The sequence below is a fragment of the Stegostoma tigrinum genome, chromosome 12, assembly GCF_030684315.1.
Source record: "Stegostoma tigrinum isolate sSteTig4 chromosome 12, sSteTig4.hap1, whole genome shotgun sequence".
NCBI lineage: Eukaryota > Metazoa > Chordata > Chondrichthyes > Orectolobiformes > Stegostomatidae > Stegostoma > Stegostoma tigrinum.
The window spans coordinates 26,549,596-26,621,684 of record NC_081365.1 but is presented as its reverse complement, the minus strand read 5'-3'; the positions used below and the strand labels follow the sequence as shown (position 1 = coordinate 26,621,684).

Below are 72,089 nucleotides of genomic sequence, written 5' to 3'. Positions count from 1 at the left end.
TGTTGGGCTGAAGGGCCTGTTTCCACACTATAAGGATTCTACGAATCAATTTGTGAAAGGTCTAGGCCTGAAACGTCAGCTTTTGTGCTCCTAAGATGCTGCTTGGCCTGCTGTGTTCATCCATCTCCAAACTTTGTTAACTCGGATTCTCCAGCATCTGCAGTTCCCATTATCTCTGATATCAATTTATACTTAGTTCGGATCATGTCTTGTAAAGGAGCGCCCTCATGTGGCGAAATGTTACAATGCAGCAAAATTACAGATAAAATTTAAAAATACTAACTTATTCAAAGTGAACTTCATTGTAAATCTGGTCATGCTTTTACACCTAGTGGTTACAGGAATACTGGAAATTCTGTGGAGGAAAAAGCTGCATCTAACCATTTCCCTTTATCCACTAACGAACCCTCCACCAACATCATGGGATTTACCAGATAATGAACTGCATTGACCATATAAATAGCACAGAGACAACAGCAGGTCAGAGACTAGGGGTTGCTGGCAAGGCTGGCTGGTACTGTGAGCCCTTGGCTATTTCAGAGGACAGTTAACGGTTCATAATGTTACTGTTGATCTACAGTCATGTGTATACAAGGATGGCAGATTCTGTTCCCTAAAGAACATTAGTGAACCAGATGGGACCGTTTGTTTAATGCTGATTGGTCATCATTTCTGAGACTGGCTTACTGCCTTACTGAAAACAGATCTTATTGATTGAATATAAATTTCTCCAGTTGCCATGGTAGGATTTGAATTCGGGTTGTCAGAGCCTTGACCTGGGCTTTTGGGTAATTAGTCCAACAATATTACATGTATGCAACTATCTCTAGAACCCTTAGTTCTAGAATTATCCCTCTTCAGAATCCCACCCCACCAAATTGGGCAAGAGCAGTATCTTCTCTGCCAAGCCCTCCACAAATCCTATATGTTTGAATCACCTACATTAATGCCAAATAATGATAATAAAAGCAAAATATGGTAGATACTGTGAATCTGAAACAGATACAGATAATATTGGAGAAACTCAACAGTTCAAGCAGCATCACGGAGACAGAGAACTGAAATTGCTGACTTGAAATGTTAAATCTGTTTCTCACTTCACAGCTACTGTCAGACCTGCTGAGTTTCTCCAGCTTTTTCATTACTGATCTGTGAGCATATGTCAAGCTTGCCCAAGCCTTATTTATAAAACCACCCCTTCAACCCAGGAATCAACTTGGTGGTTTTAGTCTGAACTTACTCTCTTGCAAGAGTTTTCCTACTTAGATATGGAGACCACAATAATATGCTGCACTCTAGGTATTGGGATCCACTGAATGATGGATCAAGTCCATGGGGCCAAATGGATTACGCTTGTTCCTACGTTCGTGACCATCTTAGAATTAACTGATTAACTTTATAGAACAATGCTTTACATTGTAACTTACCACACTCAGTATAGAGGCATCAAACATTTAAGCGAATTCAGGGTTTTGAGTTCAGTCAGAGTTTCTTCCAGTTTGCCAATTATTTATCTGCCTGCGTGTGAGAAGAGATTTGAAATGCCTGTCTTTCTAAATTGACATTTTCATGAATATATTTTGACATATGGAGTTTCTAGTCTTGACTTAATTCCTCCACAAAATCTGCAGTTTGCTGCCTCAACTCCCAGCTGACACTGGGGGGATCCACTTAACTCAAAAACCAACTCTTGGCCAAACTGTTCTCTGACACTGTTATCCCCTACTTGGTGTTTAAGGTCTTAACAAAGTATATTACATAAGTCAAGAATTCTAAGCAAGTAATGAGGGTTTTGAGAATTACGACTATTACATAGGCTATATAGTGACCATCTTGAAATCATAATGTTGGTTTGATGTATGAAATTAAAATTTCTAAGTACTGTACCAAATTGTTCTGACACCTGAGTAAATAGAAGCTAACATTTAGAAGAAAAAAAAGAGGGAATTAGCAATTTCAGACGATTTTGTAATTTTGAGAACAGTAACTAGTCAACAAAGAATTAACCCTTTTCTTTCTATTAGCTTTCCTGAATACATTACTTTTAATTTACTAAGCTTTACATGTTTGTGAATAAAATTTCTAGAGAGTGTACTTCATGCATGAATACACAATATGCTCACATTACATTCGCAGGTCCAATGCTTAGCCCGTGACCAGAACTTGTCAGTTGTTGATGAATTCACTTATTTCAGCAGCACAGTCTCTGTAGCTCACTTTGATTATGAGGAGACATGACAAAGGAGAATTGCCAAAGCAAGTGTAGCCTTCAGCAGAAAGTCTGCCCACTCTACTCTGTGCATGTCAGACTTAGTCTGTGTATCATCGCCATGCCAAGAAGCTCAATTACTTCCACTTGAACTGTCTTCAGAAACCTCTAAAGATCAGATAACAGGATAAAATAACAGACTGTGAGTTGTGTGCCCAAGCTGGCATGACATGCCTTCACACTGTACTGGGGTAGATACAACTGTATTAGACTGGTTATGTAGCCAGGATGCCTACAAGTCTTTTATTGAAGCAAATTTTTGATGGAGAGCTGTAGTCTGGGTATGTACACTCATAGTAGTCAAAGGAAGTACCACAAGGTCAATGACAAGGTTTAACCTAAGTATTCTGATATTGATTTTTGAATTCTGGGAAAACTTATCCAAGATCTCTGCACTGGCACAGCCAACTTATAAAATGTCACAAATTCCTTCAAAAGCAAGCACATAATACAGGCATACAGAAAGCTCAGGGGGAGTAAATCTGCAGCCAACCTCTCTTCCAAAACTGATTTATCTGTAATAGCTTGTCCTATTTCCAGCAGAAACATTTTAGCATAGGCTGGCCTTTATAGTGCTCACCAGAACCCTACCAAATAACTCACGTTTTTTTCTGAACCTTTTGTACGATTTGGAAGGGGCAACATTTGTGAGGATGGCAGAGTTCAGTTTTTTAAAAATGCAATCATCTTCAATTTGAACGATGAACAAGAATAGCTATAAGTTCTTTTATTTGAATGAATGAATGAATAAATGAATTAGCATTAATGAGTGAATAGATTTCTTGCCACGTGTACTCAAATGAGTACAGTCGAAAGTTTGTAAGTCATTGCTTACAGCATCATCTTAGGTACAAAATTACCTAGGTACAGCTTCCTCAGTTACAAGAATAGTTACAGTGTAACAATGTCACCAACGCAGCACCGCCTTAGGTACAGAATATCTAGGTACAATCCTTAGTCACAGAATAGAAAAAATGAAGAAAAATCTTACATTACAGCTATACAAAGCACAACCATTGGTCAGAAAAGCCAGAAGCAAAGTTAAAAAGACAAAAATCACAGTATCTTTCCAAGGGTTCTCTGCAGCAGACCAGCACAGGGGGCCTCTACCTGGTGTGACTGCTGGCTGCAGCCACGCATTGTACTGGGGGTGGGGGGGAGGGGGACGTGCCCGCTGGTCACTGGCATTCCCGCTCCAGGCTGCCAACCGCTGACCCGGCTTCGGAGGCCACGAGTTGAAACGCATTAACTTGAGAGCTAAACAAATCAATCCATGGGAAGTTGTAAGCAACTTTGGTTAGATATCTCTGATGGGAACAAGTCAATGCTGACATTTACATTTTGATCAGCGGTAATGGGAACCACGGATGCTGGAGAACCAGAGATAACAAAGTGTGGAGCTTGATGAACACAGCAGGCCAAGCAGCATCTTAGGAGCGCAAAAGCTGATGTTTCGGGTCTAGACCCCTCATCAGCTTTTGTGCTCCTAAGATGATGCTTGGCCTGCTGTGTTCATCAAGCTCCACACTTCGTTATGACAGTTACTTTTTGTTGGTTTGGGAGTCATGGGGAAAGTCACCAAAAAGAGCTCAGCCTATGCTCAGAGCGAAATTTAATTAATTTAAATATTTCAGTACTATCTCATTCAGGCAGGACCGATAATAAGACTCATGATTACAGCAGGTATTATGGTCTGGTTGAGGAAATGCATTGATTTGTACCACCCTGGTGTTGCCATAAAGGCTAAAAATCTCATCCAAGAACCACAAAATCCCGGATTTCCCTGTCAAATGGAATTGTGTCGACAGAAAACACAACCAGTTTCCTGTACTTAACAACAATTACCATAATAAACTGGTTTTTAGTTTGGTGTTAACTTCACAGGTGTTGCATCTTATTTTTGTCTGTTCTTCAAAGGTATTACGTTTGTTGACGAGGTGAAATTGTGGCTCTCCCTAGCTGAACAAATTTGAGCTGGTACACTTGCAGCAAGCCAGTTAAGGAGGTGTGAAGTTTTGAGTTTTCCTGAGTTTCTAATCTGGACTCCATGAAAAGGCTGTTTGCACATTTGAATGGGCTAACCTTAAAAGATGTTTGCTTCATCATGTATTATTGCGAAACTGAAAGAGTACAATTTTTTGATCAAAAATATGTGGAGTGGTTCGATGTTTCTCACTATGAATGAAATCCTGGATGTTCCTGATAACACAAACATCAACAATACGCAGAAAGAAATAAAAGCAGCAATATATTTGATTAAAGTAGTTCCAGAAGTGGAAGAAACATTCAAGAATTTGCTTTCTCTTGCTAAGCGATAAGACACGCCATTGTCAGGTATTTAAATGTAAGCAGCATTACAGTCTCAAACCATTGGAGATTGCAGAATGCTATCAGTTTGTAACAACGGACCAGTTGCCCAGCAAGAATATCGGTGGGTTTAGCATTGTTTTGTAAAAGCTGTCCATCCAATTTTAACTCATAGAATTTCAAGGGAGATAATTATGGGATAGATTTGTGTGTGATTTTATTCACAGTAAGTAAGTTGTTGACGTTGCTAAAGTTCATTGTCAGGAGAGTTTGCAAAGCAGCATTATCCATGGATATGGTGGAGTATGACTCAGAGTGTTCAATGTTAATAACCACTGCTTAGGTCAACCATTAAGCACAATGCATAAATTTAATGCTAAATTATATTCTGTATAGTTTTAGTTAACTAGGCAAAGACATGTTTTTTTCATTTTTACAAGTTTATCTGAGAGCAGGGAGCTGTTGTGCCAAGAAGTTTGGAAATCTGTTTTGTTTACATGCGTTTTGTCATGACAACTTACCATGACCCCAGAACTCATACAGATAAATTTAAATTTAAATTTCAACATTTGAGTTTATTTTAAATGGAATAGATACAGGAACATTGTGACTGGCAATATAAATTCTGAGCAATGCAATTTAGCGACTGGAAAGTTTGTGTGGATTTTCCACAACCCCAAAGAGACCCTAGAATGCTAATGGATATCTTGAAAGCTTCAAAGTCAGGTAGTGCAAAGGAGTGTAATTACTGCTTTTCAGCAGGAAACTGTCTCCAATGGGTTATATTCCAGATAGGAGATATAAATTAAAATATATGCTCCAGTTTTTACTCTTCCAGAAATAAAAAAAACTGAGGTAAATATTTCCCGGCTGTGTATTTTAGTACATTTGCATGTTGTGAAAATCACACATTGAGCACACCTGCACTACAGGTAAATACAGGTAAATAGGAGAAGGTATTCTCTCATTCTGAAGGCTGCAAACGAGCCAGCACCAAAAGGGAACAAGACAAAAGAAATTGAGCTAAGCTAAAAATCAAAAATCTTTAAATTGGTTTTCAACTGCCAATACCAAAGCAACTAGCATCATTCAACTCACCAGCTGCAACATCCCATCAGCACTTTTCATTGAACTCAGAGATTGCTCTGTATATCTTTTTTAACTTACGTTTGGACTCACCTCTCATCTCTAGCCTGTGTGTATGTGAGTCGTGTTATCATTTCTTCTCATGTTTACTGACTTAACAGACTCACACTTTTGCTAACTTGAAAGCCTCATCAAATTGGTTCCTTTTGAAGCAGAAGTTCACTTGGTTTGTGGGAAGGCATTCACAAGGAAAAATATCCATTTCTAATTTAACATTTTTATGATTAAACAAGGGGACAGGTAAATAAAGAATGGGTGCCAGTTCATTCATCCGTGAGCTTGACAATTTACTGTATCCGATCTGAAGATGCAATAAGTTGGGGAATCTTGTCTAGGGACAGGCCATCACAGCAATTTTGAGGTTTTACAATCTACAGTTGAATAGCTTAGGGGAAGGGTGGTTCTTGAACAGGTCTGTGCATTATCAAAAGGCAAGCAAAGGTTAAAAAAAACAGTTGTCTCACAAATAATAGAGAGTTTGGTTTTCAGTTCATTTCGGTAAAAGACACCAAGTAAAGGAAGAAAATATTTGGTGACTGCGTAGAAACTTACTGAAAGGAAATTAACTGCAGCTGAGCCAGAGCAAGGGGATCTAATGTGGAAATAGTAGTAAATCTTCACTGATGTTTTGAGTGTTTGTAAGGATCTTGCTAGGGTAACAGGGATATTTTGATTTGAACCCTTTTCTGATGTCTGGAGTAAAATCTTCCCAACCTATCTTTTTACCTAGTTCATGAATTTTTCTTTAGTAACCATTTATTCTTTGTGTTAAAATTACACTCTTATGAATGAGTTCAGTCACTCCTTTTTATTGAAGCTAAAATATAACAAGCCTGGTTTCATTCTGGAATTTAATCTGTCCAGTATGAGCACCAGCTGGCATCATATCAAAGGCAGGATCAAAAGTTTTTGGATTTAATAAGAATCTGAATTCTTAAAGAGATGAGAAGTTGGAGCTACTGGGTATAGAAACAATTTTTTTCTGCGAAATATGTTATGTGGGTTAGAATTTCAAAACAGCTTTGATGATTGTTAAGTTTGGTCCAAGGAATTGAAGATGTAGCAGTGGATTATTCTAATTATTTGATGAAGGGGAAACTGAGAGAGTGAGCAGGTAAAGCACGGCTAGCCATAAAAGTAAGGTCTCCTGACGATGATATGTCTAAAGTGCTTATGCATCATTTGGGGTCAAAAGGAGAGAAACTTGGAAAGTGATAGAGGGATAGTAGGAACTGCCAATGCTGGAGAATCTTGAAAGTGATGTGCCATTGATAGAATTAGTTAAAATTAACTTAGAATTTTTGGTTTTAAAAATTGAGTTGGAGAGAAAGCGAAGACAGGAGGAAAAGAAGGAAATTTTTATCATGCAATAGTTTCACCTGGTGATTGTAACAAAATGTTATGAGTGGCTGATGAAAGTTTCCTGAGGCATTAAGAAATCACTGGCTAATAAAACAAAACATTTTTACTGGTCAGGTTTGCATAAAAATGTGACTAAATTTTGCTTAGGCTAACAAGTTGTAGAGCTGGGTGAACACAGCAGGCCAAGCAGCATCAGAGGAGCAGGAAGGCTGACGTTTTGGGTCTAGACGCTTCTTCAGAAATGGGGGAGGGGAAGGGAATTCTGAAATAAATAGGGAGAGAGGGGGAGGCGAATAGAAGATGGATAAAGGAGAAGATAAGTGGAGAGGAGACGGAAATGTCAAAGAGGTAGGGTTGGAGCCAGTAAAGGCGAGTGTAGGTGGGGAGTTAGGGAGGGGAAAGGTCTGTGCAGGGAGGACGGACAGGTCAAGGAGGTGGGCTGAGGCAAGTAGGTAAGAGTGGAGGGTGAGGCTTGAGGTGGGAGGTGTGGGTAGGTCAGAGGAAGGACAAGTTACGGAGGCAGGGATGAGCTGGGTTGGTCACCTGAAGATGCCATCTGAAGGTTTCAGGAACAGCATCTCATATTTCATTTGGGAATCCTGCAGCCCAATGGTATCAATGTTGACTTCATGAACTTCAAAATCTCCCCTCCCCCCATCACATCCCAAACCAGCCCAGATCATCCCCGCCTCCCTAACATGTCCTTCCTCCAACCTATCCACTCCTCCCACCTCAAGCCCCAGCCCCATCTCTTACCCACAAGCCTCATCCCGCTTCCTTGACCTGTCCGCCTTCCCTGGACAGACCTATCCCATCCCTAACTCCCCGCCTACACTCACCTTTACTGGTTCTAACCCCGCATCTTTGATCTCTGTCTCCTCTCCACCTATCTTCTCCTTTATCCATCTTCTATCCGCCTCCCCCTCTCTCCCTATTTATTTCAGAATCCCCTTCCCGTCCCCCAGTTCGGAAGATGGGTCTAGACCTAAATCATCAGCTTTCCTGCTTCTCTGATGCTGCTTGGCCTGCTGTGTTCATCCCGCTTCACACCATGTTATCTCATATTCTCCCGCATCGGCAGTTTTTACCATCTCTATTAAGTTTTGTTTGACATGTCTAAAGTGGCAGGTAGTCGGGAAAACCCAGCAATAAAATAAACCTGTAACTGTAATTCCACTATCAGGTTTTGAAATATTTAACTGGCTTTTGAATGATAATGTAGGACCACTATTTGAAAACAGAAATGAGAATCAATATCTTTTAACAATGAAGATGTTCCTAAAGGATTTCTTGAAACAGTGGCTTTGTTTAAAATTATGACAGAATTGATAGTGGAAAAGTTAGTCCAATTAAATGTTTAGATTAATGTTGGTTGTATAATATTTTGAAGTCTACATCTACAACAACTTTGCAGATTGTTTCTTATAAGAACCCTAACCATTAATTTTCCTACAAAGTATCACACCAAGAGTTTGAGACTGTTTTGTTGAATGACTATTGTCATGGACCAGACCAAATCCCTCAAAATATATTGAGAAAGGCTAGACCCCAACTTTTTCCTCAGTTTTAAGGGCAAGTGTAAGATGTTGTGCTCTAGATGCAATTTGATTTGTCAAACTACCAGGTTTGAAGCAAAACACACTTTATCCTTACCCTGTAGTTAAAATATAAACAAAGGAAAGAATTATTGGAAAACTTAACAGAATAACAGATTATCAAAACTACTAAACATCTGTTCCAATATAGTGACATCCCATAAATACACCCTTAGCAAAGGCAAATTCAGTAAAATCGATTGTCTCAGAAGCAATTCTCTAAACCAGGTGGAAAGAACTTAAAGAAACTCCAAAAAGAGGGAGAGCACTCAAACATTTTGCTGTATCAGGGAGAGATGTTTAATAGCTTCCAAACCCCAACAGCTGGTGAAAGTTAAACTAAAATCCTTGTTCTGTGGGAGCTTTACCCCACCCTTTCATGCGGCTTCTATTGTTCCAACATTTAAAAAAAACACACAAGATGTTTACCTTTATTGATTTATATTAGTCTGCTCATTACCTCTGTCTTAACCTTTCTTCACAAAAAAACCCAGAACAAATATACCTTTTAAAGCTGTAATATCATCACACCGTTAAAGTAAGAGCTTCACTGGAGTTTAATGTTACAACAATGTAATTTGAAAATCATTCGTGTAGTAGGGAGAGACCATATTATAATAGGTGCTTTAGCAAGAGCAAATATGGACAGATACAAATGCTATGAATACAATGGATTTCATACAGAATGTGATTTTTATTGCAAAACCTTATGTAAATATATTCTTACTGTTAGAGTAAAATGTATAAAGATAAGATAGAAATAGTTTGGAGGGGATTGTCATAGAAAAATAAAATTGCCTCTTAAAGTTACATTTTAACTTTTTTATTGCCAGAGAATGATCAGAACAATGCATAACATAAAGTTAAATTATATTTTGCATGTTGTGTGTGCTAAGGAATGGAAGATATGATGAATAATTTTTAGAGTTTAATTTGGGAACTTGGAAGTGCAGTATTTAAATGTTTAGAAGTCTGTTTTATTTACTTGTACTTTAATGAGGCCTTCAATTGAAGAGGGCAAGGGCAATTTAACAGTTAAAAATAAAACTTTAACAGCATGTAAAAGAAAGGTAGAAGACTTAATAAAAAAAATGTACTGTTGGCTAGAAAGAGTGGTTCAGTGACTCAGTGAAATAGAACAATCCATAAAGTTAGTCAGACTGTGTAAATTGAAGCAAAGTAGATAGACAGCTACATTTTGGAACTTCTTGTGAGTTTCATCTGAAGTCAGGAGTAGTAGTGTATTTAGTTTGCAGTTTGTTGTCTGGTGTCTCAGGGCAAGGCTGTAGTTGGAGAAAAAGTATATGGTGACTGTACATAGAATTACAGAAAATAATGAATTACAGCTGTCCCAAACTAAATCTGAATATGGAACATTAGCATGGAGAAAGTGGAAAATCTTCATGGATGGCTTGGGTGTTTGTAAAGATCTTGTTAGTGTCAATGGGTAATAGCTTGAATTCTTTTCTGATGTTTGTAATGAAAACTTCCCAAGCTTCCTTTTGGCCTTGTGTAATATAATTAATTGTATTTCTTGTCTGACTTATGTTTTATTCTTTGGTAATGAGTGGACTGGTGGCCTTGGATAAATGTATTCAGTAACAGACTTCCAAGGTTAAACAATCAAAGGTAGGACCTAACAAGCCTGGTTTTGTTTTGGGATATGACTTAAATGTTGTGAGCATCAACTCGAATCATAACATACATTGTCCATTTGTGAACACAGTGCTAAATCTGCGATGCAGTCAACTTGACAAAATCTTTGTAAGTTATATGGAAGAAGTACAGTATAAAGAAACAGCAGTCACTGCAAATGGTTGAAAACTGCAGCGAATTGATGAGGGGTCAGTTGAGCCCCACAAAATAAGCACAAAGGTGTCCAATCAAAATTACAGGGTATTTAGTCTGAGTAACATTGGATGGAACTCTGAAGAACACGGTGTTTGACATGGTGTCACAGGTCAATATGATTCTTGAAATGCTTTACAGTCGAAAATTGAATGAGCATTAGATAGAAAAATCATACATAGAACACTGAATTGGAAAAACATAGAAGATAGGAACAGCAATAGGCCATTTTACCGTTCCAGCCTGTTCCACAATTCATTATGATAATGGCTGATCACTGGGCTCAATATCCTAATCCTGCCTTCTCACCACATATTCCCTTGATCCCTTTAGCTGCAAGAGCTATATCCACCTCTTTCTAGAAAACACATAATATTTTGGCCTGAGATAACAAGGTGTAGAGCTGGATGAACACAGCAGGCCAACTAGCAGCAGAGGAGCAGGAAAGCTGACGTTTTGGGTCTGGACCCTTCTTCAGAAATGAGGGAGGGGAAGGGGACTCTGAAATAAATAGAGAGAGGGGGAGGCAATGATGGAAGGTGGATAGAGGGGCAGATAGGTGGAGGCGTGGATGGAGCCAGTAAAGGTGAGTGCAGGTAGGGAGTTGGAACGGGTGTTGGTCAGATGGGAGGGAGGAGCAGATAGGTGGGAGGAAGGATGGGCAGGTTAAGGGGATGGGGATGAGGCTAATAGGTAGGAAGTGGGGGTGGGGATTTGTCAGTGAGGTGGGAGGAGCGGATAGGTGGCAGAAAAGACAGACAGGTCTAGGAGGTGGGGATGAGCTGGGCTGCTGTTGGGATAAGGTTGGGGGTGGGGAGACTTTGAAGCTAATGTGGTATATTGTATCTGCTGTTCCTGATGTGGCCACCTCTACATTGGGGAAACCAAACGGAGGCTTGGAGACCGCTTTGTGGAGCACCTATGCTTGGTTCGTGACAAATGACTACACCTCCCAGTCAAGAACCACTTCAACTCCCCCTCCGTCTCCTTGGGCAACATGTCCATCCTGGCCCTCCTCCAGTGCCACAATGATGCCACCCAAAGGCTGGAGGAACACAGCTCATATTCCGCTTGAGAACCCGGCAGCCCAATGGTCTCAATGTTGACTTTACAAGCTTCAAAATCTCTTCGTAGATTCATCATCATCCCTGCCCCCCTGACCTGTCTGTCTTCCCTCCAACCTACCCGCCCCTCCTTCCCGACTGACCAATCCACATCTCTATTCCCTACCGACACTGTCACCTTTACTGTCCCCATCCCCACCTCCTTGACCTCTCTGTCTTTCCTGCCACCTATCCGCTCCTCCCACCTCACTGGTTTATGAAGAAAAAGGGAGTTTGGAAGAATCAATTGAGCCTGTTGAATTGGATTGTTGGGATATTGGTACAGTATCAATTGTTACTCATAGAAGCATGCAGAGGTTCATCAACTCCGTACTACCAACATTTTACTGCCAACTCTAGTGCCACTTCCCCACACTAGGCTCATGGCCTTGATCATAATGACACATCAAGTACTCATCCAGGTACTTCTTAAGGTTGTGAGGTTTCCTGCATTAACTATCATTCTTGACTGTGCACTCCAGATCCCTCCACCATCTGGGTGAAAACATTTTTGCTCAAATGGCCTCTAAATGTTCTGCCTTTCATTTTAAAGTCATGCCTCCTTGTTATTGACACTTCAACTAAGGAAACACTTGCTTTCTTTTTACTCTGAAAATGCTCTGCATCACCTTGTACACCTCTAACAAGTCACCCTTCAAATTTCTCTGCTCCAAAGAAAACAATCTGAGCTAATCCAGCCTCTTTTCAAAGCTGAAATGCTCCATTCCAGGCAACATCCTGTTGAGCCTCCTTTATACTCCCTCCAGTGCAATCACATCCTTCCTATGGTGTGGTGACCAGAATTGCACACAGTACTCCAGGTGTGGCTTAACCAAGTTCTGTAGAGCTCCAAGAAAACCTTCCATGTGCCTGAAACCAGGTCAGGTCTGAATCAGTGTCGGACAAAAATGTCTGATGAAGGGAAAATTCAGTTGAAGATCAAGGACAAAATTCAGTCCTTGTTAGAGAAAAAGTCTCAGTCTCAGACTAAAATGTTCTTCCCAAGTTCTGAAAATTTGAGTCAGAAAAATTGGTGTGATCTTAAAAATCAGGAACCAATGGTTGAGTTAGTTTTGAAAATAAATGGAAAATAAGAGGTGTATATAACTCGGATGGAATTTTGAACATAATGCAGTATACTCATTAAAGAGGGAGGAGAGTGATAGTACCGTTTATTGGCCATTTGTGTGTATTATATTATTTCTTAATTATCTGTGATTAGGACATTACTGTTTTCAGTGGTATCTGGGGGTAGGATGGCTTGGGCTGAGTGACACTGACGCTGAATGATGCAACATGGGAGATCAGTGAGCTTGGATGAGATGGATGATTTGAACGTTACATGGTGTTATGGGTGACCTGGAGGTCAGAGACAGGTACACTGGAATCAGTGCGAATCCTGGCTATTGCGAGTACCTACACGCATCAGTACTGTTGTCCTACTATCTCTGTTTTCATTTAGTTGTTGACTTCACATCTGCTGCACATTGTTGTAGTTTTTTTTATTTTCTGCAGAGATAAGGTCAGAACAAGAGATGGCCAAAGGACTCCTTGTCTGGGCCAAGAAAGTACTTGTGCTCATTCTGGTACACAGTGGGTTTCCACAAACGTAATCTAGGAATATTTACCTTGGCATCTTCTGATCAGTTGTCTCCTCCCACCACAATTTGCTGGTCTTCTTTCACACCTTGTAAGTCCTGGCCGAACTATATTTGTATTAAGATTAGATGATTTTACTAATGACTTTATCAAGTTACAACTTTTGAATTTTAAGTCTTGTGTGTTTGCAGTATCTGGCTCAGCCAGTTCAAAGGTCAAAAAAAATTAATGGCGTTGGGCAAAAACAATGTGACCTCAGGCCAGTAAAATGACTGAATTTAATCTGAGTAATTGGGGATTAAAATCAAGGCCAAAGGACCGCTGGGTAAACACAAAGAAGATGATTATTTACCAGAAAAGAGAAATGAAGAGTATGTGAGAGTGACAGTTTTATTTCAAGGAAGACTTCAATCAATTCAATAAAATTTGGGAACAGTCAAGTGGCTTAGAATCAGAATAAATAAATAAGAATAACTCCATGATGCCTCAGACTAAGGAGAGCAGCAGTGCTAATCTTGACCTGGTATGCATATGATGAAGATGATGTGCATGAATGTCAGAGTGATCCACAGTAAGTGACTGTAGACATTTGATATATACTGAGACCTAAATTTACTGGAAACCTGGGATCAAATTTATGAATTTAGGAAAAAAAGTAAGTTCAAAGGTTTGGAATAATTGAATGGGGAGGGATGTTGTCAGCAGTGTTGAACTTGTTTATCCTGAATATCAGCCCCCTCAGCTTAAACAAGCACACAAATAACTGAAGTTGAGACATTAATTTCTTACTCCAAGTACTTAGAAAAGAGGAACAAATGAAGCTAATACTTCTACCAACCTTTCTGCACCACCACGTTCTAGCTCCACCCACCCATCTCTGTTTCTGGTTTCTCCTTGACCTTCAGTTTTACTGATGGGTCTTGAGTTCCACACAGTCACAGCGAGTGCAATCTTAGGGAGTCTGAGGGATGTAGGCTATCATGAGACTTGTGGCAGATTCAATCGAGTGAGGCCTATCTCAATATTGGGAACTTTTTGCTGCCTCTTTTATACATTAGCCAAGCAGCAAAATATGCTTCTCACTCAGCATCAGCCATTTGTTATTTAGTTGCATTACTGCTTGTAAATATCTCACTAATAACTCAACTCACTACCTTAATAACAGAATGAGTGAAGAGAGGCAATTAGAGTCAGGGTATGTGATCTGTACATGGTGAGGAATTGAATATCAGGCAACCCACGATCCATCTTGACTCCTTAAGCCTTTTAGTAGGCTGCTTTCTTCCGGGAATAAGCTAGAGTCGTGTATGAAAAGAGATGCAAGTGGATGATTGAGATGAGTTTGGTGGGGCAGGGGCAGGCAGGTTTGTGGATTTTGGGAAGGAGATAGAAGCAGGCCGTGTGGGGGTGGGGAACAATGAGGTTGGAGGCTGTGGGTGGGAGGTCACCTGAGGTGATGAGGTTGTGGGTGGTTTGGAAGATGATGGTTTGGTGCTCGGGGGTGGGATCATGATCCAGGAGGCATTAGGAGGAGGGGTTGGAGAGTTGGTGTCTGGCCTCAGCGATGGAAAGGTCACTGCACCATACTAGAACTGTGCCCACCCTTGTCAGCAGGTTTTATGGTGAGGTTGGAATTGGAGCAGAGGGCTGCACATTCTGCGGGAGAGAGGTTGGAGTGGGTGAGAGGGGTGGAGAGATTGAGGCGATTGATAATCGACAGCAGTTGGAGATGAAGAGGTCGAGGGAGGGTAGCAGGCCTTGGGGTAGTGTCCAAGAGGAGGGCTTGCATTGAAGGCGGGAGAAGGGGTCAGTAGAGGGAGGGTTGGCCTCACAGTTAAAGAAGTAAGTGTGGAGGCGGAGGCGGTGCAGTTGTAGTATGGCGGACTGACCTCTACATCGCTGAGGTCAGATGCCAACTCTCTGACACCTCCTTCTACCACCTCGAGGATCATGACCCCACCCCCAAGCACCAAACCATCATCTCCCAAGCCATCCGCAACCTCATCACCTCAGGTGACCTCCCACCACAGCCTCCAACCTCATTGTTCCCCAACCCCGCACCGCCTGCTTCTATCTCCTTCCCAAGATCCACAAACCTGCCTGTCCTGGTCGACTCATTGTCTCCGCCTGCTCCTGCCTCACCAAACTCATCTCCACCTGTCTGGGCTCCAATTTCTCTCCCTTGGTCCAGGAACTCCCTACCTACGTCCGTGACACCACCCACGCCCTCTACCTCCTCCAGAACTTCCAATTTTACGGACCCCAACACCTCATTTTTACTATGTACGTCCAGTTCCTATACACCTGCATTCTCCATGCAGATGGCTTAAAGGCCTTCCGCTTCTTCCTGTCCCACAGGCCCGACCAGCCCCCTTCCACCAACACCCTCATCAGCCTAGCCGAGCTCGTCCACACCCTCAACAATTTCTCTTTTGATTCCTCCCACTTCCTACAGACAAATGGGATGGCTATGGGCACCCGCATGAGCCCAAGCTATGCCTGTCTCTTTGTAGGTTACGTGGAACAATCCCTCTACCGTACCTACACCAGCCCTAAACCCCACCTCTTCCTCTGTTGCATTGATGACTGTATCAGTGCTGCCTCGTGCTCCCACGAGGAGCTCGAACAGTTCATCCACTTCACCAACACCTTCTACCCCAACCTCAAGTTCACCTGGACTATCTCTAACACCTCCTTCACCTTCCTGGACCTCTCTGTTTCCATCTCAGGCAATCAACTAGAAACCAATATCCATTTCAAGCCCACCGACTCCCACAGCTACCTAGAATACACCTCCACCCATCCCACCTTCCTGCAAAAATGCCATCCTTTGTTCCCAATTCCTTTGCCTCCTCTGCATCTGCTCCCAGGATGAGGCATTCCACTCCCGTACATCTCAGATGTCCTAGTTTTTCAAGGACTGCAACTTCCCCCTCCCGCAGTGTTTGAGAACACCCTCAACCGTGTCTGCCGCGTTTCCCACAGCTCATCCCTCACCCTGTCCCTGCAATAACCACCGAAAGAGAATCCCCCTCATCTTCACGTACCACCCCACCAACCTCCAGATCCAACACATCATCCTCCAACACTTCCAACATCTGCAATCAGACCCCACCACCAAAAACATTCATTCCCCCCCGACTCTTGTCTGCTTTCCGGAGGGACCACTCTCTCCGTGACTCCCTTGTCTGCTCCACACTCCCCTCCAACCTGACCATACCCTGCACTTTGTCCTACTACCGCAGGAAGTGCTATACCTGACCCCATACCTCCTCCCTCACCCCCATCCCAGGCCCCAAGAAGACATTCCACATCCAGCAGATGTTCACCTGCACATCTGCCAATGTGGTATACTGCATCCGCTGTACCCATTGTGGCCTCCTCTACATCGGGGAAACCAAGCAGAGGCTTGGGGACCGTTTTGCAGAACACCTATGCTCGGTTCGCAATAAACAACTGCACCTCCCAGATGCGAATCACTTAAACACCCCCTCCCATTCCTGAGATGACGTGTCCATCCTGGGCCTCCTGCAGTGCCACAATGATGCCACCCGAAGGTTGCAGGAACAGCAACTCATATTCCGCTTGGGAACCCTGCAGCCCAATGGTATCAGAGATAATGGGAACTGCAGATGCTGGAGAATTCCAAGATAATAAAATGTGAGGCTGGATGAACACAGCAGGCTGCTTGGCCTGCTGTGTTCATCCAGCCTCACATTTTATTAGCCCAATGGTATCAATGTGGATTTCACTAGCTTCAAAATCTCCCCTCCCCCTACTGCATCCCAAAACCAGCCCAGCTTGTCCCTGCCTCCCTAACCCATTCTTCCTCTCACCTATCCCCTCCTCCCACCTCAAGCCGCAACCCCATTTCCTTCCTACTAACCTCATCCCGCCCCCCCCTTGACCAGTCCATCCTCCCCAGAGTGACCTATCCCCTCCCTACCTCCCCACCTACACTCACCTCTACTAGCTCCATCCCCGCCTCTTTGACTTGTCTGTCTCCTCTCCACCTATCTTCTCCTCTAGCTATTTTAGATCCGCCTCCCCCTCTCTCCCTATTTATTTCAGAACCCTCTCCCCTCCGCCTTTTCTGATGAATGCTGTAGGTCCGAAATGTCAGCTTTTCTGCTCCTACGATGCTGCTTGGCCTGCTGTGCTCATCCAGCTCGAAGCTTTGTTAACTCGGATTCTCCAGCATCTGCAGTTCCCATTATCTCTGAAGCAGAGACAGCATGCTGGGTTACTGTTGTCAGGGGTTGGGGTGGGTGAGAGCAATTGTTAAAACTGTTTTAGCCAATAGTGATGGTGGTAGAGCACAGATGTAATTAGGAGGTGGGTACAGTAACAATGATAGAATCAGTGCGAGGAATCGCTAAGAGGACTGTGGCACTTATATTGGCAGAGTTGGGAACGACATTGATCTTCCTATAAGCGTTGTGCATTCCTCCAGGTGCCTAAGATGGCACCAACTTTAGTGGCAACCTCAGACAGCTGGCATGACCTGGGGTCATAGCCACCATTGCTGGACCTGAGGTAGAAGGTATTCTGCATCCAATTGTACCTCTTACTGGCAAAGAGAAGATTCAGTTTCCCCTTTGTGTCATTTGAGGCAAATGTCAGGGAGTGTGTAGGGCAGGTCTGGCCTGGCAGTGTACAAGAGGCTTTCCAATATGATGTGGATGCATGGGATGCATTTGGATGGCTTTCTGCTGAGTAGTGAGTTGTTCCTGGAATGGCACATAGTCAGCTGGGATAGAATCAGACATGAGGATGCCAGTTATAGTGGGGCAGATAGTTAATGAGGCAAGTTTGGCAAGATATGGCACAAAATCTTGCTAGGCTTTGTTGCAGAGTCTGTGAAAATGGTGAGTCATTAGTTTTCTGCTTGTTTCGGGTGATCTTTACTAAAAATTTACTTCCAAGTAAAAGAAAAAAACATACTGTTGAAGTTTCAGACAAAATTCAACCTGAACAGTAGACCTGCCTCTTGATTACAAAGTGTGAAGCTGGATGAACACAGCAGGCCATGCAGCATCTTAGGACCACAAAAGCCGACGTTTCGGGCCTAGGCCCTTCATCAGAAAGTTTTTTCTGATGAAGGGTCTAGGCCCGAAACATCAGCTTTTGTGCTCCTGACATGCTGCTTGACCTATTGTGTTCATCCAGCTCCACACTTTGTTATCTCGGATCCTCCAGCATCTGCAGTTCCCCTTATCTCTGCCCCTTGATTATCTGTGATTAGGACACTACTGTTTTCAGTGGTATCTGGGGGTAGCATAGCTTGGGCTGAGTGACACTGAGGCTGAACGATGCAACATGGGAGATCAGTGAGCTTGGATGAGATGAATGATTTGAACGTTACATGGTGTTATGGGTGACCTGGAGGTCAGAGACAGATACATTGGAATCAGTGAGAGTCCTGGGTACTGTGAGTACCTACATATATCAGTACTGTTTGGGTCTAGGCCCGAAATGTCAACTTTTGTGCTCCTAAGATGCTGCTTGGCCTGCTGTGTTCATCCAGCTGAACACTTTGTTATCTTGGATTCTCCAGCATCTGCCGTTCCCATTATCTCTGTTTTCAGTGGAGATGTTTTTAATCAAACTGCTCAGACCTGTTATGACATACCTCTGGAGACTGTGGGCCTTGAACTTGGGACTCTGGTTCAGAGGTATGGGCACTGTCAGTGTATTGCAAGACACCTCTGATTTTTGTGGACCCTTTCTCCCATTACCAAGCCCTGGGTATTTGTGTGGGCCATGAAAGCCCAGTTTGAGCGGTTTTACCCTTCCAAGTGCACATCTGAACAAATGTAGCTTTTATCTAGGATTTCTGTCTTTTCATGCAGATTTGGGTTTCATAGTGAATTTCGCAATCCCCCATGGAGTTTGGAAGAATGTGGATGTGGGTGCAGGCTGGTTAACAAGCCTGCCTTGGTTCTCCAACATAACAGCACACTTATCAACACGCTTTCAAAGGACACCAAACTTCGCCCATCAGTCTCTCGTACTGATTCCAATGTATCAGTCTCTGCCCTCCAGGTCATCCATAACACCATTCAACGCTCAAATCATCCATCTCATCCAAGCTCACTGATCTCCCATGTTGCATCATTCAGCCTCAGCGTCACTCAATCCAAGCTATACTCCCCCGAGATACCACCCCATGTGTATCAGAACCCTTCTGTCACACCATGTTGCCTCTGTGCTCTACAATCATCTTACATTCCTACTCAGCCAGTATGCACTATCTGCAGTCCTCAAGAAGCAGGCAGTATCAAAGGAGGTATTTTAACGCATCAGGAGAAGCTTAAACCTTTAAAAGTCTAACAAAGTTCTTATATCAGACACATCATTGACACTGAAAAGAGCAACATCTCTGTAAAAAAATTCAATCCATTAAGTATGTGTTAGAATTGTGAATAAATGAGAAATCACATCAAATGCATAGTCTGTTATGACAGCACCTTGTACTGTCAGCTACCCTTGGATCAATAACATCATATGCCAGCCTGAAGCCTTGCAAATTTTTAAGTCCATCCAAGCATTCAAAATAGCTGCAACTATCGTAATAAAAGCTTCCAATAGCATTGATGAAACTGACAGATTAGACTGATGTCTTAGCTCCACTTCACACCAGAATGCATGTCAATATATCAGCTGAAGCTGACAAGACTTTAAAAGAAAAACATTTTTAATGTTGCGTGGGATTTTCGACAATTTCAGAAAAACTGCAGTATATGTCAATTATTACAAAACATTGGTCAATTACGGGCCAGCCCGTACTTTATCAGGATATAACTTTGCAATGATGAATTATTGCAATGAAAGCACATCTACATGTCATTACAGCTTCTGATTGTAACATCTGAAATATTAGAGCAGTGTACACTTGTGTTTAAGAACGTTCCTGATTCCTCAGCAAGCTTCAAACACCTTCAAGGTGGTGCATTGTTTTAGAGCTTCCAAACGCCCAGCATACAGTGTATCAGAGAGAATAATATTTTCCTGTCATTCTTACAAGGAGTTTCTGATCCCATAATAGTTGTATGTGGAGTTTACACCCAAGGCCTTCTCGACCTACCAAAAAACCACAAGAAAAGAGAGTAGAATCTGAAAAGGAGAGGAAGTTTGTTTTTACCAGCAAAAAAAATGTCTTCAATACTTTGTGACCGAATTTACACTTCACTTGGGACAATCTGGCCCAATGTTGTTATGGATATGTCAGTATTTTAACATTTTAATGTTGTGTTTTTCAGGAACCACTGTTGCCATCTGCCTCGATGATGGGTTAGACCACTAAAGTACTATGGATATTTTTAAACTTGGAATTCCGACTTTTGTTTCTTAGAGGTCTGACGGACCCAAAATGTTTGCGGACATAAATTAAGTGGCTGGCCAGAGAGACAGAAAGAGAGAATAATGGAATGTAACACCTAAAGTGTCAAAGAAATTTCAAACAGTGCAGGCTGTGATCTGAGATAGCAAAGTGTGGAGTTGGATGAACACAGCAGTCCAAGCAGCATCTTAGGAGCACAAAAGCTGACGTTTTGGGCCTAGAAGCCTATTGAATCATCTCCAATATATGCAGGATTGATAAATGCACATGTTCAAGGAAAATACATAAATTGTTTATTTGGTGCCCACGCTGTGGTTTATCTTCTGGGGTTTGCATTTTTTTCTTCTTTCTTGGAGGCTAACAATTTGCAGGAGATTAATTCTCAGCATTCAGAGACTTCAGGACATTCCGAGAGGATTGACAACTCATTGGATCTGAATAGTTCTGAGCTGGTTGGTGAACTTGCTGGTGTATGGCCTGTCTGCACAATTGCCTGGTTGTGTAAAGGCTGCTTTCCCTCTGGGTTAAGCTCAACCTGTCAACTCTAGAATATTCCCAGGTGGTGTTGCCATGCATGTACCATGTATGGGCCACTTAATCTACTTGGCACAGACTGAGCCACTGCGTCCCATGTCAGCATCACCTGCTGATAGCTTTGGAGCTTCTGGAGTTTTTGTTGTGGTTGGTTTCTGCAGCTGAGTTCGTTTGAATTTCTGGCAAGTGGTTGCTCTGCCTCCCAGGATTTTGGGAATGAGAATCTGGCACGAGTAAAAGTGATCATGAGGATTGTCGAGAAGAACCAAAGTGGTTCACTAATGTCCCTCCTTTTTCAGGAAAGAGAAGTTGTGAGCCTTGCACAGTATGATTGCACATGACTTTCACTCACATCAGTGTGACTGTCATCTGAAATGGCCAAACAATTCTCTCTCCTGTTTTTTACTGTGGCCATCTATGTTTCTTCTGCTTTCAGTCTTTGCATTTAACCTTGAACCCAGGTCACTTACTTGAACCCCTAAATCACTGGGAACATCTGATTCCTCTCAACTCTGCCTCATTTCTTCATCAGTTTACAGTTCTACCACATTGGGACTCTGAAATCTTCTTTAAAAGCAGCCAGGTTTTTAAATAGTATTTATTTATTTGTTTGTATTTCCTCAGATTAGGCAATTTATTCCTGAGCATCACTGGGAAAGTTGGATTTTGCTGCTGGTCACTAATAGCTCAGAGGACAGTAGAAATCAACTACATTGTTGTGGGTCTGGAGTTGGGTGTAGTCCAGACTTGATATACACAAGTATGACGGTCACAGGCACATGCGTTTCTGGGCTAGTAGCCTGCTATTTAGTTATAAATGAAAGAGGTTAGGAGAGAAATCAAGGGCCTGGCACTGCTCCTGGACTTGACCCATAGCACCACTCTCTGACATAAACACAGTGACCTCACCACCCAAGCTTGACCATCCAACCCAACTGAGCACAGCATCCTTGGTCTGACTACAGGTCTTCTCTAGAACTCTATTGGGCCATAAAATACACCATTGAGTGTGGCCGCAAGAAAGACTAACAATCTTCCTTCACAGTGTCATGCTAAAGTGTTTGCATTTAAGATGGAGTCTGAAACCTTTATTCCGTCAGGTCTCATGTTCATGACATCATCACACCTCAGTCTAGGCCCGAAATGTCAGCTTTTGTGCTCCTAAGATGCTGCTTGGCCTGCTGTGTTCATCTAGGTCCACACTTTGTTATCTTGGATTCTCCAGCACCTGCAGTTCCCATTATTTCAGGCTGTGATCTGTATGAGTACAAAAAGCTGATGATTCATTGCTCAACAGCAAGTCATCTTGTTATGAATTATGGCCCAAACTGAACACACAATTTGTGTTTTTCTCTTTTTTGAATACAGAAGGATAGGGGTTAAAAAAAGCCAGTTGCAACTCCACTGTAGTGGACTGAATATTCAACCTGGGTTCAAGTGTTAATGCACTGTGAAGGTCACACAGTTGGAACATTATGCTCTCGTGTGGAGCTGGAAGAACACAGTAGGCCAGGCTGTATCAGAGGAACAAGAAAACTGACGTTTCAGATTGGGCCCCTGCACCTGCAGTTCTTGCTATCTCTATAATCTAGTTACCACTGTGTTGACAGTGGAGGAAGCCTGTTATACTCCAAGTGTTGTAAACCTGTTAGAGAATGGAATCCAGACAAAGGAATTTCAATTAGTCAATAAAACCAAGAATCTTAAAAAAAACTGTTCCAACTACCAAGACCAACACCTTCACATTATCTATCAACTATCTGATCTTCGTAAACAAGGTTGGAGATTATTTCTGTATTTTTAATCTTTAATTCTTTTGACTCATCTCTTGTGTCTAATCTGGGTGTATTGATGTTGTATGACTAATTCTTATTGCATTTAGTAATTAATAAACTTTGTTAACCCAAGGAAACCCAGTTCATTTTGCCCATTTTAAAACACCAGCCTTTTTCAGCCTATGGGGAAGATATCCACAAGGGAAGAGATTATTTTTGAATTAACCGATTGAAGCTAACTGAGGGAGTGGCTGAATAAAGAGAAGCCAGTTCACCCTCCCTCACCTGGTACCTTAACAGTACCCTTCGGCCCTCGATGTTGTGCCGACCTGTCATACCGATCTGAAGCCCATCTAACCTACACTATTCCATGTACGTCCATATGCTTATCCAATGACGACTTAAATGTTCCTAAAGTTGGCGAATCTACTACCGTTGCAGGCAAAGCGTTCCATTCCCTTACAACTCTCTGAGTAAAGAAAGTTTATGGTATCTGGTCCAGAAGTGTAATAATTTGGAGAACCTCACTGAGGAATCTGGTTGTAGCACATCAATTCCCGACTTCAACCCTTACAGTTTGCTTTTGTTGTGGACCTGCTTGACTGAATTACTGCTTGGTAGCAGCTGATATCCATCTACGGTATTGCTCACGTATAAAAGGCCTGACCTCCAGGGTGAAAGGAATTTAGAGAAAGAGGAGGAACTTGCACTGGTAGACAAATCAACTGATGTAGAAATAGAATGAGCCAAAAAGCTCAGCCGGTCTGTATCACCTGTATAGTGAGAAATAGAGATAACAATATGAGCACAGCAGGCCAAGTAGCGTCAGTGGACCAGGAGGGCTGACTTTTCAGGCCTAGACCCTTACAGCCTTTCGGGGTGGGGTCTGGGTGATTGGCAGGCGCCGCTCCCTCCCCGATTGTCAATCAACAACTTCGCCCGCCCACCCGCGGCATCACGTGACTACGCCGTGATACGCGCGACATTTTCTCCCCGTTCGTCTCACCACGCCCTCAAACCGGAGGCAGTGCGGGAGCGCGCCCGTGTGCGTGTGCGGGCATGTGAGCGCGATGACGTAAGTACGTGCGCACGCTGGTACGCGCAGGTAGGGGTTAGAAGCATGGCGGAAGAAGAAGAGTTTGATGTAGGGAGTCTGAGGAAAGAACTGGAATGGATAGAGAACGAGCTGCGAATGTCCCTGGGCCAAGTTAGCGCGTCTAACGAGTACTGTCTGAAGTTCTGTCGAGTGAGTGTGCTTGTTGCTTTCTTGTTGATTTTACTGCTGCTTGGGGAGGGGGAAGGGTGTGAGATTTTTGGGGCGGAATCCAACAGTCTTGGACTGAGAGCTTCTTGACAGCCCACCCAACCCCCCCCCCCCCCCCCGCCCGTTACACAGTCAAAGTTACACCACAAAATGTGTCTCACTGGTTACCCTCGTAGTCTATTCCCTTCCACCCCTCCCCCTCTCCCCCCCACAACCTCCCCGAAGTCAAATTGAAGGAGCTGGCTTACAATTTCTTTGGGAGAAAAGTTGTCTTCTCACTCACTCAGTCTCTTTTCCCCCACCCCGCCCTCCTGTCTGTGTATATAATGTTTCGAGTTGTTTCCCGAAGCTCATTTCATGGCTGTGGGGCTGTGACAATTTTATTTCAGTTTAATGAAAGGTTCACTTTTCTCTCTCGTTCTTCCCTCCCCCCCCCCCCCCCCCAAGGCCTGCACTTAACTGTCAAAATGCATCAACGTTGCTATTCAATCTCCATGGCGTAAACTGAAGTTTTTTTGACAAAGACGTGACTTCGGTGCGCAGTGTAAATGAATAATTTTCGATATTGTAGTAATTTTAATATCTGGTAATTACAAAAGGCTTTGATGTTTTCATTGTGGAGAAGAAACTGGCTTCCTTTTCTTCAACTAACCCTGATTAATCTGGAGGGGAAAAATGCAATTTTAGAATAATTGACTACTTCATAAATCGTTTGCTGTTTTGTATCTGACCTGATGTGAACCTTTCTCCCTCAAAGTTTTACAAGTCTTTGCTGCACAGTTTAGATATTCAGCTTATTAATCAGAAGCTCTAAAGATGTCTCTTCCCATCAATGTTTAGATATGTATGTATATATGTAAAAATGATGCTGCAATATGGTGTAGTGATGCATTAGATGAATTAAGGCATAAAAATTAAGGGTGGCTTTTTAGACTTTAGAGGACAGAAGATTGTAAGATAAACCTGTTGAGATTGTGTTCCAGAAAGCAGTTTGATAGTGTATATAATGTGCAATTGCACAGGACTTTTGTATGATTCCAGTTGTCTTAAATACATTTCAGTTGCTGCATTTATTATTTCTATGTTGAAGAAAGGTGTCGTACTTCAAAAATTTAGCAAGATTTATCCATTGAAATGGTCATTACAGCTACTGAACATTATGGGCTTTATATTTTCAAGTAGTGTTTTTATATTGTAGGTACTCATGCTGATGATGCCCAGATCTCTCTATCTCATCACCTCTTTTGATTTTTCCACAGTTGGAATTCTCACATTGCTTTTCTGATATTCAGTACTGGAAGAAATAATAATTTCTTATTTTTAAATATTTGAACGACTGAAGCCATTGTCGTTGGGCCCTGCAGGCAAACTATTCTGCAGCTTGGCCTGCTGTGTTCATCCAGCTCTACACCTTGTTATCTCATTGCCCAGATGTTTCCCTCGCTGGTGACTGTTTGAGGCCAAAATCGACTGTTCACAATCTTAGTTTGATATGCTGCCAATATATCTGTGCCATTACATAGACTGTCTGTCTATTTCTGCCTATATGACATCACCTATATCTGCCTAATCTCCTGTGCGGCTGCAACCCTCGTTAATGTCCTTTTACCTATTAGGCATGACCCTGGCAGCCTCCTAGATTCTATCACTGTAAACTTAAGATCATCGGAAACACTCTTGTCCTAACTGGCAAGTCCTGGTTGACCCATTACCCAAGCTCAGTGACCCACACTGGTTCTAAGTTAAACAACTTGGTTTTACAATTATTATCCTTGCTTTCAAATCTCTCCATGACTTCTCCTTTTGCTGTCTGTAATCTTGTCCAGCACACAGTCTTCTGAAGTGGCACTCTTCCAATTCTGACCTCTTGAGCAACTGTGTTTTTCATTGCTCCACAACTGGTGACACTGCCTTCAGTTACCGAGGCTCTAAACAACCTGACATAAATATCTGTTTTTTTTAAAATCTTCTACTACTCCTTAAATCTTTTACAAAGTTTTTGGTAACCTAGCCTAATATCTGTGATTGCTGTGTGTCAAGTTTTGCTTTATTACCCTCCTGTGTAGCACCTTGCAACATTTTTTTGTGTTTAAAACACTATATAAATATACTTATTTCAGCTTTCTTGGATTTCTTATGATAACAAATGGAAGATTTGCTATCACACTGCTTTAATTAAGCTCGCACAATTATTGTTATTTTCAGAGCAACTTGAATATAATGAGTTGCTGAGCTTGTTGTGCAAATGATTTTTCTAAAAAAGTCACTTAAGTTGAGGATAACTTCTGTATACTCTATGCCAGAAGTCAGAAATAAATCATGGGGCTACCAGTACACTGCTGGTGTTGCACTAGGCCTTGTTTCTGAAACCAGTTGATCTATTTATTATGGAGAGCTAGATCATTGAACTATCGATTGGAGAACTGCCCAACGGTGTGTGATAGTTACGAATCTAGGATATTGCATGCGTCATCAATGTCTGCAAAACTCATCTGTAGCAACTAGAGTAGAAAGTTGGTTTATTATAGCCTTGCCCTAATTGAGATTCTCTATCCTGCTAGTTTCTGTGGGATGTATTGAATGGTCTTTTCCTGCTTCATTTGTAAACTTTTAATTGACTTGCAATTTTAAGTTGCATTCATCTATTATTTTCTGTGATCATTCCATGTGTCTTTATACTGAAGAATACATGAATTAAATAAGGTAGTAAAAGGTAAAGCTACCATCTTTCAAGAGACCATAAGACTGCTCTATCAGAAAGGGAAGACTGGTGGTGTTTTGACCTGAGGATCACTCTGCCTGAGATTCAATTGAGAAGGTATGACCTTCATGGCAGCACAACAGAAAAATGTAAAATTTTTAAAACCATCAAAATCACTAGTGGAACAGTGCAGAAATCTAACCAGCTCCTTTGTATTAGCAAATATTAAATTTTTCTCAAATATTCATAATAAACCAACAAATATAAATCAACTTACATCCATTTGCTGTACAGAAAATAAGTGTAGAATAGATAATGCAAATTTTAGTAGCACAAATGTGGAATGTGTGCATTCCACGATCACATTACAGGCAGTATTTATTTCTTGAGTCACTTTTGTTTGGTGTTGTTGGAGTTAGAAATAAAGGCACTTTGACAGAGGGAGAAATACTTGCTTTCTCTAGAATGCAGTCACATAAGAGGCAGGAATTCAGATGTCTCGACAGCAGAATGGGAAGAGAAACACGCCGTTCGTAGGGAAACACAAACTACAGAACTTAGTTGTTCAACAAGTAAGGAGAAACACTTAGTAGAAACAAGGCTGACAAGAGAGCCCGATTAAACAAGACAAAGTTAACAGGTAAGCAAAAAGCAGCGTAAAGAACTTTTATGGCGAAAATTTGGCAAAATATGTTGAGAGTGAGCAGTAATGCAGGCCCACTAATGACAGGAGCAGTTGACACTATAATGGATCACAAGGAAATGATAGATTTGTTAAATTAATGTCTTCTTGTTTGGCTGGGGTAAAAAAAATGAGAAAAGGCACAGAAGCTTAAAATATCAAGTGGAGTAAATTATTTGATTGAAAGTTCTTTTCTTTAAATAAAAAGAAAGGCATCAAAATAATTGGACCTAAGGTAAATTAGCCTCTGTAATCTGACTGTTTTCACACCAATCATGAAAGAAATGGCGAAAGCAATGTTAACTTTGGTTATTGTTTTCCAAAGCGCACTAGATTGATTGAAGTGTTTTTCTGAATTGCAAATACTATTCTATTAAGTACAAAGAGTTTGAGGAACAGACCTGTTTAATCATATTTGAGGAAACATTGTCAACTGAATAACTGAACAATAAGAATACAATTATGAGGAACAGCCACAGGATTTGTACCTACAAGGTTTCTCTGCCGTTCAACAAACTCATGACAGATCTGATTGTGGCCCTATCTCCACTTTACTGCTGCCTCTGGTAAATGTTGACTATCTTATAGGTCAAATCCTGTCCATGTCAACCTTGAATATAGTCAATGGTACAACCACGCAACTCTCCTCCCTGCAGCAAAATGAAAATGCTCTCTACCGCATCTCTTGCATTTCCCACACCTCTGACCTCGCATACTGTCCCACACCAACGAATCCCCTGGTCCTCATGTATCACCCCACTAACCTCTGGATTCAATGTATCATTCTCCACCACCTGCAATCTGACCCCACAACCATGGATATATTTTCCTCCCCACTACAATCTGCCTTCTGTAGGGGCCACGCTCTCCACGACTCCCTCATCTGCTGCACATTCCCCACTAGTCTCATCACCCCAGGCAACTTTCTCTGCAACCGCAGGAAGTGCTAATCTGTCCCTACATCCACCCCACCTCCTACCTCCATTCAAGGAACCAATAAAACCTGACAGAGGTTCACCTGTAGGTCTGCTAAGTGGTCTACTGCATCCACTGCTCCTGATGTAGCCTTCATTACATTGGTGAGACCAAGCGGAGGCTTGGAGCCAGCCTTGTAGAGCAACTGTGCTCTGTTCACAACAAATGACAGCACCTTCCGGTTGCAAACCATTTTTAACTGCCCCTTCTATCCTTGGCTTTCTACAGTGTTACAATAACACCACCTGGAAATTGAAGAAGCAGCACCTCATATTCCGCCTTGGTATCCTACAATCCAATGGTCTCAATGTGGACTTGACTAGTTTCAAAATCCTCCCACCTTTGGCTTCATCCCGTGACCAACTCTCCCTCTCACCCCTGCCTCCTTGACCTGAGACAACCTGTCCATCTTCTCCAACCTATCCACTCGCCCCACCTCTCTGACCAATCCCCACCACTGCCTATCTGCACTCGCCTATCACCATCCCACCCATCTTTCCCATCCCCACCCCTTCTCTCTCTCTCTCTCTCTCTCTCTCTCTCTCTCTCTCTCTCTCTCTCTCTCTCTCTCTCTCTCTCTCTCTCTCTCTCTCTCTCTCTCTCTCTCTCTCTTTATTTTAAAGCTCCCTTCCCCCTCCCCCATTTCTCACGAAGGGTCCTGACCTGAAACGTCAGCTTTCCTGCTCCTCTGATGCTGCCTGACCTGCTGTGTTCCTCTGGCTCTACACTGTTAGCTCTGACTCCAGAATCAGTAGTTCTGACTATCTCTGAATGATACAACCTCCATTGCTCTCTGGGGAAGATGATTCTAAAACTGATGACTCTTCTAATCTCCATCTCAAATGAGACACTTTTGGAACCCCATGTCTCCTGGTTGTAGACTCCCTCATGACAGAAAGCATCCTCTCCCCAATCTTGTCAGAAATCCCCAAATCTTTTACATTTGATTAAGGTCATATCTCATTCTTCTAAACTCTCATGAGTATAGGTTAAACCATTCTTCATAGCAGGAATCACCAGTCAGCTTTGTCTGAACTGCTTCCGATACAAGTATTTCCTTCCTAAATAAGAAGACTAAAACTTTACAGAGTACTCTGGGTGCAGTGTCGTCAGTGTCAACATAAAATATTTGTATTGTGCCTTTTTGCAATAAAGACTAACATTGTATTTACTTTACAAAATATTTGTTGTGTACCTGTTTGCAAACTGTGTGATTCTTCTACGAGGGCATTCAGATTCCTCTGTACCGAAGCATTCTCACATGTCTGTCAATTTGAACAGTAGTCTTCTGTACTTGCTGAAGTGGAAATCCAAATGTACTATTTTCATTTGTTCATGGAAGGTGGATGTTGCTAGTTTTAGTCAATGTTTATTACTAAATTACCATGCTTAAGTGCCCCTTGAACTGAGTGACTTGTAAGGGCCATTTCAAGGGCAGTTAAAAGTCAACCATTTGGTCCGGTCTGGAGTCGCATCTCACAACTATTTGTGAGTCTTAATTCACAGTTTCCCTTTGGCAATGCCATGTTAACTCTTATTTTCTAACTGTCAGCGGTTACCTACTTAAATTTAAAATCTGTGGAAGCTAGAACTCAGAAATAGAAACAGAAATTGCTGGAAAACCTCAGCAAGTCTGGCAACATCTGTGGAGAGAAAGCAGAATTAATGTTTCAAGTCCAGTGACACTCCTTCAGATCTGAGCGGAGGAAATAAGTATAATAAATATCACTAGTTGAAAATGTGCTAGGGAAACTAATGGGGCAAAAGACTGAAATCCATTGGACTTGATGGAATGCTTCCTTGGCTATTAGTAGAAATAGCTACAGAGATAGTGGATGCACTGGTAGTAATCTTCCAGGGATACTTAGATTCTGAAAAAAAATCCCTGAGGATTAGAATACTGCCATCAATAGCATCTTTGGTTAAAAATGGAAGGAGGCAAAAAGACACTATAGGCCAGATAGCTTCACATCTGTTATTGGAAAATGTTAGACCCTATTATAAATCATATAGAACATTTACATTTGTGCATGATCAAACAAAGTCAGCATGACTTCATGAAGGAGCAATCATGCCTGACAAATGCACAAGTATTCTTTGATAAAGGCATTAGATAAGTGTAAAGCACTAGATGTAATACATTTGGATTTTCAGAAGGGGTTTGATAACACACCTGGCTGCTTGTTTAAAGCCTATGGAATTGGAGGTTTTCTGTTTGCGTGGGTAGGGGATTGGCTAACTCATAGACAAATTTGGATCAGTGGGTATTTTCAGGATGGCACCCTATAACCAGTGGAGTACCAGAGGGTTCATCACTGGGGCCACATTTATTTGCAATTTATAGTAATGACTTGGATGAGGAAAGTGAATTTACGGCAGCCAAGATTCTGGATGACCCAAAAATCATTGGGAAGTTAAGTGGTGATGATGACAGCAGAGAGTTGTGGGTTAACTGAGCAGACCTTTGGCAGAAGGAATGTAATTTGGGAAAATGTGAGATTATGAACTTTGGCAGGAAGAATAGAGGATCTGACTATTACTCAAGTAGCCAGTGACATTAGAAGACTGCAGACAGAAGAATGAAGATGTACTCGTCCATCAATCTCAAAGCTAGCATCCAAGTTCAGTGGGTAATTGGGAGAGCAAATGGAATGTTTGTCCATTATTGCAAAAAATTTGCTCAGTTGGCTGAATAGCTGGTTTGTGATGCAGCATGATGTCAGCAGCATTGGTTCAATTCTTGCCTTTGCTGAGATTACCATGAAAAACCATCCACCTCAACCTCTCTCCACACTTGAAATGTGATGCCCCGCAGGTCAAACCAATGCCAGTAATCTGTCTCTAATGAGAGAGCAGCTCTATGGTCTGTTAAGACCCTACTTTCACATCTACATTTCTTTAGGGTTTTGGGATGCTAGCTTCACCAGAAGATTGCTTGCCTTGGACAAGGCTAGATGTTTTTAGTTCATCTCTGCATCTAATAGGCTAGACTGTTTCAATTTCCCTCATTTTTGACTTGACAATGCTGTCAAATCCAATTAGAGATGCATATTCTATAAGATGCTGCATTTTTTTGAGAATCAAGGCAATAAAGTGAACTGCAAAGGTAAAGTGAGAAGATAACATCATACAATGCCTAAAGCCGATATTACAGTTTTTTAAAATGCCAATTCGTAGTTTAAGATATGCAGTGACAAGATTATCTTAAGTCAAAATAAAGATGATTAAAATTTGGCTTAAAAATATTCTTCCACGTCGATCTTTTCTTTGTTACTGTAAAGTACTTTTAAAGGCACTTTTTACTTGGTGATAGAATCGCGGTTCAACTTTTTTTGAACTTGATTATTCTCCTGTAGAATTCCCATTTGAATTATGGGTACATTGTGTAAACTGGATATATACAGTCATTGGACCAAACACACTCCAGGATTACAATTTTATGTTTAATAAACATGTCTATGCTATTCAACATTGGGATGGGGATAAATTATGATTGTTTGAAGTGGAGCAGGTACGGAACTTGGGTGGTTGCATCCCGATCATTTGATGTGATAATTAAGAATAAGTAAGAAATAAAATAAACCAAAGTTAGTATTTTTTAAGAGGAAATTTGTTGCTTGTCTGCAATCATGTGACAGCATGTTGCAAAAGACATAATTGTTAGCATGTTTGTGACAATTTTGGGGGACTTATTTTCATTTAAATAACCGAAATTTGTTTACATGCTGCTGAGTTGGAAAAAAAAATCTAATTAATTGTTTTTGATCACCTAAGCTTTTGTTTTAGATTAGTGTACTTTTGCTGAATTGACAGTTCACAAGTCAAATCATTAGCAGTCAAATTCATAAACAAAATGATTTCCTTAAATAATGTATTTTAAGGATTTAAAGTGGCATCACCTTTAATAACTAATATTTTTGCTTCAATTCAAACTACTGAAACAACACATTAATTAGCAAGGTGTCATCTAGCAGTAAGTGCTATTTTCCGAAAACTGCCAGAGTAATGGCGGCCCGGGTCGACAGTGGTTCAATAATGTTTTGCTGACTTTGCAAAAATCTGCCAACGAGGAATAGAATAGCACTTTATTGTCACTTGTATTTATGTAAATACAGTGGGATGTGTAAAAGTTGCCACAATTTGCCATCTTAGTTACAGAAATTATTTTAAAAAATTGAGACAAATTTGGGACAAAGTTAATCTTTTGCTCCCTCCATGACAATCTGGATTAGCTACAGGATCATGCTGCTGCAGCCACCTGAGAGGATTTCTAGACCGGACCCACCATGCTGCTGAAGCTGACACTGAAATCACTGCCATAGAAAGCAAGGAAGGACAGACTGGACCCACCAAATCACTAACACTGAAACTGTCACCACTTCTGTCGCTGCCTGTAACCATGGTTATAGCTGTGAGAAATGAACGGGAACCACTATCCACCACCACTAAAGCAACCACTGAAACTATTGCCAGGAAGAACAGACCAGACCAGACCCACTGACAATGAAGCCTTTGATAAAACTGTAGCCGCTATGGCCACGAGGACCGGACGTTCAGATCCACCACACTGTTGCTGCCATTGCAGGTCCTCGCCAATGCCTTCCACCATCACAGTCACAGTAAAGAGAAAAAGGTGAACTTTGACACAAAACTGAAATTCAGAAATGAAGAAAAACAAAAAGGCCAGCCAGGTGTGCGGTAGCATGCAGGCACAGAGTCCAAACGCTTTCTATCCTGCCGCTATATCTTGATTGATGTGATCTCTCTGCCATGTTTTTTCCTGTCTTGTTGGCAGTTTAATTGTGATGCCAGGTCAAGGGGCTGTCAGGGATGAGGCACCAAGTACTTCATGATATTATCATGTAACAACCCTTGAATTTGTGTATCTCCTAGATTTTACTCTGCATTCTAGAGTAATTCACCAAAGCTTGGTTGCTCCTTATAAGCAGAACTAAATGGTATCATTTATGAAGTGTCAACTTCAGATTTTATCTACAAGACAACTGTACTTAAAGTTTAGATTTTGATTCAGAAACGTCAGGGAACTTTTATTTGGTGAAATAACAAGTGTTGAAACTAATAGTTGAGGTTTTGAAACAATACTTAACCTCCAATCTTCTCTTCCCCAAACAGGTAACTGAATGGCATGCTGGGAGATGGCAGGTACCTTTGCCACTCGTTCATGTGCTTAAGAGTGCTGTTTGCTGTTTTACCAAAGCTAGACCCTTTCTTGCTCCAGAATGTGAACACATCCAATACGTCTTGAGCCGCCTGGCATTGTAAGTAATTTTTTAAAAATCCATTTTATTATTTTTTTGTTTTAGAAATGTGGTTAAACGTTAATTGTTTCACCGTCACATACATCCAATACTTGTTAAGGCAGATAGAATGTTGGCCTTTGTTACAAGGGTGAAGAAGTATAAAAGTAGGGAAATCTTGCAAATCACTTTTCAGGCATTGGAGATGTTGCACCTAGAGTACGATTTGCTTTATCATTAATTGAAAAGGATACAGTTGGCTTTGGAGGCTCTTGAGGAGGGTCACTCATTGGGTCCCTGGTATGAAGCAGATGCCTTATAAGGAAAGCTTTAACAAAGTGGGCCTTTACTCTGTATTTTCGTACATGCGCTTATATTTTGAACTGTCTTCTAATGCATGTTTACTGTTCCATGTACTGTGTAATTCATAATATTAGATCAAACATGGGTAAGTAAACTAAACCTTTCATGATTTCATGTTTGAGGCCACCTATCTCTATCTGTATGGTAGCTTTACGAAGTCTCTCCATTTGAATAAGATTTTTCTTTTTCCTTGCCAGCATAGTGATAGTTTCTCAATTTTTTTTTCCTCCTTAATCCCATCTGTCAGATTTCTGGCTATGATCTGTAATCTTTCCACATCCTTTAGCTTGCATCACCTCCATATCTTGGTTTCCTACCTCTCCTAGTATTGACAGCAAATGTGGTAATGCATTTTCTCTTCAAGGTATTAATGTAGCTTGTAAACAATTGAGACCCCAGCACTGATTCCTCTGTCACTTCATTCATTACAGTTTGCAGTCTGAAAGTGACCCATTTATCTTGATTTGATTTTAGTGTACCAGTCTCTTTCCCTCACCCCCCCCCCCCCCCCAACCACTGCGCTCTCTTCCACCACCACCACCCCCCCCCCCCCCCCCCGTAGCAACTTGTTATTACGACTTTAATATGCAAGCCATCAGGCTCAGGATGGTCAATTTCCTATCATCTTATCCTTTAACCTATTTTCTAGGCAATTTCAGCCAACCCTGAATTATAACCTTACAATGGTATTACTATTGCTGAACTGTCAATATCGCCTCCTGGGGGGTTATCTTCCAAACCCATGACTACTTCTATCTAGAAGGACAAGGGCAGCAGAAGCATGAGAACATCACCCGCAGCGCGTGCACAGCCCCCCCCCCCCCAAAAAAAAAATAAATAAGCCACTCATCATCCAATTTGAAAATGTACCCCCATTCGTTCTTCCACTGCTGGTTCAAAATCCTGGAATTCCCAAGCAGCACATAGATTGCAGTGGGTCAAGAAAGCTACCACCTTCTCAAGCGCAACTAGGATGGCTAATAAATGCTGGCCCAGACAGTGACACCCATGTGCCGTGAGTGAATTAAGGAAAAAATTCCTCTTAATGATCAGGTTACGCCTGTTGTTATGGCTGTGTGTGTTATGTATTTGTCTATCTTGACACAAATGATGGGTGAGTTTATTGATTCCCTCTTATGTTTGTGTAATCTGTCTCCCTGTAAACATCCCAGATATTATTGCCCATATTGCTGGCCTGCATTATTGCCTTTTCCTTTCTCTTTCTCTTTTTCATGTGTATGTTACCTGTAGTTGAATTCATTGTCTCCCAAATCCTGTGCACATCATAAGATCATGAGAAGGCTACATACAAATACAATCTGTCATGTAGCAAGTACAGCAAAACTACTTATACAATATTTACAAGATGGTTTCAGGAATGAGAAACTTCAATTACAAGGATAGCTTGAAGACCCTGTGACTATTGTTCTCTTGAGAGAAGCAGCTGAGAACAGTTCAGTAGAGGTTTACAAAATGGTCAGTAGGCTGGATAGAGTAGATTGGGAGATGTTGTTCCCTCTTCTAAGAGAAAAGAGATAAAAAGGCATAGACTTAATGTGATTTGCAAATTCAGCAAGGGTGATGTGAGAAAAACTCTCTCACACTGAGAAGTTAAGGTTTGGTTTGGAATGCCTGGAAATATAGTACAGGCAGGTTCGTTTGAGGCATTCAGCAGGGCATTGGGCAATTATTTGAATAAATATGGTGCCCACGGATATGGTTGACAAGCAGGAGACTGGCACTAGATCATACTGCAAATAAACAATTCCTGTGCTGTAACAATTGTGATTATGTTCCAACTTGGAATACAAATTCAACATATGGTTGACCTTGCTGAATGCATACTGTACCAACTTTCCATCTATTTTGTAATTCATTAGTAAGGATGCAAGAATCCCTCTTTTACTACAGGATTCGGCAGTATCTTCTCATTTAACCAGTATCCTGATTTTCTGTTCTTCCTGAGATAGTGGCCAACCATGCGTTTTTGCCGCAATGTTTTCCATCTGCCAAATTTTTGTCTAAGTTATTGTAGATTAATTATTTGAGTCTCTGTGCTGCTAGTTGTGGTACTCCTAGCAAACTAACCAGTAATCTGAAAGCCGACCCTTAGTAATGACTGTTTCCCATTGTTTAGCTAATCCTTTTATGTATGCTAAGCTATCACCTCTAACATCATTAGCTCTTTCTTGTATGGTAACCTTTTGTCTGATATTTTATTGAATACCTTTTGGAACACTTAAAAACAAACTTCCTGGTGCCCCATTATCCATCCTACTTATTACATTCTCCAAAGGAATTTAGTTTTGTCAAGTACAATTTACCTATTACAGAAATGTTTTGATTGCCTGATTTTCTAACAATCCAACTACCACCCCCTCATTTCTTGATATTTTCTCCGATAACAGGTGTGAGACTAACTAGAGTGTCCAGGGAAGTTTCTGCGAAAGGATCCTGACCCAAAATGCCAACTTTCCTGCTTCTCTGCTGCTTGGCCTGCTGTGTTCCTCCAGCTTCACACCGTGTTCACTTTGGCTCTAGTACCACAATTCTTGCTATCTATCATACACTTGCTTTTTGCCTCCCTCTTGAATTCAGATGTTACATTTGTACAATTCCAGTTTAATGGACCTTTTCCAGAATCTAGACAGTATTGGAAGATGGCGGCCAATGTATCCACATTTCGGCACCACCTTCTTCTAGGATGGAGGCCAATGAGTCCAGGATGCTTGCTAGCTTTTAGTTCCATTTATTTTCTTAATACTTTTTCTCTGGTATCAGAGATTATTTGACGTTTCTCCTATTCTTGCTGTACTTTGTGTTATACTGTAAAGATAGATACAGAACGCTTAATGCAGAAGTCTGCTACTTAGACTGATTTCTGTGGAGCCAGTACTTGTCTTAGCTGCTCATTTCTTTCTTATATATTTAAACATATTCTGACTTTTCAGACAGTTTTCGCTCATGCTGATGTAATTTCTCCCTTTTCTTGGTCATCCTTTGCTGTTTTCTGAAGTTTCATCAGTCTGTGGCTGCATTGTACATCTCTTCTGACAACATTTGTAAGATTTGCGGTTACCCTCAGACAATAAATTGTTCTCTATCTTTTTTCTCAATGGAATATATCTTTGAAAGATTTGAAATGTCTTCATAAATGTCTGCCACTGCTTTTCTGCCATCTTATCTCTAAACATTTGCCCAGTCCACATGAGCCAGCTTTTACTTCAAGATCTTGCATTAGTTACTTTTAAGTTTAGATTTCTTACTTCCGATGGACATTCTTGGCCTTAAACTGAATGTGAATTTCTGATGTGCCATGGCCTTGCTTGCCTGGATTAGGCAGCATGAGAGCATCAATCTCATCCTTTGTTAGGAGAGCTTTTTCCCCCTTTTCCCCTCTATACTTTTAAAATGTCAAACAACCCTGAATATTCAGAGCCTGGCTGTTATCATTTTGCAATCTTGTCTCTGAAGTAGTTAAATTGTATGTTTTGTGTATTCTGCTATCAATTTATCCATCTTTGCAGAATTTTAATTATTATGGCAGAAGCAATGTCATTTGACCCACCTTGTTATGATTGCTGCATGCATTAAGATTAAGAGCTTCGAATGTTGTCTCTTTCCTTACCTTTGACCTTATTTATTGATGTACTTCCGTAATTGTACACGCTATCCTCTCCTGTCACCCTCTGATTATCATTACACATATTGCTACACAGCACTATTAGCTCGTTTGTGTCAACTCTGGGGTAACAATCCACATGAAATTCTGCCTTGTTTTGATAAACCTGGATTCTCTATGTTCAGATTTTTGCATTGATGTTAAAAACCATTTACAGTGTAATGCAGTACTAGAGCACTTGAACCTTTTTTCATACGCTAAATAGGAAAGTCTTTTCTGAGCAGTCATATGGAAGCTAATTTTAATCGCCTCTTTCTCCCTCCATAGATGCTGTCAGACTTGCTGAGAGTCTCCAGCACTTTATATTTCAGATCTCCAGTATCCACAGTACTTTTCTTGAGTCATCAAAAACATTTTGTGGCAGTCTCAACACTCAGAAATGGGTGAAGGCGCTTCGCTTATCATGCAGTATATATTTCATTACTTAATTATTAACTTGGCTCAGCTGAAAGTATACTTTTGGTTAAACGATTGAGAGCTCCAGATCCCCTCCAGAATGAAACACATTTCAGGCTAATAGTTTGGTCTGATAGTGGGGTCCGGTCTGTTGCTATTTACGGTCACTGCATTAACTGGTGATGAATTGGGACTGCTCAGAAACTTGGCCTTCCATTTTTCCATCAACCAAAAACAGCTTCATTGATCATTCATTAAATTACTGTTTGTGGAATCTTGCTCTGCAGGAAAGAGCGACTGTAATTGCATACAATAAGACATTTAAAACTATCAGATGTGGTACGGTGTGTGTTAGTTTAAATTTTTATGGAATGCAAACGATTCTGGCAATGCCAACATTCCCAAGTATTTAGGATGACTCTTGAATCGTATGCAATTTCAATGACCTGTTTTCCCTTTTGAACCAAAACTAGTGATATTTTTGGTACCTTGCCATTCATGATCCATTTGTGGCTTTTAAAATGTCTTTTATTCAATCATCGGTGCATAACTGAGGAGTGGTAGCATCCTGAAAAGAATTGGGATATATTTATGTAAGCTTTCCTTTTTTAAGCTGAACAAATTCAACTGTTGAGAATGTAACCATTGGATCAATACATACCTTCCAACATGAGCCTATGTTTGCAGTGGTATGCCATAGAAAACTCTCATTATGTGCTGCTAGAAATTTACAAAAGGTACATGTAATTTGGCAGCTGACAAAAGTCTTTTACATGAAGCATTTAACTTTCTTTCCTTCCTCATAGATATTGTCTGACCTCCTGAGTATTTCCAGCATCAGCTGTTATCAAAGTTTGGCTGATTTTTGTGTGGCTTAGCTTCTGGCTCGTAATTTTTATACTTGAGGTTTTGAAGCATTTGTTTGGAGACCAAGAACTGCAATTGTTGTGTCGTCTCCAAAGATCTGGAATATTTGTACAGATTCTGCCTTCAACTTTACTGTATTGTTTATAGGAGCTGCTTTGAAGTATTGCTATATTGCATTGAAGATGATTCATCTAAAGGGTTCTGGGAAGAATTTTTAAATACCATTCAGGTAATATTTTTTGTTTGTATGAATGTCCTAGAAACTTTGTTAATTACATAAATTAGTTTCTACATAGTAAGTATAAGCGATTGAAAGAACAAGTTATGTTAGAGTATGCTTCCTTTGTCACTTGTTCTTGTCAGATCTCTTATTTTAAAACATTGTATTTATGACCCTGTTTTCAAATTTCTAATTTACATTTTCCCTACAGGAATGTCACAACGTTTTGCAAAATGACTTAAATGCAGAATTTGATGTACTAATCAGGTTGAGTAGAAATGGAGGCCCATGGCAAAATCCAGTACTGGTGTCTATCCTTAACCAAGAGTTAGTAACTCAGGAATTAGGTACGTATGGAGCAGATTAATAACAACACTTTTATTTCCCTGAAATCTCGGTTGAAATGTTTCACCAAGTACTCCTGGCATTGCTAAAACTTGAATTTTAGGCTTGACCTTATTCAAGGATGGCCTTTGACAGAATGTTGAGCTGCAGTAGTATTATTTCATATAGCATTTTCCCTGTCTGCTGTTCCTGTATTTTTGAAGAACTTGGATGCCCTTATTAATGCACACTGTTAAGGCTTTAGCAGCTACCCCTCTTCTGTTCTGCTCTCCTAGTTTTGGGGTTGAATTTTAAACTTCGAGTGAAAATTTTCTGGAAGCTTAGGTAAAGGTGCCATTGTCTCACCAGATCATTGAGAGAGACAACTGGTATTAGTTCAACCTGAGGGTGTCACCATGCCTCAAGCAAGGGGAGAAGCCGAAATGGAAATTCTTTCAAGGTAGTCTTAACTGGTGCGCGATTTGAATTTGCACTGTTAGCATCGCAAACCAGCCACTCATTCAACTGAGTTAACTAATCCCCTTTTGAAACTTAGTCCAGAGTAATAACTTGACTACATGCATAATTATTTAAAGGTAAAAGTTCCAGGAGATGATAAAGTGAGCAAGTTGTACCATGATGTACCAGCAAAGCATTTGCAAGTGCTGCTCTGCCAGTAGGTTAATCTGAGCCAGTAAAAGTCTCTTATTGCTCAACCCGTGACTCCATTTGGCCAGAACTGCGAATTTTCCTGATTTATGAAAAGTAAAGCACTGCAAATACTAGAAGTCAGAAACAAAATAAAAATGCTTGAAATACTGTGGTTCTGGCACTGTTTTTGGAGAGAGAAATTCAATGTTTCCTGACCTGCTGAGTATTTCTAGCATAACAAGATGTAGAGCTGGATGAACACAGCAGCCAAGCAGCATTAGAGGAAGAGGAAAGCTGAGGTTTCGTGCCTAGACACTTCAGAAGGGTCTAGGCCCGAAACGTCAGCCTTCTTGCTCCTCTGATGCTGTTTGGCTTGCTGTGTTTGCTGAGCTCTATGCCTTGTCCTCTTAGATTCTCCAGCATCTGCAGTTCCTATTTTCTGAGTATTTCTAGCACTTACTTTGAAAGCTTGAAATATTTCCTGTTGAACTCATGTCCATTTACATCTTAAAAGATTTTTTTTTTGTGGGGTGATCCAGAACCCAAGAGTCATTTTAAAAATAGGGAACCAGCCATTTAAGATAGATTTTTGTTTTCCTGCGGGTCATAAATCTTTGGACTTTGTTTGCACTGCCTTTTGAGGGGTAAAGAAAGAATCATTGATTTGAATCATTTGAAGGCAGAGATAGATTCTTGAAAAGTGTTTGAAATGTTATTGAGGGTAGTCTCTTTGGGACGATCAGGTCAGACATGATCTTGTTGAATGATAGAGCACCGGAGGTGAGTATCAGAGCTAGAAATGCAGGTTCCTTTCAAAGGTTACTTCCACTCCTGTGTTATGGTCTTATGGTAAGCCAGGACGAGTCTGGCGTTGGAGAACAATTGCTCTTTGGACTTATTAATTCAAATGTCATCTGCTCCAGAGATGTCCTTACATTCCTGAACAAGTTGATTCAAAAGCTAAGAGCTGGGTTCTTGGGACTGTTGTGGTACACTGGTGTTCCTTCCTCTGGGGCATTAAGTTCCAATTTCAAGTCCTATTTAATCCAGTGACATGTAATAACTTGTCGTAGAGATTGGTTAAAAATAATTCTTCAAAAATTAGGGCTCTTGTGGTGTCGTGGTAATGTCACTACTCTGAACCAGAAGGTTGGGTCATAACACCTGTGAAGCAGGAGGGGCTTGAATCCGTACTTTTGATGTGTTATAATATCTCTAACAGGCACTTATATAAATTTATTGCTAGAAACTATTTCCTCTAAGTATCCAGAATAACGAATTTAGGCTTAAGATTACTTGCTCAAGTACAATTGCTCATCAGCCCTAGGTTGCAGAACTTTTCTAAGGAGTGTGCACCCACAACTTGGGTTCTTTGCGTCCTTTCAGTGGCATGGAGGATTTTCCTTGTATGGGCTTCTGCATTTGCACCATCCACTTATCTTCCTTTATTCACTGATAATGGGAACTGCAGATGCTGGAGATTCCAAGATAATAAAATGTGAGGCTGGATGAACACAGCAGGCCAAGCTCCTGAGATGCTGCTTGGCCTGCTGTGTTCATCCAGCCTCACATTTTATTATTTCCTTTATTCACTGCCTGGATACCCCTATTCTATTCTACTGGATGGTGCAGGTCCCGATTGGAGGAATGTCTACATGAGTCCTGCAGCTTTCCGTCAGGGACATTGGATGAAGGGTGTTGATTGCAGCAACAGTGGATAGTTATAAGTTAAGGTAGTTCATGGTTTCCTAGCTCAACTACTTATTCTACATGTTGTGGAGATTGTGAACCACGTATATGTTGTGGGTGGATCCCCCCTGTTAAGTTATGTTGAAAAACCTTTGATTGTTCTTTGGGTACCTGGTGCAGAGTGGTGGATATGTCAGAGGACCTTCTTGGGGCTTTGTTTCTGGACCTGGCCAAATTAGCAGGTCCAGGCAGCCAACTTGGATAGGGATCATAATTTCCAGTTGCCTGCCTGTTTGTCACAGATGCATTTCTGCCTAGGTTTCCTTAGAGGGGACTCGGGCTTCTGAACGGAAAGGTGGAAAAGAAGGAGTGGCACTGAACTACAGATTACAGAATCGTCTTTGTAAATTTCAGTCATTTTTTCTGCCTAATTTGACATTTGGAAATCAGTCTGCAAACATTATTCTTGCACCTAATTTGTATGTCCATATGTTTTAATTCTGTTGAACTTAGTTTGTCTTCATGTTATTTTAAAAGAAAAACACTGATCAAAATGGTTTGGCTGTTAAAACCAGCTAACATACTAATTGATCAGGACACTTGGTGGGTGACATTTCTCATTATCAGAGCTAATCTTGTTTTACTTTTTAAAACCAGTAGATCAAATTTAAATTGTTTTGAAAAATGTCACAATGCTTGTCCTTTGTTCAAATTCCTTCAATTATTTCATCCATATTGTAAGTCCATAAAGGCTGTTCAGCTCATTGAGACTGTTATGACATTCAACAAGATCATGGTTGATCTGCTAATTCTTAACCCACTTTCCTGTCTTTTCCCCATAACTGTTGTTTTCCTCACTGATTAAAAATCTGTCAATCTCAGTCTTGAAAATACTTAATGACCCAGTAAAGAAATTTAAGATTCACAACCCTCGGACAAGAAATTCCTCCTCTCTCTCTTGAATATACAATCCCTTAATCTGACTCTATACTCTCTGATCCTAGAGTCTCCCACAATGGCAAGCAGTCTTTCTGCGTCAACTTTATCAAGTCCTCCAAGAACCTTGTATCTTTCATTGGAATCACCTCTGATTCCTCAATATTCCAATAAGTACAGGCCCAATCTACTCACGCCCACCTTATACAATATCCCCTCCAACCCTGATATCAGCCCAGTGAACCTTCTTCGGACAGCCTCTCGGGCTTAGACATGTTCAGTATTCCAGCTCTGGTCCGACTAGTACCTCGTTTAATTTTAGCAAACCCTCCCTAATTTTATACTTCACTCTCTTTGAAATAAAGGCCCACATTCCATTTACCTTCCCTGTTACACACAACTTGGATCCTAGCTTTTTGAGTCTTCAGACCCTCTGTTCTATAGCTTTCTGTGGTCTTTCTCCAATTGAAAAACAGTAAGTTCTTCTATTCTTCCTGCCAAAGTGCATAACCTCCCATTCCCCACGTTATATTCCATCTGCTAAGTTTTTGCCCACTCATTCAACCTGTCTGCAGTGCACTGCAGACAATGTGACATCCTCACCTCTTGCCTTTCCATCTATTTTTGTCATCCACAAAATAAGCTAAGGTACGTTCACTTTCCTTATCCATGTCATAAATATACATTGTAAATAATTGTGGCCCCAACACTGATCCTTGTGGCACCCCATGAGTTACGAGTTGCCATCCTGAAAAAAATCCGCCGTATCCCTACTCTGTCTTCTATTAGTTAGCCAATCCTCTACCCATACTGATGTACCACCTCCAACACAATGGGCTGTTATCAAGTTGCCTGATGTCTGTTAACTTATCGAATTCTTTCTGAAAATGCAAACGTAACGCATATAATGCTACCTCTTCTATCCTGTTTGTTATCGCAGAGAAGCCTGGTAAATTTGTCAGGCATCATTTTTAAAGCATACCTGCCCTGTATTTCTAAGTGGTCCACTATTATATCTTTTATTGCAGTCTCAACTGTTTCCTGATGACTGATTTTAATTACTAGATTTTTGTCTCCTTCCCTTTTAAAATAATGATCCTACATAGGCATTTTTCCAATCCTCTAGGAATTTTCCAGAATCTAAGGATTCCTGGAAGATGACTATTGGTGGATCCAGTATCTCTGTAACTGCTTCCTTTAATATCCTGGGATACAGCTTTGGATTTTTTAATTAGTTTTTGATAATTTGATTGCTCAAAGTTGATAAATGTTGGCATAATGTTAAATGTAACAAGTTACTCTATCGTAAAATCAAAAATCTATTGAATGTTATTGTTGCTGCTTGTTCGAGATTAAATTTGGAGAGTCTCGAATCTAACGAGATGGTATTAGAAAGGCAGCACAATGTAATTTTGCATTTATTCTTATTGAGTAACAGTTGAATTTTCAATAGTACAAAACAATCTGACACAAATTTGAGTGGGGCTGTAATATGTCCCGTGTAGGTTACCGAAATATACAATGTAAAGGAAAATTTGTCAAATCTATTGTCATTTGCTGTTATTTTGTTGTGTGAACAGCTTGAAGCCCTGGGAAAATAAAATATTCAGGAAATTGAAGTTCTACCTGAGCAAGGAAGGATATAAGTACAGAAACTTAGCGGAAAATCCAATCAGAGAAGCCTTGAATCACTATTTTGGTAGGCAACTCCATTCAGAATCTAGGGAAGATTGATTATTGTGCATTAATCTCAGGCATCGTGGGTTGTTATAAACTGATAAGTATGGTGCCGTCCAAAACTGAATAAGTAACTATTTAGTCTGTTGGCTGGACATCCCTTAGTAATCATGCCCAATTACTACCCCCATGAGTCATAACAATACTCATTAGAAAACCCAAAATATTTCATTAAAGCAAAATTAGAATTTAAACATCAAGAGCAAATTAATGGATGGATGACATGTGGTGTGTTTCTTCAGATATGTAGCAAAATGAATGTGGTTATTCAAAGATTGGAGTTCTCAAAAGACCAGTTATAGTTAGGTGAGCAGATTTGTTTTTGTTTTCCATCCAGTCTTAATCAGTTCAAAATGCAAGGTGGGACAATTGAATAAATAATCCTTTTACACAAACTGATTGAGAATAGATGGTTTATTTTTTAAGAACATACTGAGAACTGGAGTGGTGACTGGATAAGTATTTGTGTGTATGGAATAGTGGTAACGTCTCAAAATTCCATCAGTTTTTCCTTTATTCTGGAATACAGTCTGGATCTGTATAGTTCGTCCATCAGTCTCCATGTGTGAAACTAGATGTGGAGATTTAGTGGGCGTATGAGCAATGTAGGTAATGACAAGACAAATTCTGCTTTAGTTTAATTTCCACGCACTTGCATTTGCTAGCAGAAGCCCTTGAATTGAAGCAAAAATCCTAGCTTATTTATTTTCTGCCCTTCATCCTAGCAGTCTCAAGGCATGGAGTAGATTGTGGCAATATTACCACAGCCCTAGCTCAGCTCAACTTGATGCATAATAGTTTGGATAATAGAATTGAAACCTGAGATTTTTTTTAAGCTAAGTTTATACTTGTTGGACTGTCAATGGATCATTACATTTATTCAACACTGGGTTTTAAAAATTAATAAAATACCAAAGCTCTGCCAGAAATTTGTTTACCTGTGATATTTCACCTTCACATCACCAACGTGCTAGCTGAAAATTTGAAAAACAACCAGCACAAGGAGATTGGAATTCCCTTGATCATCTAAGCAGTTGTGATTAAAGCAGCGAAGGGAATTACCTAGTCAACCACATTTGTTTTAATTACAAACCTATTAAGTACTTGGGCATAGTCCATGCAAATCATTGATTCAGATGCTTATTTGCATCAATTAATATCAATTTGATACACTGGTACTTAAATTACACAGCTTAAATTTAATTAGGCAATGGCTCTTGATATTATAGTTTGTGTATATACAGTTAGAGGTTTTTTTTTGCTGTTCTACTCAAATATTCTTTTTTAAATGTTCAGCTTATTCACTTGCACATTTATGCTAGTAGCTAAACACTTCCTAACAGCACAATGTAAGCTAAACAGAGCAGTAAATTTTGGAATCTTTATCCTCAGTATGGTTAATGCTGAACGTATGGTATTACAGAAAGAATGCTTAGAGACATAAGTACCAATTATTAAGTGAACTGAAACAAAAATTGAAGTTATAAGCCCGCCTGTAAGTGTAAGGTTTTACTAGAGAGGCAAAGATGATCGCAGCTAAACATTTCTACTCTTCTGCACCATTCTGTATAGAGTAGTAATTAACTTCCTAAATTGTGCTTAATCTACTAATTTTGACGGATGAGGATAAAGTACGTGGAGGTGGGATTGCTAAGAAAATGTCCTAGACTTCATTATGTGACCTTATTTTTAAAAGATACACTAGATTTATTTTCTTCTGTATAATTTGAAGGACTGTTTCTTTTTCCAGGAAAGGTTGACCATTTCAATTTGTAATGAAAATAAACTGATAAATTTGCAAGTAGTTTTCCTGTATCTGCAGTTCTAATGTCTGGTAATTAGACTGTTTAATAGTTTTAGACTCTGTACGATCGTACTTAATTTTGCTATTTACAGAAATGGATTAGTCTAATTTAAGATTATAAAAATGCATGTCAGCGGCAAACCTTATTTAATGGTGTCTTCCTGTCCATTTCCTGTTTTTAAACAGTAAATGAATACTTGGGATCAGAATCTCCAGTGTTCTTTGAATATAGAGTGAAATACTTGATGAAGTATAAGCATGTTGGAGAAGCAATCACGTTGACCAAATACTGTGTAAACCATCCTCAAACCGGCACAAACAAGTACTTTCTCCACTTGTTTTTAACGTGGCTATGCCGCTCATCGCCAGAAGAAGTCCTGTTGCAGGAGGTAAGGTTGCATGATGTGCTTCATTTGGGTAAAATTTTAAAACAGTTGTCAGATTTTGAAGTACTCCAGCAGTCTTAGAACTATAGAATCCCTACAGTGTGGAAAGAGGCCACTTGGCCCATCGAATCTGCACTGATCCACACTAGCTCAGCCCCCTATTCTATCCATGTAATACCTACACATCCCTGGATACTGCAGACAATCTAGCACAGCCAGTCCACCTAATCCACACACCTTATGTAGCAATGAGCAAGTAGGTAAAATACTTTACTTTTGAAGTACTCTAATATACATTTTTATATAGAAATAAGTAATTTGAAAATAAATTTATTCTTACAATGCCATCTATCAATTAAACTTTCCTCTTAGGAACAGACATTTACAATCACTGTATCTGCATCCCACAAGAGCATTTGACTGCTTTTGAAGGCTTTCTGCTTCTTTCTCAATTCATGGTCAGATGAATCCCCAATAACCACCAACCACCTTAGTTTGTCTGAACTTGTTCTCTTGTTAAACAATTCGCTTTTAACTCCACTGACTTCTTTCGAATGAAAACTCTTGTTATGGGTACTCGCATGGTCCTGACTATGCATGGTATTTTATGGAATATATGGAATGTTCATTGTTACAGTCCTACAGCCCCTCTGTCATTTTTTCCCCCGACATACTAATGGTGTATTGTTTCTTCCTCATTCCCCTGAATTGCAAAATTTAAACAGTTTTGTTCCCTTATTTCACCTTTCTGTAATCTCTTTATGGCCTATATCTGACATTTTCCTTTTCTCTACTTGTTGGTATCCCTGGAAATATTTACTATAAACCTATGTGCTCCTAAAACTGCCTTGACTAGCCGTTCTCACCCTTCTTTCTGGAAAATTTCAGTTCTCTTCTCCTAGTTTCTCTGTTCCTGTTGCATCTACTTAATGCATTTCTGCTCTCCCATCTTTCCCTCCCAACCAGAACCACATTAAGGTACCCTGTGTCCTCAGTTTTCACCCACTGAGCCTCTATTCAATGGCTGTTTTATGCTGTTTCTATCAGCAACATCTTTCTCCTCCTGCCCATTCAGCATTACAAAGGGGCAGTTCTCGAGACAGCCCATGAACCCTCTCCATCTCCACAGAGTGGAAAATGCAAAACTTTTCCTGATTGTTTCCCTTCTCACTGTCCATGCCCTCAAGCACTCCTTTCAAATGAACCAATAATTTACCTGCATAACTTTAAATTTATTGCATTGCCTTCACTACTCACAGTACAGACCTTTCTACATTGGGAAGAATTAATTTAAGTTGGCCAGCCATTCTCTGAAATGCCTCCATTCACGTCATAATTACGAGCCCAAAAATTCAGTTGTCTGTCATTTTAATTCTCTATTTGGTTCCCACTATGATCTTTCTGATCAACCTTTAGCAGTGGCCTAATGAGGTTCAAGAAATAACATCACATCTTTCAGGTGGGCATTTTACAGTTTTGCAAAGGATTATCAGATCATCCATTGTCTCTTTGAATGGTAGAGCAGATTTGGTGGGTTGAGTAGTTCGCTACTACTACCACATTGTATTAAGCATTTCAGATTGTAATTTATGATCCCTTTTTGCTATTTTTGGTTTAAATTTTATTTTTCTCAGTTCTGTCATTCTGACTGCCTTTAGGCACAACATTTGTTTCATTTGACACATTACCTCTTCCTGTGACCTGTAACCGTTTCATTTTAATCTCTCCTCCTTATAGCCCCATTGAAAATATTCCCTTGTGCTTCTCCCACATTTCCCTTTCAGTTGTTAATAACTATTGCATCACCTGTAACTTTTCCCAGTGCTTGGCTTGAAACAGCAACTCTGCTTCTGTTTCTGTAGATGCTGCCTAAACTGATGAATATTTCCTGAATTCTTTTATTATTTCAGATAACACATTTTCTGCATTTGTAACAGACAATAATTTTTCATATTATCAATGTTTGTCTGCAAAATTTGGGTTAGCATTCTTCTATATTTTGAATGCATGCAATCTCTTTGCCTTCCTGCCCTACTTTGTAAACTTTAGGCGGCATTTATTACCTATTCAGTAAAACTTTATTTGTCTTTGTTTAAAATTTAATCTCCTTTTAGTATTTCCCCGTTATTGACTCTTTGCTCCAATGTATCGTTTAAATGTCACTTCATCTATGCCTCTTCTTCACTAAGCAATCTCTTTTGGACCTAAGTGCATAAAATTTAATGTTTTCTTGTTTGGCATGGACAGTGCTTTTTCTAATGGGCATTTGTTTTTTTTAACACCAATGCCAATGTATGAGTCCCTTTAAGTATGATGAGCACATTAATATGTATGGTTTCAAATGTTGTATAAGACCATAAGAAATAGGAACAGGAGTAGGTTATTTGGACTCTCAAATCTGCTCGGCTTTTCAGTGGCTGATCTGACACTTATGACTTCCACTTTGCTGTCCTTTCCTCATTACCATTGATTTCCCCCTACTGATAAAGAACTTATCTATCTCAGTATTAAATATACACAAGGAATCTGCCCCCCCACAGCTGTTTGTGACAAGGAGTTCCAAAGACAATGCATCCTCTGAGAGAAGAAATTCCTCCTCAGCTGAGTCTCAGTCTGATTACCAAGGCATTCTAAAATAGCATACCATGTGTGTGTATGCCTACTTTTCTAACTGTGATCAATTTATCTTCTATATACTGTGTGTGCAGGTGGTAGTGAAATTGTGTTGGACTAGTAATTCAGAGAACCCTAGCTCATATTCCGCAATGAATATAAATATAATAATTCAGGCAGTTGTAAACTGACATCAATAAAAGTGATCCTGAAAAGAAGTAGAACAGGAGCACAAACTGTCTTTTTTGTGTTCGAAGGAAAGACAAACCTGTCACTGACAATGATATATTTCTCTTGGATCTTAATGATGTTGTGAAGTACAGATCGATTAAAAATGTTCTTTGACTTTCTTCCTCCTCTTTTCCCATATGTCAGATTTCCAGAATTGACTGCCAGGAAGCTCTTGATGTTATTTGTAGATTGGATTCAGAAGGGCAGGTGGAACTAGCTTGGATTTTGTGTGTGGCATTCCTTACTCAGCAGCTACGAAATGGAGACATGTATTGTACTAGGTAAATATTTTATTGCTTGAGATTGTGGGCATTTGTTTGGCGGATAGAATTACTGGTGCTGTGTGAATAGCACTTGGAAATACTCTACCAGGTAATAAGCAGATATGCATTGACATTCCAATTAAATTAGATATTGGTAGAATATGCATCCTCCATTTGCCCATGCAGTACAAACCTGAATAAGGTAAACAAACCAAAAAGTGCATTAATTTTCTTGAAATTACTTGTGTAATATGCTATAATTAATACAGGGTTCCATTTAAGAAAATTCCAGTGTTCAACTGCTCCTAAAAATAATTTAAAACACAGGTGATTTTCTTTAGTGGAAAAATATCTTTTGCTGAAAAGCCATACAGATTTGGCAGTTTTAATTCATAGTCTTGGTTTCATGGTTTATGAGCATTGATTTTAAAAGAAGTCTATACCAGAAATTCAAGCAGTAAATTTTCAAATGTATTCGTGTTTCAAATAACACACACTGTCAATAAAGGATGACCAGTAGATGTGCCGTACTTCAATTTGCTGAAGAAGTTTGGTAAGCTGTCAAATCAGTGCTTATTGTGGAAGATAAAGGCCCATGATGTAGGGGCAACATATTGTAATTGGTAGAAGATTAGCTAGTTATCAGGAACTAGAAAGCATGAATGGCTGTCTTTCTGGTTGGCAAGATGTAATGAGTGGTGTACCACAGGGAAAGGTGCTGTGTGAAGCTTGGTTCTTGTGGATTAATCTAGAGCTAATCATCCTTGCTTTTCTTATAAAAAAGGAGATTGCCCATGTAAGACAGACAAGATGAATTTTTGTTTTGTAAGTTTCATGTTGAAGGATATTGCATCTCGGTCGGGGATGGGGGTGGTGGAAAGCAACAGCCAAATTTGTGCACCACGGTTCTTTCTGCTGCATGCGGGAGAAGTAAAAAATGAGAATGCGATGGACATACTTGTAAAGGGAATAAGGAGGCATTTCTGTGGCCACCAACATGGCTCTAGAATGATACGTTGCCTCCCTGGTACCGGGATGATAGTGGTCGTCTTGAAGGAGGTGTGGACTTCAGATTGTGTAGCAAGGAGAGAGGTTAAAGATATGTGAATACTCCTGCCAGCTGGTCTGCTCAGGATCTGACTTAATGGCCAGGGATTCCATCTATGCCCGTCTGTTTTAGTGGGATCATTTCATTTCACTCACTAAGTATTCAAAGTGAGCATAGAATACTTTGGGCTCATTAATTGCAATTCAACCCCTTGTGTTGCCCAAGGATGCCAAGCATTTTGGCAGTTTGCATTCGGTGAACTGAGAAACCCTCAAGTTGTAAATCTTGAATGGCCCACTCTTCCTACTTGGTTTTTCTATGTTAAATATTCCTTGGTGCAAGGTGCTCAGAAAAGATTGCAGAATGTAGACTGGGATAGTATTTTAAAAGCAAAGGATGGAAAGGGATAAACGTTCATGAAACATTTCTGCAGCTGTATGTGTCCTGTTCAACGAGAAAAAGTGCTCTTGATCTACTTGGTCCAATCCATTTCCAGGTTTCAGTAGGAAGATATTTTGGAGGCAGTGATCATTGTGTCCTAAGGTTTAGGCTGACAACAGAAGGAAAATAAGCAATCCAGACTAAGAATAATTAATAAAGGGCAATCTACTTTGGGGCAAGAGCGGAGCTGGACCAGATAGACTGGAACAAAAGATCGGTGGGAAAAGTTGTGGCTGAACAATGGACTACTTTCAAAGAAGAGAGATGGTTTGGGAGTTCTCAGAAGTGAAAGGACAAACCAATCCACCCATCCCTAGTTTTACAGGGAGTTTGAAATTCAAATATAGAATAAGTGTGCTTATGACAGGCCTGAGAGAAAATGCAATGGAGTGCCAAGAGGAATGCAGAAAGTTTTTAGAGGGGCGGTAGAAAAACAAATTAGAGATGCAAAGGGAGGCTGATGGCCAAAGTTGTAAGAACACATCAAGAATAAAAGGGTGTTTTGGAAGGATTACGGCTGATTAGAGACCAAAATGACGATTTATATATGAAAGCAAAAGGTATTACTGAAGTGTAAAATGAAGAGCTAGTTGTCTTTGCCACGAATGTGGATGCTACCCAAACCACTGTGACACAGGAGGAAACTTGTTACTAGAGAGGACGGAGTGCTTGTTAGGTTGTAAAGCTGACTAGAACTTGGTGAGATGAATCCATGGTTGGTGAAGGAAGAGTTAGTAGAAATTGCAGGGGCATTGAAATAAAATTTGTTTTCCCTAAACCAGGAGGGGAAATGTCAAGGAGGCTAGAGAATTGCAGACTTACGCTCTCATTCAAAAACTGTTCAGCAATTATAGATCCATCAGTTTAGTATCACCGAGGTAGCTTCTAGGGACCATTTTTGTGATAATAATCACATGTAAAAAGATGGGTTAATTAGCAAGCTATATGGCTTTTCCTAAAGGGAAAATAGTGGGTTACCTAACTTGGAAATTTTTGAAGAGGTAACAGGAGGGTTTGTGGGTAATGCTGTTGATATCATATACATGACTTCCAGAAGGGTTTTGATACAGTGCCACGCCTTAGACTTGAGACAGGTTCATGAAATAAAAAGCACAGGACAATGGTGGGTATAAAAGTGGCTGACAAATAGGAAATGAGGTATCCATGAATACTTTTCAGGGGGCAGCCTAGTAGTAGAGTACTACAGACATCTGAATTGGAATCCTTTCCAGTCCTGATGTCTGAATGATCCACGTTTTGGTGTACAGAGGCAGTTTGCTGATGATATGAAACTTGGAATATTTGTAACTCTGTGAGAAGGATAGTGTAGACTTTGAAAACAACATAGACATAGGTTGATGGAGTGGTGGGTTAAATTCAACAAAATGGTTTTAGATGATGCATTTTGGTATGAAAAATGTTGGCGGACAATTCGGAATAAGGCATAAAGGAGCAGAGGAACTTGCAAATGTATGTGTGTAGATCATTGAAGTCAAAAGGACAAGTAGACAACAGCTAATAAAGCATACAGTATCCTGGACTTTCAGTAGAAACATGGGAAACAAAAAAAAAGGCTATGATGAACTTGTACAAAACAAGTGTTCAGTCTCAACTGGAGTATTGTGTATTGTTCTAGATGCCTATGTTGCAAGAATTTGTGTATAGTGGAGAAAGTACAGAAAAGATTTAGAAAATGGTGCCAGGGTGAGAAACCTGTTATGAAGCTACTTTAGGCTTATAAGGCTCTGGGCAGGCCACAATTGAAGTATTGTATGCAGTTTTGGACCTCCTATCTCAGAAAGGATGCACTGGCCCTGGAGCAGCTTCAGAGGAGGTTCACGAGAATGGTCTCGGGAATGCAAAGCTGAAAATGAAGAATATTTGAGGACTCTGGGACTATACTCATTAGAGTTTAGAAGGATGGGGGGGATGTAATTGAAACTTAGAATACTGAATGGCCTAGACAGTAGATGTTGGGAAAATGTTTTCATTTGTAGTAGAGACTAGGACCTGAGGGCACAGCCTTAGAGTAAAGGGAAGACCTTTTAGAACAGAGATAAGGAGAAATTTCTTCAGACAAGGAGTGTAATTCACTGCCACAGAAGACTGTGGAGACCAGGTCATTGAATACATTTAAGACAGAGATAGATAGGTTCTTGATTATCAAGGATTACTGGGAGAAATTACAAGAAAGGGGTTGAGGAATTTATCAGCAATGATTGAATGGCCAAGTAGACTCAATGGGCCAAATGGCCTAATTTCTGCGCTCCTGTCTTATGGTCTTTAGGGAGATTGGAACTGTTCTCCTTGGAGAGAAGAATAAGAGGAAATCTGTTTAAGAGTTCAAAATCATGAGACTTCTAGATAGAGAAGATGAGCAGAAACTGGATTGAGAACAAGAGGGCACATTTAAAATGACTCTTGAATCTAGCAAATTTGATGTATGACATGCTTTTTCACAAGTAATTTGGGGCTGAAATGCACTGTCTGGAAATGTAATGGAAGCTGATTTAATTGCGGCGTTCAGGAGAGCATTAGACGAATATTTAAATAGAAATGTGCAAGGATACAAGATAAGGCTGGTGAATTTCAAGTCATAATGCTCACGTTTGAGATGCGTTGGATTGAATTGTCTCTTCCTGCACTGTAACGATTTGTGATCCTGATGAGTCAAATGGCCTACTTCTCCTAATAGTATTTTTAATACTTGTGGGAATATTTAATTTTACAGGTTGTTTGCAAAAATTGACAATTTAATGACAGTGAAAGCACTTTATGGATCCAGTTTCTTTTGAAGCTTCAGTCTCTTATTTTTTCCCTTTTTAATCCACTTTGTTTTCCTCACTCTGACTGCTCAAGTAGTACTTAGTGATTCCATTGATATGTTCTCATGATTGGACTATTTGTAAAAACACTGTAGTGTGGTGTTTCCAAATTGCATTTCTTAGCAAAATATTAGCTACGTTCACTTTAAATGTGTATGATGCTAGCTGTAGGGCTAAATGTAAGGATAATGAATTTTGAAAAAGTGTTAAGATTTAATCTGCTTTCTTGCCAGGTTACATTGAACTGAGCTGGAGACATTGTTTCTGTCTTGGCTGGCTTGGATAAATGAGATGAGAGAAGAACCTCTGTAAATTGTTCAGCGCAATAGCTATTTGGGTGCACCAGACTAGAAACTACTACATGGCACAATGTTAATTGGGCAGATGCATCTAATTGTCATTCAGTGGTTGTAAGGATAACTCCAATTTTAACCTGTTACTGTAAGCTTTTAATTTTATACAGGGAGTTGATACTAGTGTGGAGCAAACTGCAGCTGCAACTTGATTCATCCAAGCAACACTTTCTAGAGAAATGTCGTCATCTTTTACTTACCTCCAGAAATGTGAATCATATCTTCCTCTTTATTAGGGTCATTCAGAATGAGGTAAGCAACTTGCTGCTGTGCATTGATCATTAAAATGCTGTGGGCAGTTGTAGAAAATAATCAGGCAGATGGATTATTGGGCTTTCTATTAGGAGGACTAGAATGAAAAGAATGTAGTGATTGAGCTGCAATTATACAAAGTCCTAGATGAACCACACTTGAGGAAGGATATGTTAGCCTTGGCAGTGTACATTTACTAGACTGGTACCTGCAGTTCAGGGGTTAAATTAAGAAGAGAGACTACACAACTAGGATTGTAGGTATTTTAAATTAACCTGTTCAGTAAGATACGCGTCTGGAGCATGTCGGACTTGAACTTGAGCTTCTTGGCTCAAAAAAGGGTAAACTACCATTGTGCTACAAGAACTGTCAACTAAGATTGTTTCCTGAGATTTGGGATTGTGTGATTTATCAAGTTTTCAAGCTATCAAGAACAGTTGATAGAACGGTTAGAAATTAACAATTTCCATTTGATTAGGGAGTCTGGGATTTGGAGAATAATCTAGCAAACTAGATCCAGGCCTGCAAGGAATAATATTAGAAAACACAAATGCTAAAAGTTTAGATCTGCCTCTGCAAATGCCAGGTGTTGGCTTAATTGTAAATCAGGTTAATGAGCTTTACTTAATCAAGGGCTTTATGGACTTAAGGGGCAAATCAGTAGTGATCTCATCAAATGGCAAAACAGATGGAAAGAAGTGACCCATTTATTCCCACACATCTCTCAACAAGTAGCTTAGATAAACCAAACCAAGATTTCTATGAGAGGTAGCAAAGTCTTTCTTTTTTCTTTATTTGCTTGTGGGACATGGGCATCATTAGCTGGTCAGCATTTACTGTCCATTCATACTTGCTGTTGAGAAGGCGGTAGTGAGGAGAGTGTTTCTGCCATGTTTTTTTTCTGGTGCCTAGGTCAATGCCAGGTGATTTGTACAGTTTTTTTTGTTGAGATTTTGTGGCGATTGATACAAGTGAATAGCTTTCTATGCCATTTCAGAGAGCAGTTGTGAGTGAATGACATTGCTGTGGTTCTGGCATCAAATGTAGCCCGGGCCAGGCCAGGTGACTATGGCAGATTTCCTTCCCTGAAAGAATTTAGTGTGTCAGGTGGATTTTTCCAACAATGGACAATGGTTTCATGGTCATCAGTAGATTCTTAGTTCCAAATATTTTCTCGTTACATCAAATTCTACCATTTGCTCTGGTGGGATTCGAACCTGGGTCGCCTGAACATTAGTTGAATTTCCGGATTAATAGTCTAGCGATAATACTTGGCCATTGTCTTCCCATTGTACTTGTTTGTGAATAGCAGAGAGAATTTTTTATGTCCTGAGATGTTGCAACTTAAGCCTCTTTTAACATTAGTTACTATTTACTTGCAGGTCTACACTCTTTAAATGTTTTACTCAACCTTATTACCACTGCTGGAAAATTTAATTCTTCATGCTTCAGACCTTTGTTTTCCTTGAAGAACCAACTAGTTGCAGAGTTATGGCATCATGGCATTTTGCTTAGAGGTACTGATCAGTACTTCAGATTGTACAGCATGGAAACAGATCCTTTGGCCTAACTAGTCCCCACTGACTTGCGTTTGGCCTGTATTCCTCCAAACCGTTCCAGTTTATGTACTTATCCAAATATATTTGGACTGTACCTGCATCCACCACTCCTTTGGCAGTTCATTCCAGACATGAATCACAGTCTTCAAAAAAAATTGTTCTTATTAAAACTTTCTCCTGTCACTTCAAAAATAAGCTCTCTAGTTTTGAACTCCCCCACCCCAGGGAGAAGACCCTAGTTTTTCACCTTATCTATGACACATGATTTTATGAACCTCTACAAGGTCACCACTCAACCTCCTATGTTCCAGTGAAAAGTTCCAGCCTCTCCTTATAACCAAACCCTCCATTCTTGGCAATATCCTGCCAAATCTTTTCTGAATCCTCCCCACTTAATAATAACCTTCCAAGAGCAAAGTGACTAGAATTGGGGACAGTACCAAAAGAGGTCACCTAATGTCCAGTACAGCCTCAATATCACATCCCAATTCCTATACTCGGAGGTCTGAACAATGAAGGCAAGTATGCTGAACTCCTCCACAGTCTTGTCTACCTGTGGCACAAATTTCTGACGAGTATGCACCTGGACCCTTCGGTGTCTCTGTTCGCTAATACTGCCCAGGACTCTGTCGTTGTTTGTCGTACCATGGTGCAATACTTTATATTTATCCAAATTAAATTCTATGTGCCACTCCTCAGCCCATTGACCTAATTGAGCAAGATCTCTTTTTAATCTTGGGTAACCTTCCTCAGTTCAGTATACCACCAATCTTGGTGTCATCTGCCTAGTTACTAACCATGCCTCCTATATTCTCATCCAAATCATTTTATATAAATTACAAACAAAAGTGCCAGTCCCTGTGGGTTACAGCTGGTCACAGGTCTTCAGTCTGAAAAACAGCCGCCCTCCACTTCCTGCCATCGAGCTAATTTTGTGTCCAATTTGGCAAGCTCACCCTGAATCTGTGTAATGTAACTTTGCTAATTAGTTTACTGTGTGGAACCTCGTCAAAGTCCACTTAAATGACATCACCCACTCTGCCCTCGTTAACCTTTTTGGTTACTACTTTAAAAAGCTCGATCGAGTTCGAGAGACGTGATTTTCCGAGCACAACACCATGCTGACTATCCCTAGTTGACCCTTGAGCCTCCAAATGGATATAAATCCTATCTTTTCAGAATCTCCAACAACTCACCTGCCATTGATAGCAGGTTCACAGGTCTAGAGTTCCCAGGCTTCTCCTTTTAAAGCCTTTCGTAAATAAAGGCACAACATTAGCCACCCTCCAGTCCTCTGGAATTCACCCAGGTTATAGGTGATACAAATATTTCTGCTAGGGACCCTGCAATTTCCTCCCTAACTTACCACAACATCTTGGGATACACTTGATCTAGTCCCAGAGATTTATCCACCTTTTATGCTTTCTATGTCCTCTAGCCTTCCTGTTGTGTAATATGAACTGCTTTCTAAACAATGTTTATTTCCCCAATTTCCCTAGCCTCCATTTCTTTCTCCACAGCAAAAACTGATACAAAATATTCAGTGTCTCTCCCATCACCTGAGGTTCAACACATGGACAACTTTGTTGATCCTAAAGGGCTCCTATTCTCTTTAGTTGCTCTTTTGTGCTTAATGTACTTCTAGAATCCCTTTGGATTATCCTTAACATTATCTGCCAAGGCTGTCTCATCCCCTCTTTGCCCTGCTGATTTCTCTCCTAAGAATGCTTCCACTTGATTTTGCACTCCTTGAAGCAATTCATTTGATCCCAATTGTCTATATCTAATGAATGATTCTTCCTTCTTGACTGGAATCTCAATATCTTCATCTGTTGTTCATTAATCTTACTACCCTTACTCTTCACTTTTAACAGGAACTTAATGTCTCTGGATCCTCATTATCACAGTTTTGAATGTCTCCAAGTTGTCACTTGTCCTTTACCTGCGAAGTCTACTCCAAACAACTTTTTAAAAGTTCTTGTCTCATACCATATGAATTTGCCTTACTCCAATTAGAACTTTTAACTTTTATGGAAGACTTATCCTTTCCATAACTGTTTTAAAACTAACAGAATTATGATCACTAGTCCCAAAGCGCTGACCTACTATCGCTTCTGTCACTTGCTGTAGTTTATTTCCCAAGAGGAGGTCAAGTTTTGCTCTTTCTCTAATAGATATATTTACATATTGATAATGAAACATTTCTGGAATACCTTTAATAAATTCCTCACCATCCAATCCTTTAGCGCTGTGGAAGTCCCAGTCAATGTTTGGAAAATTAAAATCCCCTACTGTTACAACCATATTATTCTTACATTTATCTAGAACATGGAACAGTACAGGCCCTTCAGTCCATGATGTTGTGCCAACCTATTATCCTACTAAGATCAAACTACCTTGCATACCCTACATTTTACTGCCTGAAGGATCTTTACATATGTTCTCTTCTATTTCCCTCTGACTATTTGGTGGCTTATAGTCCGATCATCCTTTTCTTATTTCCAGTTTCTACCCATATATTTTCACTGGATAATCTCTTAGAAATATCCTGTAGTTACAGTAGCGATGTTTTCCTTTATCAAAAATGCCACTCCTCTCTTGCTTCCCTTTCTATCCTTCATATTGCATCTAAGACAAGGACATTGAGCTGCCAGTCCTGTCCTTTCCTCAGCCAAGTTTCTCTGATAGCTAAGATGATCCAGTCCATTGTTCCTATACATGACCTGAGTTCATCAGCCTTACCTGTAAGTCGTCTTTCATTCAGTGAAATAAGTGCAATTTAATTCTTCAGAGTTAACTCGTTCTCTGACTTGCCCTTATCTGCTTCTTCTAATAAAATTATTCTTTTCTGTAACAGAACCATCTCCATCTGTCTTTCTATTTTACAGCTATATACGAACTCCCTTCTCTCTACTAGTTTAAAGGCTCCTGAAATAGAACTAACAAATCTCCCTGTTAAGATATTTGTCCCTTTCCAGTACAGTTGAAACCCATCCCTTCTGAACAGGTCTCTTTTGCTGTAGAAGAGATCCCAATGATCCTAAAATCTGAATCCTCATTGCACTATCTCTTCAGCCATTGATTTGTCAGTCCTATCTTTTTATTGCTACTCTTGTTAGAATGTGTCATTGGGAGTAGAGAAGAGATTATTACCTTTTGAGGTTCTGCTTTTCAGCCTTCCCCCTAACTTTTATTCACTATGCAAAGCTTTTAACCCTTTCTGTAACGGTTGTTCCTGCCAATGTGTACAACAACTTCTGCCTTCTCACTCTCCCTTTTATGACAATAATCTTCAACCATTTTGAGATGTCCTTAACCCTGCACCAGGAGAGTACGCTATCCTAGCTTTACCCTCATCACCACAGAATCCCCTGTCTGTATTCTTGACAGGAGAATCCCAAGTAACAATTATTCTTTTAAATGTTGGCAAGCCTCACCTAACACAAGATTTGCTCTGACTGCCTTTCTAGTTTCCTCTGAGAACTATCCTCTTTGACTATACCCATAATATCTGTCTGAGAGAGGAATGACCACAGGAGACTTCTGAACTACCTCCTTACCTTTCCTGACAATCACCCACATCTATCTGACTGATCATGCACCTCTCTAAATGACATTCTGTCTCTTGAATGCCCTCGGTGACATTAAACTTAAAAAACCAGCTCTTAAAAGTACCTTGTCTGTTTAAACAAAAAGGTACCTCTCCATATCCTCAACTTTTAATCATAAGCATGCAAAAAGATATTTAAAAACAAAGTTAAATCTTTAAAAAACCTCAAGCACTTAGCTGAAAGCCAAGGAAAAAGCTGCCGCCTCCAGTCCTCAATCAATCAGCTTTTACATCTCCTGATAAACAGAAAAATCTCTGTCCAGTGACATTGAACAAACACGTAGGCAGGCCTCTCCCAAAAGCTCTGTAAAGCAATTTCTCCTTCTTGTTTTTATTGTGTTTTTTTTGCATATTTTTATTAAACTATAAAAGTTTCAAACTGAAGAATCCCTCTCCAGGTTGATACTGGACAAGCACATGTGGTGGCCTATTCCACAGATGACATTGCTGGGATGGAGAGAAGTTGTTTGTGGAAGAAACACTACCTCATGTTTCTTTTAGGCTATAAAAATTCCAGAAAAGGTCAAAAATTAAAATTTTCTGCTCCTGCTATTACATAACTGTAAGAAATCCACAAGAAAATCCTGCAATGCAGGAGCAGCTGCAAGATCCATGCTACTCTTGTTTTGCCATTTTTAAAAAAATTATCAAGATTCTGGACATTTGAACTCTTTCGAAAGAAATATTTTAAAGATTTTTTGTTTGTACAGGTGTATATTTTCCTGGTGACTATATATGAAGAAGTAGGGAGGCAGAGACACAGAGGTAATGTTACTGGACTAGAAACTGGCGTCCTGGATTACAAGTCCCAGGGATGTGAGTTCAAATTCCACCATGACAGACGGTGAACTTTGACTTAAAATAAAAGAAAGCCTGCAATATTTTTAAACATGCTAGCTCAATGATGGCTGTATAACTATTGTTGATTGCTGTGAAAACCCATCTAATCTACTAATGTCCTTTTAGGGAAGGAAAGTGGCCATCCTTACCCGTTTTTGCCTACATGTGACTCAACTCCGATTGAGTTTAACTTAAGGATGGGCTAGCTAGTGGACTACCTAGCTAATGAAATCTGTCTATATGAAATTTTAAAAAAATATAGTTTTACTAGGCGCAGTAAGGGAAGACTTCAGTTCTATTTTTTTGGGTGCACCCTCTCCAAAATCTTTATTTACTGTAATCTATTTAGCTCTGGTCCTTATTCTACTTAGTATACAGAGAGGGAAGTTAAGGATCACTTCGCTTATGCTGTTACTTTTGTCTAAAGCTGCAGTGTATTTTTGCAGCCAGTTTGTTTTTCTTGGTTTTTTAATGTAAATCTCAAATAATTTTGCATGTGTATTATTTAAATATAGGCTGGAACTGAAGGCTTGCAGTTCTGTGTGGAGCTGTGTGCACGTGCTCTACGGATAGATTACCAAGATGAACCAAATACTAAAACTTTGGTGTGTAAAACACTCTCCTATCTGCTGCCAAATGATTTGGATTTCTGTAGAGCTTGCACCATTACAGTTTTTTTCTCTGAGTGCACTTTGGAATCTTTCCACGCTGTTGAAAGTCTGTACAGTCAGCCAGATCAACTATACACTGAAGATACTAGCTTGGTTCCAAGTTTCCTTCGCTGTGAGCTGCTGCTTGTTTTAAAAACCACCTGGCCTTTTGATCCTGAATTTTGGGACTGGCGGATTTTGAAGAAAAGCTGTCTTGCTTTAATCCGTAACAAAGTAGCCTTAACTAATACACATGGATGTAAACTAGTTTCAAAGCATGGAGATAACTTGTCTTCTGATGGAAATTCAAAAATCAAGAATAAGGAGAAACATAATAAAATGTCACAGTTAATCCCAGGTGCATCCAGAGCAGATGGTCACCTTGCTTCAATGCATCGCTGTATGTTATGTAAAAAGGAATTTCTTGGTGGGCACATTGTACGCCATGCACAAGTTCATCCGCAAAAAGGTGCCTTCTCTTGCCTAATTTGTGCAAGAAAATTCAGATTGAGGGGACAAATGCTTAAGCATTTAAAGACTCATGTGAGAAAACTTCAAAAGCAAAAACTTGCTGCTCGGACGAATACTAATGAATCTTCCACTGTTACTGATGGTTTGCAGGAAACCTGTACACACATTAATGGGGTTCTTGGTAGTGAAAACAAACCAGTTTCTTCAGAAACTGCTAGTGTAGATGAACAGAGTAAATTCAGAAAGTTAACAGGGGACAAGGATAACAGAATTAGTATTGCTGATGTTCCTGATGAGCCACAGTGTTCAACTGATCTGCATGAAGCACTAAATGAACGTTTGGAAATTCAGGAAGATCCTAATAAAGATGTTGCTCCTCAACCGGATGACGATATGGTTGCTCAAGTGACAAAGGAAATATTTGGTTCAGATACAGCTACTGTTCAAACTGGAAAGAACACTCAAAACTGTGTTCTTAGTAAGCAAAATTCGACTGCTCACAAAAATAATGGAGCTCTATGCAGACAAGAACAGATGCAAGATGGTTCTGTTTCAAAAGACAAATTGGAAAATGAGAGTGGACACGAAAGTTTCCTGTCTTGTCCAGGCCATGGCTGTTCAAAGGTCTTCAGTAAGATTCAGTTTCTGACTAAACATGCACGGAAATGTCACTCCTCCGATGAAAATGTGCAAGATTACCTAATGAAGTGGTATAAGGGCAAGTGCCGTTATTGCCAAAGAAAATTCACACATTCCCAGCATTTAATTGACCACCTTAAAAGGCATCAGTATCCAAAATTGTACTTCTGTTTACAATGTGGCTGTGGCCAGACATTTAAATCTGCTTCTGAACTTGCAACTCATACCAAGGATCATGAAGCTTTTCGGGCACAGTGCAGCTTTCGTGACTGTGATAAATTGTTTGATGAACTTGACATGCTTTATGAGCATGAGGCACAGCATTATTTAAGTGGCAAACCTATCCGGCTCACTGAACATGATAAAAATGTTCAGACAAGCAAAGTCCTGAGCCACCGAGAAAAGGCAAGCGAAGACGAATGTTTAAAAGGTGAACAAAATCCTATGGAATTGCTAGTTCCATTGTGGAAGTCGCGAAAAGAGTTATCAGAACCAAAGACCTATCTTCACAATATGGTTAGCAAGCAAAATGGAAATCAAAATGGAGATGGCAAATTAAATGATACTCTGCATATTTCTGAATCAGATGAGAAACCCCTGCCTGTTGAAACAGGCAATGAGAACTGTTGTATTAATAATAAACAAATAATAAATGGGCACATTAACCTGAAAGACACTTTGAGTGAGTTAAACCCTACAAATCCATTTTACTCAGGTGATACATCAAGTGATGGCGTTGCTGATATAGATAAGACTTGTCTTATAAAAGATGCTTCAAACTCAGAGTCTACACCAACAGTGTTGAATAACAGTGTTTCAAAAGGTGCTGCAATGGACATGTCACAGAATGCCAGCAATCTGTCACAACAGAGTAATGTTCATCCAGCTTTGCAGGCATCCTCTAGCCAAGAACAGAAGATTAGTAGTGGAAGGGAAGAACATAAGGGCTATGGCAGATTACATAAGTACTACAGACCGCAGCCTCCAAGCTACCTAGATGAGCGTTATATCAGTATGCCAAAACGAAGGAAATTAGCCACAGATTCAAATCAGCCCCCCAGTTCACATGCAAATGCAATTAATGTGAAAAATGAACGACACATATGTCGGAAATGTTTCATGATCTTCAACAGCATTGAAGCATTAGAAGGGCACAGTACCCGGGACAATTGTAGACCGCTGTTTGTTATGGAATCGGATAGTGATTAAGGTAAGTAGAATGGTTTATGTTCTCGAAGAATAAGTAACTTGGTTATGAGTTCAATCCATAACTGTTTCAAAAAGGCTGCAAATTAAGCTGATGGGAGGTTGATGTACTTTGTGAAATGTCTGATTTGAAACAACTCTTGTAAAAGGCTTATGTATAAAACTCTTGTAAAAGATTATGTATAAAAAGGCATGTGATGGTGCTAAAAATATGATTCTTGTTGATGGGAACCTGTGGCGAAGATTTCTGCAGAGCATACTTTCCCCATATTGAAAAACAAAACTCGTGTAAAGAACGAATAAATACAGTACTAACAATAGGAGTAATAGTGCCTCACTCAGTGTTTCTCGCTTCTCCTGTTCCTCCCCACATTATACTGATGTGGGTAAGTCCAGCAGAAGCCATTCCTCATGCTTTCCACTGAGATAGTCAGATGGTAAGTAGAGGTCTGAAACTGATGCCAGTGTGGTTTAAGTATAGTGGAAATCTGAATCAGGAAGTTTTAATTTTGAAAAGAATAAATTTTATAGAGCATGGTATCAAACCTCAATCAGTGTCATTGACATCAAGTGACTTTTAACCAATAGATTTTTGCATGTGGGTGCAGAAAAGCTGCAAAACAGTTTGCGCCAAGATTAGAAGCCCATGTTTGCATAACCAAGACTAAAGTTTTTAGTAATCTGATAATGTAATCCGTGCTATAAATTACAGGATGACTAATGTGCTTGAGTTGATTTGTAGGAAACAAAATTAGTGTCTTCCTCTGGACAAATTTTTTGAGATCTATGTGGAAATTGGATCTGATGTACAAATGAGCCTTGCAGTTGTTCATAGAGCTGTTTTCCAAACTTGCTTAGTCTCTCTCACAGATTTTCACTTTAGTTATTCATTCTACATTTGAGCCATTATCATATATGTCTGTCTTTTAAAATTTCATTTAAGTAAAATGAATGGATGAATGAATAATTGTGGTTCATTTCTGCTTTCCAGGTCGCTAGGGATTCCTTCCAAGAGAATGGACATTCTGACATATCCATTGATAGTTAGACTAGGAAATCAATTTTACCGTACTGTGCAGAGTTCATCTCAACTTAATCCAAGTGCCACGTAAGGTCTATACGCTCAGCACACTAAAAGGTCAAAGAAGACAAAATATAAAGTATACATATTTGAGATGGACGCCAAATTTAAAAGCAGTAGCACTTGTTCACGAAGTGCTCCTAAGCTGAAGGAGTCATGAAGTGTGAATAAATCTGCGATACATTGTAGAAATGGATATGAAGTGCAGATCTGTAAAATGCACAAACTTTGATCTTACCACACTGAATCGGAAACCAGTGCAGTACAAAAAGAGCAGTAGTCTAACAGCACAATAGGAGAGAACCGGAAAACTTGTGCGGGCTAAATCTTGTTGGAATAGGGCATCTCAGTCTGCACAGTTCGACTTTTTCCTGCACCCTTCAGTTTAAATATAATTTGTGCAGTATCTTGCTTGAAATGTGAACTAATGACAGGGCACGTGTGTGGGACTTAGTCAAAACAAAACCACAATGTATCTAAATCAGTGAAATTTATGTTCTAGTAAATGAAGTGTCAAAACAGAAAAGGATTGTGATTTAGACTCCAGTCAGGTTAGGAAATAAAGATTGGATTATGAGAGAAAAAAAATTAAAGTTTCTTTAAATCTGTAAGGAGGTACTGCATGCAGGGTTGAAGCTTATTGGTTTAAATTGAGGCCAGAGATGTTGACTGATGTTGAAGTAATAATTATCGCAATAGGGTGCTTGGGTCGTTAATTATGAGCACTAAAAAAGTAGGGGTTCTTATCTGGCAATTGATGTGCAAATCCAGCAAGTTCTTAATGGGCAGGCTAAGTGAAGATGTCGTTGAATGTGTGGCAAACTATAAAGTGTCTTAATTTGACCAGAATATTCTGGAGATTTATAACTTAATGGGGTTCCTCTTTTGAACATGCTGGCCGATTTGCACATTTGTAATGCCATGCATCCTGAACACTCGATTTATCTTTTCTGGAAAATGTAGGTTGTTGTAAATGCTGTTAAGGATAGGTGTGGTAAACCCAAGTTAGTTAAGCACAGTTGAAGAGTATAAAGCTATTCATTATAACAGCTTAAGTGGAACTGATGTACATGCCTGGTTGTCTTCCAAAAAAAAGGTGCAGTGTTGAAGAGTTTCTGCTCTTTAATATGTGCTGAAGAAATGAGAGGTGAACAAAACGTTTAAAGTTGACTAGCATAATAAAGTTGTTTTCTTCTTTCTGGGTGCATTATCTTCCATTGTGATACAATGAGGATATTGACTGTACTTATTGCGATTGTTAAGGCTCTTATTGTTAGTTAAACACTGGACTTTGACTCCCAGTTTTTCTACTTAAGATTTTAATGCTACTTTTATAAGGCATTTGGCATAGCATGCACCTTAGTAAAACATGCAAAAATGCTTAGCTCTTTAAAGACTATTGCATTAAGGATGTAGTGTATTTTATTCAGAATGTTTTTTTTACCTCAGAAGCAGTGTGCTAAAGCTTAGTCCTAATGCACTAAAATAGCTCTTGATAGAGCATTTCAAATCTGAACATTTTGTTCATCTTAACTCAAAAGAAAATCCAAAGTGAAATTAGACAGATTTATAGAAGAATTTGCAAGCATTCTGTTCCTAATTGGTGTTTGCTTCCAATATGAAAATGAAAGGGTAACAATCAGATAGTAGTCACCTGTGAAATTTAAAATCTGCCTTGATCTGAATCGAAAGCATTGATCGATGGCCTTAACTTTGCAACTTTGAAAATGCTACAGAAGTGAAGAAAAATGAGTTAACTGCCACAAAACTAAAATGTTAAATGTGTTCCTATCTTGTGCATTACATGAAATGTGGAAGGGGGAAAGCAATAATGATACGTCTGAAGGTGATATGCAAATTTTTTTCAATTTACACTGAACTCACTTCTTGGGCAAACAGGCCCTCAGTTCAAATGCCTTATGTTGAATGCAGGGAGATCGTTAGCTGCAAAAGAGTGCTGATTTTCTTCTAAATTTGCCATTAGAAATTTAATAATTTTGCTTTAAATTCCATTCAATGATCTTCACTCTGCACACAATAACAAAGCATCCATAATGACAATTCATCACCTACTGTTGCATCTGTGGCATTGCTGTGTGCTGGCTTGCCTTGGAACTTGTATTTAGTATTGGAAAATGAGGCAACAATGCAAGCAACTGGCTAAATATGCCATGATCTGGGAATTGTTGAAGAAAGTCAACCTTTTCAGAAAGGTGAGATCATTTTAAGGAGTTTTTTTAGGTTTAAAGTTGTATAAATAAAACCATAAATCATAAGCAGAAGTGCAGGAAAGATGGATGTTAGTGTTCAACTCATTAAGCAAAGTTCTTTGCCTCAGCAAAGTTCAAATTCAGGACCAAGGTCACTGTTTGTTGATTTGTCTGTTAATGAACAGCATTACATTCATGTCTGTCTGTGCATGTGTGCGCGCATGTTTAGTGGAATCATTACTCCTGTATGCTTAAGTCTGGACAAAATGTGTCCATAAAATTTGGAGCACTGTCAAATTACTTTGGAAAGATGATCACCATGACGAGTTAAACTGAGAGCACACCCCTTAATTTATTCTCTGGCACATGAGCATACAATTGTATGTAATGTATTTTAACACAGCACAATTTTGTTAATAACTTCTTGTTATGAAGATTCAGTCATTTATAGTTCTGCATTCATCTTGAACAGGCCCATTGGTCTGACAAAATGCATGCAATCCAGTAAAGTTTGAAGACCAGTTCTTTACATTTGACCATTTTTGAGTGGTAGCACCCATCAGCACTGTTTTTGCACAAGTCGATGTTGCTTGTGTTATCTACACTGAAACTATTTTTGTAACAACACTAAAATGATCACTTGCATAAAATGTCAAGTTTGGATAATGGTAATATGGCCTGTTGAGCTCTGGTTTTAGCAACATTTTTGCCTTGTTTTCAAGAGATCTTTCTGCATGTAAGACAAAAAGATCAAGGTTGGAAAATTTAGGGAACTAATTTTATGATTAGTGACTTCCAGTTCGGAGTACCAATTTAATGGCTGAACTTTGTAATGTTGTAATGAAACCTTAATAGGAAAGATCAAGTAGGATTAATGAAACTGGAAGCCCATTTGGAAGACGTAACAGCTTGTGGCAATGCAATAGATGCCATTTCAAACCGTCCAAAATCTTGACAGCATTAAATAGTTGCATTAGATGTCATTGCACCTAATTTTATATTTGGGCCTTTTCCTATTATCACATTGAATAAGATTTCAGTTTTGTCCAATTTTGACATCTGTGCATTATAACAAGCCAGAAAATGTTCCTGTTGAATTACTTAACGGTCCTGAATATAGTAGCTGTGTCTTGGGTTAAGATAGTAAATGACCAGTGGATAAAGGCACATTGACACAAATTACAAATTCCTGAGTAGTGCATTACACTATGTACGGATATGATGTATCTGTTGACAGTTACTGTTGTGTCCTGTAGTAATAAAATATACAACTACTGTTCTAAGTAGGAAAATGTACATTGGAGAATATTTTTAATTTTTGCGATCTGATTTATTAACTGTAAAGTTTCCTACAAAACCTGGTCCCTAAGAGGAAGTAAAAAGTTATGAACAAGCAGTCTTCTAAAATTTATGAGTAATATGCAGATACCTTGTACAGACAGTGTTGCTTGAAAGAATGCAAACAATTAATGATCGTAATTGCCCATCTGTGCATTATACAAGCAGCAGTTCAGATTTTCATTTAAAGCACTTTAAAGTGCAGTTGTCATTCTCAGGTCATTTTTCTGGGATTTTCCGTCACAGCATTATTTCCTCTTAGTTTTGTGATAATTCAAAAGTAGCTCCTTTTTAAAGAACTATTTATTTCTTTTCTTTATTAAAAAAAAGCACTGATAACTAAGGGAGCAAAGCCTTATGTGGTATCAATGTTTTCTTGTATTTTTAAACTGAGATTGGAAAAGAAATTCCACAAGATTAAATACACTTTGAAATGTTAACTTTTGCACTTTTCTCTATTGATTATTTGTAATGGAACTATTTAAAATTTGGTTTGGCAAGTTCTACATTTTGTGCTGCTTGTTGAACATTGTACATTATTCTACCTTTATGCTTGTTGATACAAAGCTCAAACTGAGCCATAAATGAACAGCAGTCATTCTAATGAATATGGCCTAGAGTTTAATTTTGATGCAGTTCTGAAAACATGATTCAAAAAGTTGGGTTTTTGTATGTTGCCTGAATTTATTGATTAAAAATCACTCTTGTCTCCATTTGTATGTATTACATTTCCCACGATCCAACTATATAGTTGGTAACCAAACAGTGAATCGATAAGTACATTGTATTGTCATTTGTGACCAATCGGGAGTTAGCAGCTGGCTTAATGTAAAAATACTCTCTTTCCTACTGTCTGTCCAAAAAATAATTACTTCCTGAGCAAATCAATTGGAAATGTGCTTCTCACCTCATTGTCTAACTGATTCTTTTGGATATGAACCTAGGCTGAAATTGACTTTTGCTTTTACTTCCCATGTTGTGTAGCATGCAGTTGAGATCAAGACACTGTACATGAGAAAACTGATTGCATAGATTAGATAATCATGCCCTTCATTTTGGTAAAGGTGCCCTTGCAGTCTTGCAAAATAAATGATTAGAATTGGGAGCACAGATATTACAAATCATGTAACAATTTCCTGAAAGTTCAAGAGAATGTAAATGTGTGATGAAATGTTTTCCCCCTAAAATGTTATAGAATAGAGCATATGTTCAAAATTATTGAAAGAATTGAGACTGAAATGTTTTTGTCAGTTGGACAAGAACCAAGAGACACAAAACAATGATTTTAGAAGTAAAGAGAATTTGGGAATTTATTTTCATAATGGGCTATTAGGATTTATGCACTAAAATACAGCATAAATGAGTCACTCTACGATTTGTATGTTATCTGCCTATACTGCTCACAGAACAAAACTTTTTGCATTATTTGACAATGGCTAATTTGTTTTATTGTTGTCACAATCAGAATGCAGAAGTGAAAAACACATGTAAAATCTTTTTTATATTTAAAAAAAATGCTCGACTGGAGCTGGTTACACCATATCAGAATGATCTATAATTCAATGATTCTAAATATTTCATCTCTAATTTAATTTAGAAATGGGCATTTAATTTGCTGTCTATTTCAAAGCTTGCTGCTAAGATACTGGAGTAAAGAAGTGTTATGCACAGTGTTCACTAAATAAAATAGCACTGGATACAGTAAAGGTTACATGAACCCACTTAGCATCTTGGCTGTTTTACCGAGGGCTTGTGCTCCAGAAGATGCTGCGTCCCTTCCTAGGTTGTTCCGTTACAGCTGCTACGTTAGCATATACCACAAAAACAGGGCAAATTCAGTCTCACCACTGACCTCCCTGTCACTTGATGTGATCATTGGCAGAATGATGGAATGTATCATTGATGGTACTATGGAGTGACACTTACATAGCAGTCACCTACACACTGATCCTCAGGTTGTGTTCTGTAGAACTCCTGCCACCATTACAGCCGTGGTTCAAATACCGTTACAAGACAGAGTTACATTGAAATACAGGCTATAAGCATTCAGGAGACTTGGCAAAAAATTAAGACATGAAGAATAAAGGGTGCATGGGATAATGAAGTCACACCAAGCCCAAGGGCCAGTGCTTGTTTAAAGTCAATAATTTTAGCTCCAGCACACTGCTGCAGGAATTCGCTAACATAATGTTTTAGGCTCAACATTTTCATTAATGTCTTCCTCTGTTATAAGGTCAGAAGTGGGGATTTTCACTGAATTATGGGTTTAGCATTGATTACTTCAAAACCCAAAAAGTTGGAAACAATGCCCACGTGCAGCAAGAGCTGGATAATGTACTGGCTTGGGCTGATGAGTGGCAAGTGATATTTGAGGCACTCAAATACCAGGTGCTGTATATGTCCAATTGTATTCTATGACCCACATGTGAACACCTTGGGTTTACTGTTGACTGTAAATATAAATAATACAAGATCAAGTCAGTGTTTGGGATTTCTGTGGTGACTGACTAACTTGGTGGCTTGACTAAAGGAAGTCAATCATCTATGAGGTACCAGTCCAGAGTAAAATAGAGAATATTTTATTTGTCCAGCAACATTCAAAAAGCTCAATATAATCCAGAATAAAATAATTTGTTTCTTTTAGCATCCTATTTGTTAACTTAAACATCTACTTTTCCACAACCCATGCATCTTATCAGTATTGTTTTGTATACAAGAGAACTGCATCAACTCACTAAGCTGCGTTTGGCAGTAATTTACAGACAGAAACTTCTCCATTTAATAGAAGGGTCTTCAGATGCAAGTGCCCCTCTAATCCTGCAAAACCCTGAGTTTAAAAACCTTGGAGCACCTCAACAGCACTGTAGGCTACCCACTGATGTAGTGCAGTTCAACGTCAAAATTTGAGACTAGTCATTTTGGTTCTGGTCAAATATTCACCTGGGCTCCATGTGATTAGAACAGTACAGTACAGAAACAGGCCCTTTGGCTATCATGTCTGTGCCAACCATGATTCTATTCTAAATTAATCACATCTACTTTACACATAACCCCTATCCTTGTATTCCCTGCCTGTTTATGTCTGGTAACTTTCCCAGAGGTTATTAGACAACGTACCTGCTTCTACCCTGGCAGCACATTCCCAGCCACCTACCATCCTCCAGGTTTTAAAAACCTTGCTCAAACATCTCAATTTTCCCTCTCACCTTTTAAACCTACGCACCCTGCTATTTACACTTGTACCCTGTGAAAAAGGTTCCAAAGATCCATCTTATCCAGGTCTTTTAATTTTATGTACTTCTATCAGCTTTCCCCCTCAGCCTCATCTTTTCTTAGCTATATTTAAGGAATGTAATGTGCCTCATCATAGTGTGGAAACAGGCCCTTTGGCCCAATAAGTCCACACTGCCTTTTGGAGCATCCCACCCAGACCAATATCCCTATAACCCACAATCCCCTTAACACTACAGGCAATTTAGCATAGCCATTCCACCTAGCCTGCACATCAAAGACTGTGGGAGGAAACCCAAGGCTAGAATCCAACCCGGGTCCCTGTTGCTGTGAGGCTGCAGTGCTAACCACTGAGATCTCTCAAAAGGAAACAGTAAATAATTCAAAGTTTTTAAATTTTAAAAACAGCCTCA

The 72,089-nt window shown here is 39.8% G+C and overlaps 1 protein-coding gene across 1 annotated transcript; it reads left to right on the top strand.

Moving 5' to 3' along the window:
- The first annotated feature begins 23,976 nt into the window (after window positions 1–23,976).
- LOC125456893 (zinc finger protein 654-like) lies at window positions 23,977–71,803 on the top strand. The gene is made up of 9 exons (XM_048540407.2): window positions 23,977–24,126; window positions 33,636–33,781; window positions 39,216–39,297; window positions 39,500–39,635; window positions 46,616–46,818; window positions 49,804–49,940; window positions 54,700–54,841; window positions 61,366–63,820; window positions 64,808–71,803. The coding sequence occupies exons 1-8, from the start codon at window positions 24,001–24,003 to the stop codon at window positions 63,817–63,819; spliced, it is 3,426 nt and encodes a 1,141-aa protein (XP_048396364.1). The 5' UTR covers window positions 23,977–24,000; the 3' UTR covers window position 63,820; window positions 64,808–71,803.
- Window positions 71,804–72,089: the final 286 nt, after the last annotated feature.

Coding starts and splice junctions, on each gene's coding strand:
- LOC125456893 (XM_048540407.2), top strand. CDS start 24,001: ATGGCGGAAGAAGAAGAGTTTGATGTAGGGAGTCTGAGGAAAGAACTG. Junction 24,127..33,635: donor ACTGTCTGAAGTTCTGTCGA/GTGAGTGTGCTT, acceptor TTCCCCAAACAG/GTAACTGAATGGCATGCTGG. Junction 39,636..46,615: donor GTTAGTAACTCAGGAATTAG/GTACGTATGGAG, acceptor GTTTTTAAACAG/TAAATGAATACTTGGGATCA.